This window comes from Anabrus simplex, chromosome X (assembly GCF_040414725.1).
Source record: "Anabrus simplex isolate iqAnaSimp1 chromosome X, ASM4041472v1, whole genome shotgun sequence".
Classification (NCBI taxonomy): domain Eukaryota; kingdom Metazoa; phylum Arthropoda; class Insecta; order Orthoptera; family Tettigoniidae; genus Anabrus; species Anabrus simplex.
The window spans coordinates 112,758,157-112,830,245 of NC_090279.1; the positions used below are offsets into that span (position 1 = coordinate 112,758,157).

Below are 72,089 nucleotides of genomic sequence, written 5' to 3' on the forward strand. Positions count from 1 at the left end.
CACACCCCGTAAACGTTATGCTTGCTGCTCGCCTGACCATCTCCGGAACAAGTGTCCATTAATTAAATCCAGTAGGACAAATAATGGAGCAGGTCCATCTCAAGGCTGCTTTCAATGCGGCGCATTTTCTCACGTTGCCAAGAATTGCCCGAACTCAAATAACACCCCTCCTGCTCAAATTCTGGTGCAACTTCCACCAACGCCAATAATAAAAAGTGACTAGTGGCATCGGCTGAGTCCGTGAATTCCTCTTCACAAGGCTCACCCCGGTTAAACCTGAAGTCAGAACCTTTTAACATTACCATTTGAATGTCCCAAAGAATGTCTTAGTTTTGCGGCCGATAACCCGCACCTGTCCCATTACTGAAAATTGAATTGAATAATGAGCCTGTAACTGCTCTTTTAGACTCAGGCAGTGTTTGTTCCATTATTTCGGCTGAGTGGTATTCCAAATTAAAACCTGTGTGTAAACTTACTGATTTTTGTTCGACTTCGGTTCAGAATGTTTCGGCAAATTCCTCTCCATTAGAAATTTTAGGTTTTCTGTATGCCAAAATTCGTATATCTAAATTAAATTGGAAATGTAAACTGTTTGTGGCCAAGCACTTGTCTTGCCCCATTATATTGGGAGCTGATTTCATGTCTCACACCGGTCTAGTGCTCGACCTTCAGAGCAAGTCGTGCACTTTCAAATTTGATAGTAATTCCAAAATCCCTTTGTTAAAATGTAGTTCTGTATCATGTTCATCTATTTGGCCTACCCAGGGTGAGATGTTGTTAGACCTTTGACATCTACCTGAGGAGCAGGCAGAGAGTATTCGTAAGTTGTGTCAGTCGTTTCCAGAGGTTTTCTCTGATACTCTTGGTGTTACTGACCTTATCGAATATAAGATTGAGGTTACGGATTCGATTCCCGTACGGTGTCCATTTTATAGGCTATCTCCACCTATAATGAAGGCGCTGAAAGAAATCATAGATCAGATGTTGAAAGATGGTATTATTCGCCCCTCTAAGTCAGCGTATTCATCGCCTATTTTTCTAGTCCTGAAACCACAGGGGGGTTTCAGGCCTGTGGTTGACTATAGAGCTCTCAATCGGAAGGTGGTGTTACAATCGGTGCCCCTTCCAGACCTTCACTCTTCACTCTTGTTTTTCATGGTTTCGTAAAGCTAAGTTCTTCACCATCTTAGATCTTAATCAGGCGTATAATCAGATACCGCTTGCAGAGGAATCTAAACACCTGACAGCGTTTGCCACGGATTGGAACTTGTATGAATACAACCGCGTGCCTTTCGGGCTCCCCACGGGAGCAGCTGTGCTTACGAGACTGTTAGATAGGGTCTTCTCGGACATCAAATTTGAATACTTGTATCATTATCTTGATGATGTCGTGTTTTCTGAGACCTTTGAAGAACATATTGATCATCTGAAAGAGGTCCTAAGTCGCTTTCGTAAGGCAGGGTTAACGGTGAAGTTGTCCAAGGTTGCATTCGCTAAGCCCTCTACGTCATTTCCAGGGCACATTGTGTCGCCCGATGGTGTCGTAGTCGATCATTCTAGGACCCAGGCCATCCGTGATTTCGAACCTCCCAAGGACATCAAAGGGATTGCCAGGTTCATAGGCATGGTGAACTTCTTCAGGAAATTCATTCCCAACCTTGCTAATAGAGCGGCGCCCTTGAACTTACTCCGCAGGAAAGGCTCCAAATTCGAGTGGGGGCCTTCTCAACAAGCCGCTTTCGAAGACCTCAAATTAGCCCTTTGTAATGCTCCTGTCCTCGCTAAGCCAGATTTCACGAAGAAATTCATCGTCGAAACCAACGCGTCGTCGTCGGCGGTAGCTGCAGTCCTTCTTCCAGAGACTGAACTAGGGAGCAGACCCATCGCCTATGCCTCTAGGACATTATCGGCCCAAGAATCCAAGTATTCCATCTACGAACTTGAAGGTTTAGCAGTTTTGTTTGCTCCAGAAATGTTCCGCCTCTATCTGTAACATGTCAAGTTCGACTTGGAGACAGACAACTAAGCCTTAAGTTGGGTCTTAGGTAGGCCGCGTCGTACTGGTCGTATAGCCCGGTGGGCCATCCGTATTTCTGCCTTCCAATTTGATGTTAGGCACATAAGAGGTACTGAAAATATTGTGGCAGAAGGACTAAGCCGTATGTTTTCTAATGAGGTAGAGACCCCTGAACAGGTTGATAGCTCTTCACCTCTCGTGTCCATACTGCCTGATGTTAATGCCATTCTAACAGATGCTGCCATGCTCTTTAGGGATATTGAAAAATATCAACGTAAAGATCCGATGCTGGCTCCGATAATGGAAACCCTTTCTTCTGGGGAACACGTCGTCTCTTATGTACTGAGGAATGGTGTTTTATGTTGCCCGTCGAGGCTTGATACGATGATGAAAGTTGTGGTTCCAGCTGTTCTCGTGTCCATGAACTTCAAGTACTATCATGAGACCCCATTGGGGGGCATTTAGGTATCTTCAAAACTAGAGAAAAGATTCGAGAAATGTTCATTTGGGAGGGTATGGACGGAGAAATCCGTGAATTGGTAAAGGCTTGTAAATCTTGTTGGCTTAGTAAACCCACCATGTCCACTAAACAAGGGCTCTTGTCTTCTCAAGCGTCGCGCCCCATGGAACGTCTTTACATCGATTACGTAGGACCCTTCCCCCAGTCAAAGGGGAATGCCAACAAGTTCATCCTGGTGTGTGTTGATGGCTTCACTCGATTTTCTTGGTTATTTCTGACTAAGCTGGCTACCGCTCAGTCCACCATTTCTTGTTTAAATTCCATCTTCGCTTCTTTTGGTCCATGTCAATATATTGTTTCAGATAATGCTAAAGCTTTCACATCCAATCTCTTTCGTAAATTCTGTTTTGATTTGTCCATCTCTCATGTGACTACTTCGGCTTAGTAAGCTCAACCATCTCTAGCTGAACGGGTCAATCGTAATATGAGGTCGGCTCTTATTGCCTATCATCATGAAGATCATTCTAGGTGGGACACGTCCCTGCATTGGTTAGCTTTAGCTTTGAATTCGGTGGTTCATGAATCTCATAAGTTTACTCCAGCTTCCTTGATGTTCAAGTTCGTACCCAACACACCGCTTGCTAACCTTTAGTCTCTTAGTGATATTCTACCAGAGGCAATAGTTCCAGATAATATTAGAGATCATGGAAGAAGGCCAAGGCCAATCTTAAAATTTCTGATGAAAAGGTTAGGGAAAGATATGATCCTGGACGGAGGCCCACCAACTTAAATGTAGGAGACCAAGTTATGGTCAAGAATTTTGTTCCCGCGGGCAAGCTTGCCCCCAGATTTCATGGGCAGTGTACCGTCTTGGATTTTTTAACGCCGGTGACATTGTTAGTGAGCAACCCAGCCACCGAGAGAATATTTAGTGTTCACCTGTCTCAGGTGAAACCGGTGTAAATTAATTGCTCATTGGATCTTCAACATCTAGTAAGAACCCCAAAGGTTAAATTTTTGGGTTTTATTTTTATGGCCTTCTGCACTCTGTTTGTCCATCTACCTTGTACTATTTTGTAAAACCCTCTCCAGAATTGCTCTGCTGTCCCGTCAATATGGCCATTACCACGCTCCCGTCTCCTGCTAAACCACACCTGTGGCAAAATAATATAAAGTTTCCACGCCGCTGGCCCCTCAGCCTCAACTCCAAGACAGTACCCTAAAACATTATATTACAACAAAATTCTGCCTCCGAGATCTTAATGTTTCAGTGCTCCCGCAGCCGTGCGGCGCCGTACCGCCACTGAGGTGGGGTACGGGCCCACTCCACTCCAGTGAGGTCAACCAGTGTACGGCGAGCCGGAGTCCTCCTTCCGGTCAAGGCTGATGTGCGACGCACCACCTGGAAACTGCTCGAGGACTGTAAACAATCGTCGCGTCTGCGGCGTGCTTCACCACGACTACCCCTCTCATAGTAGCGGGAGAGGTGTATCTCAGGGTACTCGAGGGGTCCGAGCGGCCTCCTCTAGATACGGCAGCAGCGGCAAGTCTTGCCGTCAAAGTAATCGGCAGCTAATGTACTTCTTCAAGCTACATGGACACTCTATTTCTACTATCAATAATTTTCTGCTTCAATCAACCTTGGTGGACTTAGAAAAATTTTACTTCCATGAATTAATGTTTTGTTTCGCAATTCTACAACAACAAAGAAATTCTAAAACTGGATTTAAACGATTCCCACCCATCATTATCAAACAAATTAAGAGACCTCCGTCTACTGAAAAATTGTATTTTCTCTGCTAAATTCTTCTTCAACCAGTCTGCAAAAAACTTGGTCTTGGTTTTGGAGAAAACATTTATTTGATGTCACCCCGTGGAAGGACTTTTTTTTGGGGGGGGAGTCTGTACCGGGCGGTACACCTCCGCGACGCGAGTTCAAATCTTGGGCCAATTGAAACTCCTCTACAGGAGAAACTCTGAACTTGAAAATCTGTATTAACTCAACGATTTCTCGGAAGATGTCACTACTGTAGATTTTGTAATTTTGAAGTGTTCTGAACTGTGTCTATTTCGATTTGTGTTTGTTTGCTCCGTATCAAGAAGTTTGGACATTCTCTAAGAGATGTCCCTACCAAAAACTATGATAACGCACTATGGTGCAATGGAATGAACTCCCTTGCAGAAATTTTGTATGCTTAAGTTTTGCCTCTATTAAATTCTGTTCTGTGGTTTGTGGGTTGGCAATTTTAATACTTTCTTTCCGCCAGTTTTGAACTCAGCCAATCCCGAATTTCTGTAATTAATTCTCCACCAATCATAGCTTTCTTCTTCAAATTTCCATGTGTAATGCTTAGTCTACCAATCAAGTTGGGTGGGTGTGTCTACTCATTCTTGAAAGGTCTCGAATTTTCCACGAGGGTATAAAAACTGCTGATTTTCTTGGCTGGGGGCCACTAGTGTAACATCTACTCTGTGTGTGTGAATATGTAGCAGGGGGCTGGAAGCTCCTCGTTCTTCGGGCAGCTATCAGCAGTTTAACTCTCGGAGAAGGTTCGAAACCTTTAACCCTCTACTGCATGAATTATTTTTCGTTTTCGTTTGGTGAAGAAAATTTCAAGCTTTAATGTTCAACATACGCTCAGTGTATTAGATGTACCAGCAATTCTTAACTGGGGCTAATAGCTTAACTCTCATATGTGATGTGGATTGCCATAGTTGAATATATATACGATTTTTCACAATTTTACGCTAAGCTTTTAACATTACTACCTACTGGCCATGGGTACGTACTGCAAGGCGCAAGTACAACTTGCAGAACCGTAGGTCGGTAATGTCTTTGAGGTTGAGCCAGAGGTACTCCTGAAGCCTGTGGTAATGTGATCGGGAGGGCTCGCGTAAAATAAACGGTGGTTGGTTCGCGTGGATGTTGACGGGGTGGAAGGAGTACCTTTGGTTGTGTCATGTAAAAAAAAACAAGGCATCACTGGGATATGTGTTTAATTGATTGTACAGTTGAAGGGGTGTCGTAAATCTACCTCTGTCTACAATATTTATCCATTTATACAGGTGAAAAGTTATTTGTTGCCTAAAGGCAACAGTATGCAGTAGAGGGTTAATATGTAATCCACCTCCTTAAAATGTAAATCCCTTTTTCTGTCTATGTGAAAACTACTATTTCTTGAACTGTAATTCGGGGATAGAGAGTGCTTTACCCTCTCGAGTTCCCCTTCATTTTGAAAATTGAGGTGACTACGCTTTTCTAACTGTTTTTACTCTTCCTTAAAGTGTTTAATTCTTTCAGACGAGTCACCTCCTTAGCTTGGGACTAGCCCCTGTGTATAGGCCTAGAGCCACCTAGGTTTTAATATGTAGAGTTAGGAGTGCAAATTTACGCCTCCATCCGCTTTGTTTTGGGCCAGTAACTTAACTTGATGTTTTGTTTTCTTCATGCGAAGGCCCCGTAGGTTGGGTATTAATTACCCCTGTTTCATTGTGTGCCTTAAGGGCAGATAGAAGAGAAGTTTGTTGTAGCCTTTGATGGGCTTGTAAAATTGAGAGCGGTTCTGCTCTTTTCCTTGACATTGTAATTAGGAGCTAGTGCTCCTTGGCATGATGGGGTTTTATGCCCCTCTGTTCAATTTTGTACATTGGTAAAGTTGGGCTAATCACTCAAGGATTGTGATTGTGGGGCTCGAAGCCCAAAACTTGGTAAAAAAAAAACCCTGAACGGGAAAAACTATTTGTACCTACCGTTCGTTGATATTTCACCTAGTGGAAGTTGTTGAATGTTGCTATCTGTTATTTGTTGATTTTGAAAAGAAAATATAACCTTTGTTAAAGTTTTCAATTAACTTTAATTCTGTAGTTGAGACCTATTCCAGCCCGCACCTTCTTTCACCTCTGCTGTTCCACAGATACCTCGGAAAATAAAGCATTACATGTCTGATGACCTTGTTGTTTTTAAGTAATGTAAAGCATTACATCTCTGATGACCTTGTTGTTTTCAAAGTAATGTATAGCATTACATGTCTGATAACCTTGTTGTTTTTGAAGTAATGTAAAGCATTACATATCTGATTACCTTGTTGTTTTAAAATATTGTAAAGCATTACATATCTGATGACCTTGTTGTTATTAAAGTAATGTAAAGCATTACATATCTGATGACCTTGTTGTTTTAAAGTATTGTAAAGCATTACATATCTGATGACCTTGTTGTTTTCAAAGTAATGTATAGCATTACATGTCTGATAACCTTGTTGTTTTTGAAGTAATGTAAAGCATTACATATCTGATTACCTTGTTGTTTTAAAGTATTGTAAAGCATTACATATCTAATGACCTTGTTGTTATTAAAGTAATGTAAAGCATTACATATCTGATGACCTTGTTGTTTTAAAGTATTGTAAAGCATTACATATCTGATGACCTTGTTGTTTTAAAGTAATGTAAAGCATTACATATCTGATGACCTTGTTGTTTTAAAGTATTGAAAAGCATTACATATCTGATGACCTTGTTGTTTTAAAGTAATGTAAAGCATTACATATCTAATGACCTTGTTGTTTTAAAGTAATGTAAAGCATTACATATCTGATGAACTTGTTGTTTTAAAGTATTGTAAAGCATTACATATCTGATGACCTTGTTGTTTTAAAGTAATGTAAAGCATTACATATCTAATGACCTTGTTGTTTTAAAGTAATGTATAGCATTACATATCTGATGACCTTGTTGTTTTAAAGTAATGTAAAGCATTACATATCTGATGACCTTGTTGTTTTAAAGTATTGTAAAGCATTACATATCTGATGACCTTGTTGTTTTAAAGTATTGTAAAGCATTACATATCTGATGACCTTGTTGTTTTAAAGTAATGTATAGCATTACATATCTGATGACCTTGTTGCTTTTAAAGTAATGTAAAGCATTACATATCTGATGACCTTGTTGTTTTAAAGTAATGTATAGCATTACATATCTGATGACCTTGTTGCTTTTAAAGTAATGTAAAGCATTACATATCTGATGACCTTGTTGTTTTAAAGTAATGTAAAGCATTACATGTCTAATGACCTTGTTGTTTTAAAGTAATGTAAAGCATTACATATCTGATGACCTTGTTGTTTTAAAGTAATGTAAAGCATTACATATCTGATGACCTTGTTGTTTTAAAGTAATGTAAAGCATTACATATCTGATGACCTTGTTGTTTTTAAAGTATTGTAAAGCATTACATGTCTGATGACCTTGTTGTTTTAAAGTATTGTAAAGCAATACGTATCTGATGACCTTTTTGTTTTAAAGTAATGTAAAGCATTACATATGTAATGACCTTGTTGTTTTAAAGTAATGTAAAGCATTACATGTCTGATGACCTTGTTGTTTTGTAAGATTTCCTGTATATAGTCTTCAAACATGACAAGGAACGCCACGACTTATTTACAAGTACCTTTATTAAATGTCAACACGATACATGAGATCTGTTCAGAGCGGGATCTCGCAGATGAAGAGTCGGCCTTCCGAACACCTCGCGTTAAACAGCCAACCTGTTCTGTGAACACGGGTGCACTTAAGATCAGCTCTGCTATGCGGTTCACCAGGCGCCCACCATCTCCTGGGAATAGGATCACCTGGAAAAGAACAGTGTCGTACAGTAGATCCATAACACTTTATCTTTCTTCCGATTATCCCTGTTATTTCCGAGGTTACTGCATCCACCTAGGCTCATTTTGGTTTTTCTCTGCAGTTTTCGGCTGGGTGCCCTTCCCGACTGCACGCGTATTTTGGCATAAAAATATAACCCAGGATAGAGCTGGATGCGAACCTCCGCCTTATGGACCCCCACTGGATGGGGGAGTTAGAAGAGCATCCCCTGTACCGTAAGAGAAGATTAAAAGTTGTACCACTAGCTCTCACTTGAAACCGTGGGTCCTATTGCTGGGCCTGGCATCTTTCACACACACCCTCCCGCCCTCTCTCTCTCTCTCACACACACACACACATCTTTCCTGTCCGACCTCTCTTGGTCAACTCTTGTTATCTTCCGACCCCGAGTCATTCATTTTCACGACCTTCGTAATGCTTCCCTACCTTCTGTAGATACCTTATATGTTAGAAGTGCCGGACCTTGATAGAGGATGGTCGCCCCGTGGTATTCCTATTAAAACAAGAGCCATTTCTATTTGACTGCACAGGCAACAACTTGGTCAAACTGACGTCACCTGTTTACATCATGAAGTCAAGCAGCCCCGTGTAAATATGTTCACTTCTCACAGGCTTTGCTGAAATGTATAAAGAACATCGGGGCGTGCTCCAACCATCAATCACAGATGTACTTCCTCGGCTGGTGCTCGATTCGCGATAGTACCTTGTTATTTCTGTGCTGCCAGTTGTACTTCCACTTTCTTGTTCTACTCTTCTATATTTAATTGTATTTTCTATCATTATGCACCACTGTACTCCTATTCTGGTTTGACTTACCTATTCTTACAATTCTATACGCCTTATTTAAATAATGGTAATAAATAGATTGTCCCTTATATTATATAATCATCGCTATTTGTATATTTTCAACATTTTCAAGTTTGTGGATTCTTATCGGTGTATTTTGAGCTTGTGACAACGTTGTTATCTTATTTTCGCGATAACTGCATCCCCGTAGGTAGGGACCATATAATACATCCACGGTAATCCCTACCAATCGTAAGAGGATAGCAAAACGGGTTCCAAGCCCTGGCATTACCTCCACATACTTGTTCCAGGCTCCTCACATTCATCTATTCTTTAGTAACACTCGTTCTACTCCGACCACGAGGATATTGCATTTTCGATGCCTGAGAGTCTTCATTTCCATCCTTCCCTTTCTTTAGCCGATACCTTCATTTCTCAAAGTGTCGGGCCTTTTCATTTTTTTGCGGATGATTACACAGTTGTAGATACCACCACCCAATAAGTGAAAATGCTTATAAATACCAAGTACCGAGCTGCCTGTCGCTATGTGGTTCGAGTGATTGAACAGGCCAGTTCATCGTGATACTCCTCAAACCACTTTAGCTGGAGCACTATGGCTATGTGGTTCGAGTGATTGAACAGGCCAGTTCATCCTGATGCTCCTCAAACCACTTTAGCTAGAGCACTGTCATCTGGGAAGCCTGTCGCTATGTGGTTCGAGTGATTGACAGGCCAGTTCATCCTGATACTCCTCAAACCACTTTAGCTGGAGCACTATGGCTATGTGGTTCGAGTGATTGAACAGGCCAGTTCATCCTCATACTCCTCAAACCACTTTAGCTGGAGCACTGTGGCTATGTGGTTCGAGTGATTGAACAGGCCAGTTCATCCTGATATTCCTCAAACCACTTTAGCTGGAGCACTATGGCTATGTGGTTCGAGTGATTGAACAGGCCAGTTCATCCTGATACTCCTCAAACCACTTTAGCTGGAGCACTGTGGCTATGTGGTTCGAGTGATTGAACAGGCCAGTTCATCGTGATGCTCTCAAACCACTTTAGCTAGAGCACTATGGCTATGTGGTTCGAGTGATTGAACAGGCCAGTTCATCGTGATGCTCCTCAAACCACTTTAGCTGGAGCACTATGGCTATGTGGTTCGAGTGATTGAACAGGCCAGTTCATCCTCATACTCCTCAAACCACTTTAGCTGGAGCACTGTGGCTATGTGGTTCGACTGATTGAACAGGCCAGTTCATCCTGATATTCCTCAAACCACTTTAGCTGGAGCACTATGGCTATGTGGTTCGAGTGATTGAACAGGCCAGTTCATCCTGATAGTCCTCAAACCACTTTAGCTGCAGCACTATGGCTATGTGGTTCGAGTGATTGAACAGGCCAGTTCATCCTGATACTCCTCAAACCACTTTAGCTGGAGCACTGTCGCTATGTGGTTCGAGTGATTGACAGGCCAGTTCATCCTCATACTCCTCAAACCACTTTAGCTGGAGCACTGTCATCTGGGAAGCCTGTCGCTATGTGGTTCTAGTGATTGAACAGGCCAGTTCATCCTGATACTCCTCAAACCACTTTAGCTAAAGCACTATGGCTATGTGGTTCGAGTGATTGAACAGGCCAGTTCATCCTGATGCTCTCAAACCACTTTAGCTGGAGCACTATGGCTATGTGGTTCGAGTGATTGAACAGGCCAGTTCATCCTCATACTCCTCAAACCACTTTAGCTGGAGCACTGTCATCTGGGAAGCCTGTCGCTATGTGGTTCTAGTGATTGAACAGGCCAGTTCATCCTGATACTCCTCAAACCACTTTAGCTGGAGCACTATGGCTATGTGGTTCGAGTGATTGAACGGGCCAGTTCATCCTGATACTCCTCAAACCACTTTAGCTGCAGCACTATGGCTATGTGGTTCGAGTGATTGAACAGGCCAGTTCATCCTCATACTCCTCAAACCACTTTAGCTGGAGCACTGTGGCTATGTGGTTCGAGTGATTGAACAGGCCAGTTCATCCTGATATTCCTCAAACCACTTTAGCTGCAGCACTGCCATCTGGGAAGCCTGTCGCTATGTGGTTCTAGTGATTGAACAGGCCAGTTCATCCTGATACTCCTCAAACCACTTTAGCTGCAGCACTATGGCTATGTGGTTCGAGTGATTGAACAGGCCAGTTCATCCTCATACTCCTCAAACCACTTTAGCTGGAGCACTGTGGCTATGTGGTTCGAGTGATTGAACAGGCCAGTTCATCCTGATATTCCTCAAACCACTTTAGCTGCAGCACTGCCATCTGGGAAGCCTGTCGCTATGTGGTTCTAGTGATTGAACAGGCCAGTTCATCCTGATACTCCTCAAACCACTTTAGCTGGAGCACTGTGGCTATGTGGTTCGAGTGATTGAACAGGCCAGTTCATCCTGATACTCCTCAAACCACTTTAGCTGCAGCACTATGGCTATGTGGTTCGAGTGATTGAACAGGCCAGTTCATCCTGATACTCCTCAAACCACTTTAGCTGGCGCACTGTCATCTGGGAGTTAAAGTTACGTTTTTCTACCCCATTTGAATAGAATCAAAACAAGTATTACAAAGCATATCGTGTGTAGTTGTGTTCTCTTGAGACTAAGCTTCGGAGGGGAGACTCATTCATTGAGACAGAGAAGGCAAAGAACGGACGACACGTTGGGATTAAGAATGCTCGGAACAAAGTACTTTCTTCATGAAGCTGAGCCTTCAGAATTTCTGTATGAACGATACATTTGTCTAGCTTCACTACAGTCAGTCTTGTTCCGTTGCACAAACCAGTTTTATTATCATCGGTCATCTATCGAACTGTTCAGAACCTGTTGACCGGGCGGTTTGTGGCGCGCAGCTGTGAGCTCGCATCTCGGAGATAGTGGGTTCGAACCCCACTGTCAGCTGCACTGAAGATGGTTTTCCGTGGTTTCCCATTTTCACACCAGGCAAATGCTGGTGCTGTATCTTAATTAAGGCCTCGGCCGCTTCCTTTCCAGTCCCTTCGTCGCCATTAGACCTACCTGTGTCGGTGCGACGTAAAGCAAATAGACTGTTGACTGATTGATGACACTAACTTGTTCGTTCGTTGAGCACAAAATTGCTGCTGTGAAGAAAAGAATGAAAAGAGAACTAAATATCTTTGAAATCTGATTTTATACTATTTTGACCTCGTTCACCGTTGCCAAATTTTAGGAACAATTCACTGAAATTAGGTCTACACCTCTCATATTCTGTTCGTTTTCAAAATATTAATTTCGGGCAATAATGTGGATATTTGAAACCTGAGTGCAAAACAGCAGTTCTGCTGCAGAAAAAGGGCATTAGAGATTCGTCAGTAGCGTAGCCAGGATTTCAGTTGTGGAGGGGGAAGGGAACATTAAGGCAGGAATTTTGTTTCGGTCGGTGTGCACACTTCCCGAGAAATCAAGTGGTATATAATAGCTAATAAGACTCCACGTAAGAGTGACGGATTCGCGCGGATATATATATCATATAAGAGTTTAATTTAAAAGTAATGATACGTCCGTATCGGTCGTGACCGCAGTAATAAGGAAATGCACTTTTGTATTTTCCGTAATTTCTGTCTGTTTGTCTCTTTGTACGTACGTACACGCATCACGAGTAAAGGACTGAAGAAAATTTAATAAAAATCGGTGTATAAAGTCGGGCAATAAGTCGCTACAGTCACGCTGACTGGAATGGTAGTTTAGGGGGAGTCCTACAATGTATTTCTCAAATATTTATATTATTATTGGTCTTGTCGATCAATACCAAACAATATGATTACAGGAACAATCTGTCAACTCCCACACAATGGCTCACTATTCTCACTCACATCCCTCGATCTCATTTGCGGCGATACAACATTCTGATGCAGAAATGCGCTGCATAACTGAGAAGGTGCCAGGGTTTATTCAGCCTAGAAAGATCTGGTCGAAATTAAACAGAATTCGGACCAATCGCGGTGTAAGTGTGGATCTTCTGTACAAGTGGAGGAAAAGACCTTCATCACGTTGCAAGCCCACTTAGTTCAAGAATGGCCACACATATCTTACAGGAACACCACAGGCACTTCAATACATTTTTAATCTTGATGTAGAATTCTAAATAATTTTAATGCATGCCACAAGATAAATAAATAAATAGTATTTAATTTGAGATCATTTATGTCATACCGGCTATGAGAACAAATTGTAGTTTTGTTGCTAAGTCCATATCAGCGAAATGAGCGAACAGATTTTAATGAAAATAGGTATGTAAAGTCGGGGAATTAGGAACTACAGTCTACGCTATAAATAACTTTTGTTCACCCCTGGTTGAGGTGGTAGTTTAGGGGACGGTGCCTAAAATAAAAATTTTAATTACCTGTGTTACTGGTCACATCGAAAAGTACTACATAACAAAAGTTATAGAGAATACAACTTCCGAACACTTATGTCTTATTCAGTTTTACCGTACCGACCATAATAAGATTGGTGGTGATGGTGATTAAATTGTGAAGATGATTATTAAAATGAGGATAAAACATGAAGGAACGATCGTTTGCATAATAACACAAGAGGGAGTAATGAAAGACCTCCCTTTACATTAGATGCCCTAATATCACAGAGTGGGAAGAAGGCTTGGAATATAGAAGCTCATAAAATTGATCAGCAATAACATTAGATTGAATATTGCTTGTTGTGATGTGCTTTCTGTCTTCTGTCGTTCATCTCCGATTGGGCCGGTGAAGCATCATCATCATCATCATCATCATCATCTCTGATGGATGGGATTACTTCTGGGTATCGAGTATAATATTGGGGCGAAGTATCTGGGTTATTAGACCTCTCTCTTCTTCAGCATGCCATTCCTCTAGTTCGTACATTTTTTGGTTCTAATTCTACGTAACACATCATAGTTTTCCAGCTATTCAAGGCACTGATTAGAATGAAAAGTGTGCACTGTTAACGGAATAATGGCAGAGGAATGTTCGCGGCTTTCTGCCCTGGTCATTGCAGCTCTGGAACTTTTGACTGTTAGGAAATGTGAGGTTTTTATTTGATGGAGTATGTCAAAGAATAACTTTGCTTTTAATCGCGACAATCCTACTGAAGTCATTCTTGACTACAGTTGTGAGCTAATACAAGTGTCTGGACTCCTTCCCCTGCAGCATTGCGAATACAAGTGAAATGAATTCAAAAATAAATAGTTTGACTAAAGACGCAATAGTGCGGTTTGGAATGAACATGGTAATAGTTGTCATGTAAAGAACGACATTTTATACTAATAATGCGGCGAACATATGAATGTAAGGTTCCCTCGCAAGCCCGGGATACAGAATAAGTTACAGTTTCTTGTTCGTCTTTATAATTTTTATTAACGCGCCCGAAACCAACGACGTGGATCTGTTGCCATTACAACACCCTTTAAGGTCCACCGACCCAAGCCGAGATTTGAACCTGCAAACTCGGACTCCGAAGGACAGTGACTCAGCCTACTGAGCCACATCAAAACGAGACTTCGTACTTTTAAAAACAGAGGCAGTTAGTATTTTTACTTTACTTTCCCAAACCAAACTCCATGCTGCCTGCCAAGGGACCGCTACTCATCCCGAAGGCCTGCAGGTTATGACGAGTCACGTGGTCAGCACGACGAATCACCTCTGCCGTTATTCTTGGCTTTCTAACACGGGAGCGCCATCTCACATTCAATTATCACCTCAAATCACGTAGGTTGAGTGTACCTTGAATCAGCCCTGAGATTCAGGTAAAAGTCCCTGAAATTTTCGGGAATCGAACCGATCCACCGTGCTACCGGCTGGTTTATTTTTAGGTCTGCTTATATTAGAATTTCACTTCAGACATCCTGCATTCGATTCCCGCCACTAACGGTGTTACGAAAGCCATAGGACTGGGAATATACTCTTGTTTGTGGGAGCAATAGAGTTGGCATTGAGTCTCCCGAACCGGCAGATGGTTCCTTCTTAAAGAAGACAAATTAAATGTTGTTTCTACTTCTTCACAAACGGTATTATTACTTTCACGAACAGTTTCAATAATGCAGCCGGTGTCTGTTAACAGTACACAAAGTGATTCCCATTGTTGGATACAAGAAACGACCCGGCACTGCTGAGGAACTTGTCCCATTGAATGACAGTCTTATTAAATTCCTCGTTCTACACCGTTTGCTCTTCTCTGAAGCCTCCATTCCACTGTTTCCAGCACGACTGGGTTTAGTGTGTGTGCTAGATCTGTCGTCACGCGGTGTGAAGCCATATCCTTCTAGCGGTGAGTTTAGGACCTCAGCACTCTTATAGGGACCGCAAATTCTTCCGCAGGTAATTGCATTGCGATCCTTTCAGCGGTGATTTTAGGACCTCAGCACTCTTATAGGGACCGCAACTTCTTCCTCCTCAGGCAATTGCATTACGATTCTTTGAGTTTAGGACATCGGCACTCTTATAGGGAACGCACCTTCTTCCTCACGTAACTGCATTACGATCAATTGAGCGGTGAGTTTATTACATCAGCTGTCCTATAGGGACTGATACCTCTTCCTCAGGCAATTGCATTGCGATCCTCTCAGCTGTGAGTTTAGGAAATCAGCACTCTTATAGAGACTGCAACTTCTTCCTCCTCAGGCAATTGCATTACGATTCTTTGAGTTTAGGACATCAGCACTCTTATAGAGAACGCACCTTCTTCCGCAGGCAATTGCATTACGATCCTTTCAGCGGTGATTTTATCCCTTTCCGGCCCTTAGCGCCCGAAAGCGCCCGACTGTTCATTTAGCCTTCCCGTCCTTAGCGCCCGAAAGCGCCCTGCTGCATTATCTGCATTCGTCTGCGATCTGTGCGATAGTTTTTTTTAATTTTTCTCATCAGTGAAGTGTTTATAAGGCATTTACGAACACGCAGCGCAATCTACAAGTCTTAGAGAATAAAGGAAGAGAGATAATCTGTCTTGACGTTGCCTAGGCAACGGTCTTGAACTTCCGCGAGCGCGGGTCAGCTGTTTCGTTCGTAAACATGGCGGGATTGAATATCGCGTATATTGAAACTGAGCTGAATATGGGCGAAAAACGTGACACAGAATCCTTGAGTAGGGGTGCAGGTGAATTTTTAATGAGTGAATAATATATCAACGAAGATAATTTTAGTGATAACAGTGATATGAATGAAAACGAATATCGATAAATCGGACCTCATGGCGATGCCACGGCAATTCAGGTAACACAAATATTACGTTTCGTTACTCCGAATGATTAAATGGATGATGCTGAACCTGCGCATAATTCGGAAAGAGAATACGTACCTTAGGAGGAGAAAAATTATTCAGTGACAGCCTATTGCGCATATAACAATGCAGCCTTCAAACAGTCGCATTCCGGTAAAATAAAAACAGAATGGGAAGACACTTGCCCAGATGAAATAAAATCTTATATACATGGGCATCATTCCACTTCCAAAATCACGTGATTATTGGTTTTGAGGGATTCAGACAACATGTGAATGTGACAAATACAGACTGTCTCTGTGTCGAGTATCACGAGGGGGGGGGGGGTGGAAAACACATTATGACTCAATAAACAGAGAAATGGATGTGATGGTATATTTTCTAATGTTATTGAAAATTTGAATTCATTGTGATCAATAGTATTTACTGTATTTAACTTTTTCTGAAACAGAACGGTCTGTTTCAGTTTTTGCTAGTAGTATAATTGGATGGTTCTGCGGCACTTCCTCCGCCGCCGCCTCCGCCGCCGCCTCCGCCGCCGCCTCCGCCGCCGCCTCCGCCACCGCCACCGCCGCCCGTGGGAAATTTGAATTTTGGCGGGAAATTTGAATTTTGGCGGGAGATTTGAATTTGTAAACAAAGCCACGTGCTTTTTGACAGCTGTCATCGACAACAACGCAACGCTAACCTCACTGCAGCCATCTTGACGGGCCTAAACCTCACTAGTGCCAACTTAACCTAACTAGCATGAGGTAAACAAAGCCACGTGTTTTCTGACAGCCACGTGCTTTTTGACAGACAACAACGCATCGCTAACCTCAGTACTACCATCTTGACGGGCCTAAACCTCAGTAGTGCCAACTTAACCTCACTAGCGCGAGGTAAACAAAGCCACGTGCTTTTTGACAGCCACGTGCTTTTTGACAGATTTGTAAACAAAGCCACGTGCTTTTTGACAGACAACAACGCATCGCTAACCTCAGTACTGCCATCTTGACGGACCTAAACCTTAGTGGTAACAACTTAACCTAACTAGCATGAGGTAAACAAAGCCACGTGTTTTTTGACAGCTGTCATCCGCCATCTTTAATCACAGTGCTGCCCTCTTTAGCTACTTACCTTTGACAGCTGTCATCCGCCATCTTTAAGCAGTGCTGGCCTCTATGTGGTGGCGGCAAATTCTAAATGCTTTACAAAACTATGCCCTTTTTGACAGCTGTCATCCGCCATCTTTAAACACTGTGCTGCCCTCTTTCATCACCTGTCATCGGCAGTGCTGTCATCTTGACGGGTCTAAACCTTAGTGCTACCAACTTAACCTCACTAGCGCGAGGTAAACAAAGCCACGTGCTTTTTGACAGCCACGTGCAGCTGTCATTCGCCATCTTTGAGCACCGTGCTGCCCTCTTTAGCTACTTACCTTTGACAGTTGTCATCCGCGATCTTGCATCCGAAACCTCAGTGCTGCACTCTATGTAGTGACGGCAAATTCCACGTGCTCTTGTTTGGAAACAAAGCCACGTGCAGCTGTCATCCGCCATCTTTGAGCACCGTGCTGCCCTCTTTAGCTACTTACCTTTGACAGTTGTCATCCGCCATCTTGCATCCGAAACCTCAGTGCTGCACTCTATGTAGTGACGGCAAATTCCACGTGCTCTTGTTTGGAAACAAAGCTACGTGCAGCTGTCATCCGCCATCTTTGAGCACCGTGCTGCCCTCTTTAGCTACTTACCTTTGACAGTTGTCATCCGCCATCTTTCATCCGAAACCTCAGTGCTGCACTCTATGTAGTGACGGCAAATTCCACGTGCTCTTGTTTGGAAACAAAGCCACGTGCAGCTGTCATCCACCATCTTTGAGCACCGTGCTGCCCTCTTTAGCTACTTACCTTTGACAGTTGTCATCCGCCATCTTGCATCCGAAACCTCAGTGCTGCGCTCTATGTAGTGACGGCAAATTCCACGTGCTCTTGTTTGGAAACAAAGCTACGTGCAGCTGTCATCCGCCATCTTTGAGCACCGTGCTGCCCTCTTTAGCTACTTACCTTTGAAATGTGGTACGTCATCCGCCATCTTGCATCGCAAACCTCAGTGCCGCCCTCTTTAGCTAGATACCTATGGTGGCAGACAATTCTACGTGACAGCAGCCATCTTTGAGCACAGTGCTAACCCTCTTTGTAGCGGTGGGAAATTCTACATGCTTTACAAATTCACGTGCTATTTTCTGACAGCTGTCATCCGCCATCTAGCATCACAAACCTCAGTGCTACACTCTATGTGGTGACGGCAAATTCTAAATGCTATACAAATCTATGCGCATTTTCGACGGCTATCATCCGCCATCTTTAATCACCGTCCCGATTCTCGACAGATTCTTAATCCGAGTTCTTTGACGTCAGGAAGGGCAACCGGTCGAAAACAATTATCGAACACGCATCGCGAAGGCAAGAGTGTGCAGCGATATGCATGTTTAGACTTGCAGATTACGAAAGAAACATAACAAGACTTGAGTCTTAAAAACAAATTCTCGCGATTTAAAATCTTAGTCAGGAAGGGCATCCGGCTGTAAAACAATAGTTCGTGATTTAAAATCTAAGAAGTGCATCTAGCTGTAAATCCCCCGATTCTCGACAGATTCTTAATCCGAGTTGTCAGGAAGGGCAACTAGTCGAAAACAATAGCGTATGATGTAAGAGCTTAGATACTGCCAGTTTTGCATCAGGAAGGGCGACTCAACAAATTCTTGTGATTTTAAAAATCTTAGTCAGGAAGGGCATCCGGCTGTAAAACAATAGTTCGTGATTTAAAATCTAAGAAGTGCATCTAGCTGTAAATCCCCGATTCTCGATAGATTCTTAATCCGAGTTGTCAGGAAGGGCAGCCGGTCGAAAACCATATTGTAAGAGGCTAGATACAGCCAGTTTTGCATCAGGAAGGGCGACTCAACAAATTCTTGTGATTTTAAAAATCTTAGTCAGGAAGGGCATCCGGCTGTAAAACAATAGTTCGTGATTTAAAATCTAAGAAGTGCATCTAGCTGTAAAACCCCCGATTCTCGACAGATTCTTAATCCGAGTTGTCAGGAAGGGCAACCGGTCGAAAACCATAGTGTAAGAGGCTAGATACTCCCAGTTTTGCATCAGGAAGGGCAACTCAACAAATTCTTGTGATATTTCATGTAGCTATTTCTAGCTAAGTGCAGTCTAAAAAATAAATCCTAGTCTTGTTACATCAGGAAGGGTAACAGACTCTAGAACGAGGAAAAAATATTCTGGGATAGTATGCCTACACACACACGCGCGCGCACGCAAGCTGCATCCGGCTCGCTAGAATGTGTTTGCCTCAGCAGGGAACGAAGTCTGCTACACGCGTACAGTTCGCATTAAAATTATTAGCAGCTTCTCGAGCTGAGCTCAAACCCCTCACGACAATGTCCGACCTCAGTAGGCTGAAACTTGATTTCTTCCGAACATTGCAACATAGCCTACTCCTACCGAAGAAGCCAGCTTAACGTCTCCATCCAACAAATGAATCACCCTCAAACACTCTTCAATCATTCTCGCTACTTCGGAAGATAGCGGGTTCGAACTGGAAGCTGTAAATGCTAGGCGAGGGACCTGCGCGATCGTCATTACATGATCTAGCCGGATGCCCTTCCCGACGGTATAAGTTGCCAGGATTTGAATCGCGTACCCTTCCTGACTAGGATTTTAAATCGATAACTAGATGTCCCGACATAGCCTACTCCTACCGAAGAAGCCAGCTTAACGCCTCCATCCAACAAATGAATCACCCTCAAACACTCTTCAATCATTCTCACTACTTCGGAAGATAGCGGGTTCGAACTGGAAGCTGTAAATGCTAGGCGAGGGACCAGCGCGATCGTCATAACATGATCTAGCTAGATGCCCTTCCCGACGGTATAAGTTACCAGGATTTGAATCGCGTACCCCGACTAGAAGAAGCCTGCACATAGCTTAACGCCTCCATCCGACAAATGAATCACCCTCAACACTCTTCAATCATTCTCGCTACTTCAGAAGATAGCGGGTTCGAACTAGAAGCCGTAAATGCTAGGCGAGGGGGGCCCTGCGCGATCATCATTACATGATCTAGTTTTAGCTCGATACCTACAGGCAAGGAATACCGCAGATGTACCCTCGAGAAGTCGAGGATCACACGCTAACTTTCCAAGGCTCGAACTCTTAAATTCTGACACCTCGGCATCAACAGGAGGTTCGAATACGTCAGCCTGCAGGTGGGAGCTCTTGTTGCATAAACACTTCGTCCTGACTGTACCGCAGTTGTCAGCGAATTTTTCACATCTGCTTGGTGATAAGGAGCATATTTACTCGCTACAGTCTGCGTGAAGTGCTCCTCACAGTTCTCAGTATGCGTTTACTACATGCACATATCTCCCGTCTGCTGCGAATATTATTCTTCAGCTTAAGGTAAGGTAGAACTGTTAGTTACTTTTTTTATTTGCAAAGCAACTTCTACGCTAGACATCTACATTCATAAATGTTTGTTCTTTTTTTAGGTACCGTTCGAAAATACGCAATTTTATTCACCCGAGTAACAGTCTGCAGTGCGAAGATTTTAAGGTATGTCTGACCTCTATTCGCTGAAACTTGGTTTCTTCTAAAACATCGTAACTTTAAGCAATTGATAAATAACTGTTCTCTTTAATCCTCACGCTATAGACGAGGTGCGCACATAGCTATGTCAGCCCTCAACAGGCCGAAAATTAGTTTCTTCTAAAACATCGTAACTTTAAGCTATTGATAAATAGTTGTTCTCTTCAACCCGCATACTATAGACGTGGTGCGCACATAGCTATGTCTATCCTCAACGGGCTGAAACTTGGTTTCTTCTAAAACATCGTAACTTTAAGCAATTGATAAATAGTTGTTCTCTTTAATCCTCACGCTATAGACGAGGTATAATTTCAAACACGCACACATAGCTATGTCTGCCCTCAACAGGCTGAAACTTGGTTTCTTCTAAAACATCGTAACTTTAAGCAATTGATAAATAGTCGTTCTCTTCAACCCGCATACTATAGACGTGGTATAATTTCAAACACACAGCTATGTCTGCCCTCAACAGGCTGAAAATAGGTTTCTTCTAAAACATTGTAACTTTAAGCAATTGATAAATAGTTGTTCTCTTCAATCCTCATACTATAGACGTGGTATAATTTCAAACACAGCTATGTCTATCCTCAACGGGCTGAAACTTGGTTTCTTCTAAAACATCGTAACTTTAAGCTAATCATAAATAGTCGTTCTCTTCAACCCGCATACTATAGACGTGGTATAATTTAAAACACGTACACATAGCTATGTCTATCCTCAACGGGCTGAAACTTGGTTTCTTCTAAAACATTGTAACTTTAGTCTATTGATAAATAGTTGTTCTCTTTAATCCTCACGCTATAGACGAGGTATAATTTCAAACACGCGCACATAGCTATGTCTATCCTCAACAGGCTGAAACTTGGTTTCTTCTAAAACATCGTAACTTTAAGCAATTGATAAATAGTTGTTCTCTTCAATCCTCACGCTATAGACGAGGTATAATTTCAAACACGTGCACATAGCTATGTCTGTCCTCAACGGGCTGAAAATTGGTTTCTTCTAAAACATTGTAACTTTAGTCTATTGATAAATAGTTGTTCTCTTTAATCCTCACGCTATAGACGAGGTATAATTTCAAACACGCGCACATAGCTATGTCTATCCTCAACTGGCTGAAACTTGGTTTCTTCTAAAACATTGTAACTTTAAGCTATTGATAAATAGTTGTTCTCTTCAATCCTCACGCTATAGACGAGGTATAATTTCAAACACGCGCACATAGCTATGTCTATCCTCAACAGGCTGAAACTTGGTTTCTTCCAAAACATCGTAACTTTAAGCTATTGATAAATAGTTGTTTTCTTCAATCCTCACGCTATAGACGTGGTATAATTCCAAACACGCACACATAGCTATGTCTGTCCTCAACGGGTTGAAACTTGGTTTCTTCCGAACATCATAACTTTAAGCTATTGATAAATAGTTGTTCTCTTCAACCCGCATACTATAGACGTGGTGCACACATAGCTATGTCTGCCCTCAACAGGCTGAAACTTGGTTTCTTCTAAAACATCGTAACTTTAGTCTATTGATAAATAGTTGTTCTCTTCAATCCTCATACTATAGACGTGGTATAATTTCAAACACGCACACATAGCTATGTCTACCCTCAACAGGCTGAAACTTGGTTTCTTCTAAAACATCGTAACTTTAAGCAATTGATAAATAGTTGTTTTCTTCAATCCTCACGCTATAGACGTGGTATAATTTCAAACACGCACACATAGCTATGTCTGCCCTCAACAGGCTGAAACTTGGTTTCTTCTAAAACATCGTAACTTTAAGCTATTGATAAATAGTTGTTCTCTTCAACCAGCATACTATAGACGAGGCATAATTTCAAACACGTGCACATAGCTATGTCTACCCTCAACAGGCTGAAACTTGGTTTCTTCCGAACATCGTAACTTTAAGCTATTGATAAATAGTTGTTCTCTTCAACCCGCATACTATAGACGTGGTATAATTTCAAACACGCACACATAGCTATGTCTACCCTCAACAGGCTGAAACTTGGTTTCTTCCGAACATCGTAACTTTAAGCAATTGATAAATAGTTGTTCTCTTCAATCCTCACGCTATAGACGTGGTATAATTTCAAACACGCACACATAGCTATGTCTGCCCTCAACAGGCTGAAACTCGGTTTCTTCTAAAACATCGTAACTTTAAGCTATTGATAAATAGTTGTTCTCTTCAACCCGCATACTATAGACGTGGTATAATTTCAAACACGCACACATAGCTATGTCTGTCCTCAACGGGCTGAAACTCGGTTTCTTCCGAACATCGTAACTTTAAGCTATTGATAAATAGTTGTTCTCTTCAACCCGCATACTATAGACGTGGTATAATTTCAAACACGCACACATAGCTATGTCTATCCTCAACAGGCTGAAACTCGGTTTCTTCCGAGCATCGCGAATTTAGTCTATTGATAAATAGTTGCTCTCTTTAATCTCACATGCTGGTTAATCGTTAGTAATTAAATTTTCGTTTTTTCTTTGTGACTAGAGGAAAGGATATTGAGTTACTATATTTTTTAACAACAAGAGTGCTTCGACTTTGTTAGGTATAGAACATTTATCGCTTTCTGTTTGATTTTAAAAACTCACGACCATGTCTGACCTTAATCAGCTGAAACTCAGTTTCTTCCCAGCATCGCGAATTTAGTCTAATCTCTATTGATGAATAGTTGCTCTCTTTAATCTTACATGCTGGCCTTAATAGGCTGAAACTTGGTTTCTTCTACACGTTGCAACTCTAGGCTAGGTGACTTGTCCTTTCGATATCCTATTATCACATTTGCTTTTACGCTAGGCAGTAAAGGTCTTTAGCTGGGTTACCTGATAACAAATTAACTTACTTTTCTATATCCTATCATCACAAGTACTTCCACGCTACATCTATATATTTTCGTTCTTTTTAGGCACATCGACATCTCAAGAAGTAGATGATTATACTGTTGCAATGTCCGATGTGAAGAAGGAATAAATACACCAGGCAAATGCTGGGGCTGTACCTTAATTAAGGCCACGGCTACTTCCTTCCCACTCCTAGCCCTTACATGTCCTATCGTCACCATAAGACATATCTGTGTAGGTGCGACGTAAAGCCGATTGTAAAAAAATAGGCACATCGACATCTCAAGAAGTAGATGATTATACTGTTGCAATGTCCGATGTGAAGATCTAAGAAGGAATAAATAATATAAAATAAATAATGTAGAATTAACATATTCTTTTATTTTAGTTTAGGTATTACATTCTCCTCCTCCTACTCCTTCCTCTCGAAGAAGAAATAAGAGTAGGTGTTGATTAAATTTGAAAGTATGTTATTGTCTAGCTTATGTTCAGAAGAGATTTTTTTTTTCTAAACAGTGTTTGATTGCAATGCAGTGTTCTACAACATCGCACTATAAACAGTAGTATGTTTTCAAGACTAAACCTAATTTTTTTTCTTAGAACAAAGGTATACCCCAGACATGTTGTAAACACATCTACTGATGTTCTGATCATATGTAGTATCGGGTACAGTGTTCGAATCTAGTCTTGATCACTTATCTAGTGTTTTGAACACATCAATTAATGTTCTGATCATATGTAGTATCGAGTGCAGTGCTCGATTCTAGTTTAGGTATCACATTCTCCTCTTCCTCCGACTCCTTCCTCTAGAAGAAAAAATAAGAGTAGGTGTTGATTAAATTCGTAAGTATGTTATTGTCTAGCTCATGTTCAGAAAGAATTTTTTTCCTTTTCTAAACAGCGTTTTGATTGCAATGCAGTAACAAAGGAATACCCCAGACATGTTTTAAACACATCTACTGATGTTCTGATCATATGTAGTATCGAGTACAGTGTTCGAATCTAGTCTTGATCACTTATCTAGTGTTTTGAACACATCAGTTAATGTTCTGATCATATGTAGTATCGAGTGCGGTATTCGATTCTAGTTTAGGTATTACATTCTCCTCCTCCTCCTCCTACTCCTTCCTCTCGAAGAAGAAATAAGAGTAAGTGTTGATTAAATTCGTAAGTATGTTATTGTCTAGCTCATGTTCAGAAAGAATTTTTTTTTCTAAACAGTGTTTGATTGCAATGCAGTGTTCTACAACATCGTACTATAAACAGTAGTATGTATTCAAGTCTAAACCTAATTTTTTTCTTAGAACAAAGGTATACCCCAGACATGTTGTAAACACATCTACTGATGTTCTGATCATATGTAGTATCGAGTACAGTGTTCGAATCTAGTCTTGATCACTTATCTAGTGTTTTGAACACATCAGTTAATGTTCTGATCATATGTAGTATCGAGTGCGGTATTCGATTCTAGTTTAGGTATTACATTCTCCTCCTCCTACTCCTTCCTCTAGAAGAAGAAATAAGAGTAGGTGTTGATTAAATTCGTAAGTATGTTATTGCTTAGCTCATGTTCAGAAAGATTTTTTTTTCTTTTTCTAAACAGTGTTTTGATTGCAGTGCAGTGTTCTACAACATCGTACTATAAACAGTAGTATGTATTCAAGTCTAAACCTAATTTTTTTCTTAGAACAAAGGTATACCCCAGACATGTTGTAAACACATCTACTGATGTTCTGATCATATGTAGTATCGAGTACAGTGTTCGAATCTAGTCTTGATCACTTATCTAGTGTTTTGAACACATCAATTAATGTTCTGATCATATGTAGTATCGAGTGTAGTGCTCGATTCTAGTTTAGGTATTACATTCTCCTCCTCCTACAACTTCCTCTCGAAGAAGAAATAAGAGTAGGTGTTGATTAAATTCGTAAGTATGTTATTGCCTAGCTCATGTTCAGAAAGAATTTTTTTTCCAAACAGTGTTTGATTGCAATGCAGTGTTCTACAACATCGTACTATAAACAGTAGTGTGTATTCAAGTCTAAACCTGAACACTCTCGCTTTTGCGATGCATGTTCGATATTAGTGCAAGAACTAAGATTTTAATTCGCTGTATCATGAACTATTGTTTTACAGCCGGATACCCTTCCTGACTAAGATTTTTAAAATCACAAGAATTTGTTGAGTCGCGCTTCCTGATGCAAAACTGGGAGTATCTAGCCTCTTACACTATGGTTTTCGACCGGTTGCCCTTCCTGACAACTCGGATTAAGAATCTGTCGAGAATCGGGGGTTTTACAGCTAGATGCACTTCTTAGATTTTAAATCACGAACTATTGTTTTACAGCCGGATGCCCTTCCTGACTAAGATTTTTAAAATCACAAGAATTTGTTGAGTCGCCCTTCCTGATGCAAAACTGGCTGTATCTAGCCTCTTACAATATGGTTTTCGACCGGCTGCCCTTCCTGACAACTCGGATTAAGAATCTATCGAGAATCGGGGATTTACAGCTAGATGCACTTCTTAGATTTTAAATCACGAACTATTGTTTTACAGCCGGATGCCCTTCCTGACTAAGATTTTTAAAATCACAAGAATTTGTTGAGTCGCCCTTCCTGATGCAAAACTGGCAGTATCTAAGCTCTTACATCATACGCTATTGTTTTCGACTAGTTGCCCTTCCTGACAACTCGGATTAAGAATCTGTCGAGAATCGGGGGATTTACAGCTAGATGCACTTCTTAGATTTTAAATCACGAACTATTGTTTTACAGCCGGATGCCCTTCCTGACTAAGATTTTAAATCGCGAGAATTTGTTTTTAAGACTCAAGTCTTGTTATGTTTCTTTCGTAATCTGCAAGTCTAAACATGCATATCGCTGCACACTCTTGCCTTCGCGATGCGTGTTCGATAATTGTTTTCGACCGGTTGCCCTTCCTGACGTCAAAGAACTCGGATTAAGAATCTGTCGAGAATCGGGACGGTGATTAAAGATGGCGGATGATAGCCGTCAAAAAAGCGCATAGGTTTGTAAAGCATTTAGAATTTGCCGTCACCACATAGAGTGTAGCACTGAGGTTTGTGATGCAAGATGGCGGATGACAGCTATCAGAAAATAGCACGTGAATTTGTAAAGCATGTAGAATTTCCCACCGCTACAAAGAGGGTTAGCACTGTGCTCAAAGATGGCTGCTGTCACGTAGAATTGTCTGCCACCATAGGTATCTAGCTAAAGAGGGCGGCACTGAGGTTTGCGATGCAAGATGGCGGATGACATACCACATTTCAAAGGTAAGTAGCTAAAGAGGGCAGCACGGTGCTCAAAGATGGCGGATGACAGCTGCACGTAGCTTTGTTTCCAAACAAGAGCACGTGGAATTTGCCGTCACTACATAGAGTGCAGCACTGAGGTTTCGGATGCAAGATGGCGGATGACAACTGTCAAAGGTAAGTAGCTAAAGAGGGCAGCACGGTGCTCAAAGATGGCGGATGACAGCTGCACGTGGCTTTGTTTCCAAACAAGAGCACGTGGAATTTGCCGTCACTACATAGAGTGCAGCACTGAGGTTTCGGATGAAAGATGGCGGATGACAACTGTCAAAGGTAAGTAGCTAAAGAGGGCAGCACGGTGCTCAAAGATGGCGGATGACAGCTGCACGTAGCTTTGTTTCCAAACAAGAGCACGTGGAATTTGCCGTCACTACATAGAGTGCAGCACTGAGGTTTCGGATGCAAGATCGCGGATGACAACTGTCAAAGGTAAGTAGCTAAAGAGGGCAGCACGGTGCTCAAAGATGGCGGATGACAGCTGCACGTAGCTTTGTTTCCAAACAAGAGCACGTGGAATTTGCCGTCACTACATAGAGTGCAGCACTGAGGTTTCGGATGCAAGATCGCGGATGACAACTGTCAAAGGTAAGTAGCTAAAGAGGGCAGCACGGTGCTCAAAGATGGCGGATGACAGCTGCACGTGGCTGTCAAAAAGCACGTGGCTTTGTTTACCTCGCGCTAGTGAGGTTAAGTTGGTAGCACTAAGGTTTAGACCCGTCAAGGTGACAGCACTGCCGATGACAGGTGATGAAAGAGGGCAGCACAGTGTTTAAAGATGGCGGATGACAGCTGTCAAAAAGGGCATAGGTTTGTAAAGCATTTAGAATTTGCCGCCACCACATAGAGGGCAGCACTGCTTAAAGATGGCGGATGACAGCTGTCAAAGGTAAGTAGCTAAAGAGGGCAGCACTGTGATTAAAGATGGCGGATGACAGCTGTCAAAAAACACGTGGCTTTGTTTACCTCATGTTAGTTGGTACCACTAAGGTTTAGGTCCGTCAAGATGGCAGTACTGAGGTTAGCGATGCGTTGTTGTCTGTCAAAAAGCACGTGGCTTTGTTTACAAATCTGTCAAAAAGCACGTGGCTGTCAAAAAGCACGTGGCTTTGTTTACCTCGCGCTAGTGAGGTTAAGTTGGCACTACTGAGGTTTAGGCCCGTCAAGATGGTAGTACTGAGGTTAGCGATGCGTTGTTGTCTGTCAAAAAGCACGTGGCTGTCAAAAAACACGTGGCTTTGTTTACCACATGCTAGTTAGGTTAAGTTGGCACTAGTGAGGTTTAGGCCCGTCAAGATGGCAGCAGTGAGGTTAGCGATGCGTTGTTGTCGATGACAGCTGTCAAAAAGCACGTGGCTTTGTTTACAAATTCAAATCTCGCGCCAAAATTCAAATTTTACGCCAAAATTCAAATTTCCCGCGGACGGCGGCGGCGGCGGCGGCGGAGGAGGCGGGCGGCGGAGGAGGTGCCGCAGAACCATCCAATTATACAACTTTTGCTAAATAATAGGTTGAAACCTGGGGATAAGCGGAGTAAAAATGCGGGCAGAAAATGGTGAAGACCTCAGTACCCCTACGGGGACTGATACTTCTTCCGCAGGCAATTGCATTACGATCCTTACAGCGCAGTGTTTAGGACCTCAGCACTCTTATAGGGAACGCACCTTCCTCCGCAGGCAATTGCATTACGATCCTTACAGCGCAGTGTTTAGGACCTCAGCACTCTTATAGGGAACGCACCGACCTCCGCAGCCAATTGCATTACGGCCCTTTCACCGGTTTTAATTTGTATAGCCTCCGGTTCATTTCTTTTTGAATGGCCCTGGTACATTGTAACAATCAAAACCTTCAATATATTCTGAAGATCCGTCACCGCACATGGTAGGACAGAATTTCTTTTCATATCCCCCCCCCAACGAAAATTCGTGACCACGCTATTGGCTTGGAATTATGCCCCACCCTCTGAAATTACTTTCTGGGTACGTCACGGCATCCACTCACCATTTGAGGTTCAAGGTAAGCTCAAGATACACAAACACAAATGATGCAGTTACGGCTGCAAGGAACTAAAGAATGGCAAGCGACGGGATCTACGGTTCTAAGTAGAATCCGGATCAGCAGAACGTGACTTCCCATTTTCAAAGTGTTGCATGCATCGACTGTGTTTCAAACCTCGGCCGTCTTGATGAGAGTTATGACGCTCGCCAGTTACAGTACAAAATAGTTACCCGCACTTTTGGTGGAGCCATCAGTCCGCGGGCATTTGACAAACGGACAGACCTACCTTTAGAACTTAGGCACGCATCCGTGCTCATGCTAGTGCTGATGTTAAATTACATAAAACATTTTCATAACTTACCGAGGATGTACACATTTACGGCTTCTTGATGACGAAACGTTCCATATTCAAATGGCACAAAACGGAGAACTAACGTGCAGCTCAGAATCCTGTCACAGTCTGCCCAACACCGCAACTTATATACGCTACAACCCACGCTGTGCCAGGGTCTCTGGGATATTGTAAGCTTGCAAGTGATTCTGGCCGCCTACAGAGCCTTCGCCTCATCTCCTGATATTTGTCAACACACGGCTATATTCCCTATACAGGGACCGAAAGGGAAAACATCCTCGCGCATCTTAAGTGTCCGAGCCCGTGGCTAGAGGGTCCCGGGTTCGATTCCTGTTGGGGTCGGAGATTTTAACTTTAAAAGTTAATTTCGTTGGCTCGGGGACTGGTTTTTGATCTGTCGCCAACATCCCTGAAACTTACACACCACACATAACACTATACCCACTACAATAACACGCAGTTACCTACACATGGCAGATGCCGTCCACCCTCATCGGAGGGGCTGCCTTACAGGAGCTAGAGCTGGTTAGATACAGCCACGCGAAATGAACAACCCTAAATGCTTTTATTTCATTCAAGCTCCTTCAAGCAGTACAGATCTGGCCCTACTGAGCCATGCTAGCATATTCTTTATCGCTCCGTTTATTTAACATTTCGGCGTAAGTCGTTAATTTGTTCGCGCCGTACGTAAAACAACGGCCCGCGTGTGGTGCTTGTCTCATCCTCATGTGCAAATCTCTCTTTCCTATGGCTTACATTTCTTGAAGTAATCTCTTTCTAAACGTATCATTTAGGCTTCAATGGTTTCTCTCTTTAACTGCATATTTCTTGTAATTTTTTCTGCTGTTTTTGTCTCCTCGTGGTGTTTTAGTAGGTGGGTGGACGCACATTTCAAAACTTTTCGATTAACATACGAAAGTAATTCAACTTGTGACGACTCAAGGTTCGTTTCAGGTGCACCTCATGCATTCCTTGTCGTAGTGTTCTGCCGAAGATGACATACCGGGCAAAAGCGAGAGTGTTTACTTCACTCATGACCCAGTCTCTGATAAACTTTACGACAGGACTCGGGAACAGCTGGCTTTTCTGCTAAAGGAGCAATTAAACTATCGTAAATGTGTACACTGAGGCTACATTCCGAGTGTTCCTCAAAGTATCAGAGAGTTAAGCGCTGTTCGTACTTTCAATGAAGCACTTTGGAGACATTCAGTGCCAATAAAGATCATGTGTAAACTTTAAGCTGCTAATCACAACCATTCTGTCGTCATGGATGGCCTGGTTAAAGCTATTGATCGTTTTATGTTTCAAGTCTTATTACATTTCATGCGCTATCTAGTTTTATTTATTTCAACTTAATTTAATTTCATCACTCATCATTCTTAATGTAATTTTCTTTGTTTTCTATCCAATTACAATAATGTGACCTACGTGTATTTCAGTGCCTGGTTGGGTGGAAAAGAAGGCCAGGTGCAATAAAACATCACGAAATAACTTATTGATAATGATAGATAACAGTTTACATCACTACGGTATCTTTAACAAGTGATCTAGCGCAGTGTTGACGAACATGCCGATACACACTCCATGATAAATACTGAGCACGAATGTTCGAGATTAGTTCAACAGTTGGCAACCATGGTCCAGAACTCCACTTTGTGGCACGTTACGACAGCAAGGTAGGCCGAGTGCTGTGAGAATGGCCAGATCGTTTATAAATGAAATCCCTGTTCTGTGTAAGTGGACGTCGCCCATGAGAATGGTAAATACACTTTATTGTCTCAAAGCAGCAGCAATTGGACGAAATTAGGCTCGAAATATCCTGGGAAGGCTGTCAGTGGTATAACAGAGTAACAATGTTAAAGAGGTACCTTCTGATTGGACGAAGCAGTAATTGCACCTATCTGTAACCAAGGGAAGGATTCCAAGAACTATGTAGGTATTTCAAGGATGCTGTTGATGGCGACTCGTTCGTGCACCAGGAAAGGCGTTTACGTGTATTTTTGAAAAGAGAGAGAGCGATCAATGGTTGAGAGTAAGCCGGATGTGAACCAGTGAGGTTTCAGGCCGCAGAGGGGTTGTCACTATCATAGATTTACTATACACCAGGTTATTACAAAGTGCTGTGAAATGAATAAAAATTTATGTTTATGATTCGTAGATCTACAGAAGGCATGTGGCAGAGCACTGCGGGAAATGATTTAGCCATACTGAGGGAATATTACTAGCAATCAAACTCATTTATTTTGGGAGTTGACTGTACGATGAGTTCTTGGTTGAAGGTTGCATGTGGATACAGCTAATGGAAGTGCCAGGGATGGATTCAGTCAGGTGGAAATGTCGTAAGAAGTTTGTACTGCGCCGATGATTTGTTGTTAATGACAGAGAGAGCTGAAAGCCTGCAATCTAACATCATGGAAGTTGAAGAGAGGTGGGGAAAGAATGACATGAACAAAGTCTAAAGTAATGTCAGTAGGGAGGAAAGTTCGGAGAACTGAATGTCAGGTCGGTGAATCAAAACTGGAACAGGAAGATCACTTCTCCAACAGCACCAAGAGGTCCTCGTACTTTCACGGTGTTCACGCCCTTTACGGCCCTTTCCTTTCCTTTGGACTTAATTCATGTTATCCGTTTTACGCCCCAATACGTACATTGGCATGGTTTTTCGAGACATCAGCGTGCCGGAATTTTGCCCTTCAAAATAAAATTTTAAGTGCCAGTTAATCTATGGACACAAGTCTGGCGTAGCACCGGACTGAGCGAGAATCGAACCTGCCAACTTGGGCTCAGAAAGCTAGCTCTTTACGGCCTGAGCTACTGAGGGTCAGACTTCTTAGTTCCTCCCCTGATTATAGTTAACACAATGCTGTCCGCTCACGTATCAATACGTGTTTCCAAGCACGGTGCTCTGCAGCCGATCACGTATAAATACGTGTTTGTGCAAGTCTGTCTTCTGATGCCATCTAACGGTTATTGAGGAACTATTTGGAGATTATCGTTGATGTGCCTAAATGGTAGAAAAACTACGCTTCTTTTAGTACTGGTTTTGCCCGTTTTAGTGCGTCAGTTGCATTTGTTTTTTCCTTCGAATATCTTCCGTGCATCCATCAATGCTAGTAAACAAAAATGGCAGCCCCGGTAAACAAAAACAGTGGACTGACTCCTGGTGATATTATACATGAATTATACGCTGATAATTTGTCATATGTTTCCCGTGATTGTGAGGAGAGTGAAGATGAATTGTCTAATGATAATTCTAGTGCTAGTGTCATGCATTTATGTGGAAGTGATGCGTTGAATGACACGTTTATTGCACCATGTGAGCAATGACCTGATGCTTCAGATAGCAAAGATGGTCCAGATGTAAGTACTGTTGATAATATTCTCCCTATTTCTGGCTGTGAGTGGCCTAACAGGATATTATACTGTTTTTGGAGTCTTTCTCGTGGACGCCTGGCGTAAAAAATTTCGCCGAGTGAACCAGAAAATATAGGTTGTGATGTCAAGTTGTTCATTTGTAATGATTTGTTGGCGTATATGGTGGAGGAATCAAACAGATATCAATACCAGAATGAACCAAAATCTAAAATCTCACCAAAAACTTTAAAATGGACAGATATAACTGTGAATGAACCTAAAATTATTAAATTATGATACCCTGCAATAACTCCATGTCTCTGCCAAAACATTCCGGCCACAGGGGCCAGTTATACGTCAGATGGGACGGACAGCAATGTGTTAATAGGAGATGGTTATCTACTCCTCGTGCGTTCATCAGCCAGTGACATCACTAGCTAAATGTTTAATATAAGACATACAGTATTTCATGAGCAGAAGAGAGCTAGAGAGAAAAACTTACCATGCACAGTCACCCAGCAACCTTCAGGCTTGTGGACTCCAAACCAGGGGTTGGAAAACAAAGAATTGAATATTTTAGGGAGCACCTGGTACCGCTCCTCGTCACTCTCTGCCACCATCAGATCACCTCCGTCTCTCTGGCACTGCTTCCTGGCCTCAGTCCAGTTCTTTCCTTCAACGAATGCCTTATAACAGCTGAAACCTTCAAACAGTGTGTAACCTGTGGGCAGTCAGAACATCACGTTTAAACAATTAGTTCACGCTTTCAGATTTTAGACCATCCTACGTTTTAAAATGAAGATCCACTGTTATTTGTCGTACTCTTTGATGCACGACATGGTCAGTGTATGGAGAGGAGTTGGATGTGACGTATGAGAAAGGAGAGGGTGAACTACTTCTGTCAAATAGCACCAAGGTGTTCGCTCATGGCTTAACTCGTCCATCCGACGGACGAATCACCATCAACAGTGTTCTATGCCCTCGCTCTAAATGATCACTGTCGAGAGGCTTTTGGTACGCAATCCAGTGATTAGAAATTGTATTCCATAACACTCCATCGCTGATGACAGGGCTCGAATCGGCCTACCACCACATAGACTTCAAGCCTCAACAATCTTGCCTAGCAGGCAGATCAGTACTTCTATCTACGTGATAGACTGATGTGTGCGCACAGTAAACCAGTGCTTCTACGTACGTGATGTGTGCGGACTGTACCAGTGCTTCTACCTACGTGATGTGTGCGGACTGTACCAGTGCTTCTACCTACGTGATAGACTGATGTGTGAGGACTGTACTACCAGTGCTTCTATCTACGTGATAGATTGATGTGCGCGGACTGTACTACCAGTGCTTCTATCTACGTGATAATCTGATGTGTGCGGACTGTACTACGAGTGCTTCTCTCTACGTGATAATCTGATGTGTGCAGACTGTACCAGTGCTTCTATCTACGTGATAATCTGATGTGTGCGGACTGTACTACCAGTGCTTCTCTCTACATGATAATCTGATGTGTGCGGACTGTACTACCAGAGCTTCTACCTACGTGATGTGTGCGGACTGTACCAGTGCTTCTATCTACGTGAAATACTGATGTGTGAGCACTGTACTACAGTGCTTCTATCTACGTGATAGACTGATGTGTGCGGACTGTACTACAGTGCTTCTATCTACGTGATAGACTGATGTGTGCGGACTGTACTACAGTGCTTCTATCTACGTGGTAGACTGATGTGTGCGGACTGTACTACAGTGCTTCTATCTACGTGATAGACTGATGTGTGCGGACTGTACTACAGTGCTTCTATCTACTGATAAACTGATGTGTAAAATGAATAATCGACAATATCACAATCGTGTTAAGTCACTTCTGAAAAAGCCCACAGTTTTCTGCTAGATTCAGCTGGATTGAAAATTGAACATAATAGATCCTTTTATGTTGCCGGATTATCCTATGGATTTCCATAACATTTTATTCGACTGGCTGCCATCTCTCGAGAACCCAATGATTTCTGCACTCGCCTGCTCTGACTGTATGAGGGGTGACATTGGGCGCAGCATGTGTTGTTTTGTACAAACATTAAAACCAGAGCATGATTTGCTGCTTTCCTCTGAAGAAATGCTAAAAAATAAATAAACCTTCACTCACAACGAATAAGAGTTATACAGAATTCTCTGAAAGCTTTATCTCATGAACCATGCTCCTGCTTCCCACTAAAACATTGTACTACCACAGCAGTAGCATCATCATTTAAATCATCTTCACTAGTTTCCTCAAATGAGCTTCAGAGGGCAAAGTGGCGGGAAGTCGTGCAGTACTGTTAACCACTGCTAGAGTTCATTTTTAAACGAAGAGAATCCAAGACAACTCATTCCTTTGTTAACTTCCAGTTGGCATTTCTTTAACATTTTATAGAATATAATTTTCTATTTCTCCACACCACAAACCTCTCTGGACTGAGAGAGGCCCGCCCCACCCCTTCACGGTACGGGAAGAGAACTGAAGTGCGTAACAAGTTCAATACAGTGAGCTCTTCGAGTACGAGCCGACTGTTTGGTCTGAGAGTGGCCCGCCCCACCCCTTCACGGTGCGGGATGAGAAGTGAAGTGCGTAGCAAGTTCAATACAGAGAGCTCTGTGATTACGAACTGACTGGTCTGAGAGAGGCCCGCCCCACCCCTTCACGGTGCGGGATGAGATCTGAAGTGCGTAGCAAGTTCAATACAGAGAGCTCTGTGATTACGAACTGACTGTTTGGTCTGAGAGAGGCCCACCCCACCCCTTCACGGTGCGGGAAGGGACCTGAAGTGCGTAAGAATTTCAATACAGTGAGCTCTTCGAGTACGAGCCGACTGTTTGGTCTGAGAGAGGCCCGCCCCACCCCTTCACGGTGCGGGATGAGAAGTGAAGTGCGTAGCAAGTTCAATACAGAGAGCTCTGTGATTACGAGCTGTCTGTTTGGTCTGAGAGAGGCCCACCCAACCCCTTCACGGTGCGGGAAGGGACCTGAAGTGCGTAACAAGTTCAATACAGTGAGCTGTTCGAGTACGAGCTGTCTGCTTGGTCTGAGAGAGGCCCACCCCACCCCTTCACGGTGCGGGAAGGGAACTGAAGTGCGTAACAAGTTCAATACAGAAAGCTCTGTGTTTACGAACTGACTGTTTGGTCTGAGAGAGGCCCGTCCCACCCCTTCACGGTGCGGGATGAGAAGTGAAGTGCGTAACAAGTTCAATACAGTGAGCTCTTCGAGTACGAGCCGACTGTTTGGTCTGAGAGAGGCCCGCCCCACCCCTTCACGGTGCGGGATGAGAAGTGAAGTGCGTAACAAGTTCAATACAGTGAGCTCTTCGAGTACGAGCCGACTGTTTGATCTGAGAGAGGCCCGCCCCACCCTTTTACTGTACGGGATGAGAACTGAAGTGCGTAACAAGTTGAATACAGTGAGCTGACGGTTTGGTCTGAGAGAGGCCCGTCCCAGCCCTTCACGGTACGGGAAGAGAACTGAAGTGCGTAACAAGTTCAATACAGAAAGCTCTGTGTTTACGAACTGACTGTTTGGTCTGAGAGAGGCCCGTCCCACCCCTTCACGGTGCGGGAAGGGAACTGAAGTGCGTAACAAGTTCAATACAGTGAGCTTCATGAGTGCGAGCTGACTGTTTGAGATATCAGTGGCTTAACATTGTATCGTGAGTAAAAGATGTGCGAGATAATTAACAAAAACCTGTAATTATGACTTATTTTAATTTAGCTACATTTCCCGTGTTTCGTTGACACCTCCATTTGCTCAATATTAATAATTCTGGAACCATCTAAATGTACACAAATCACTTGTTAGAGCGTACAGTGTTCAGTCAAAGTCGGATCAGCCCACAAGAGTAACTGCAAAGCTTCTTCTAAATATTGGATATAGTTGGCGGCATTAGAACCACTTCAAAATATGTAAATGGAGAGTAGGTTGATCCATATTTGATTATTCTTTCTTAAGAGTGAACCACATTTTGTTAACTTCATCATTTGTACACATTTTGGTTGAATTAAGCCAGGCGCTTGGAAGATATTAAATGGTTAATCTAAGCTTTTAAACAAGTTAACACAGTGTTGGCCTGCGAGGCCCATGTTACACTACTGTACAATAAATGAGGACTTATACAAAACAGGAGCATACATGACATCAGAACTCATCAAGGGAACCGCCTTTCTCAAGCCAAATTATGAGAATATTGTGAAAGGAAACGCTTAACACTGGAACACAGCGGGACATAAGTCACTGGTGTGTAAGCATCCAGGGTTCTGTTATAGGGTGTATGTGACTTTAGGGTCATCACATAGTGTAGTTCTCTTTCGGGAGGTCTAAGGAGTTGTCTGAGTTAAGGTTTGGTTCACTGAAAAATGTGATATAACACAAGTTGTAGGAATCGCAGGTTTTGTTCGATTCTTTCACGTACAAATTGGCCTTATAACCGGATAATATCAGATATGATTTTTAGTTGCAGTCCTGTGCGATGCTGTGTCCATGTCACATCGCATTACAGATGGAACAAAGCAGTGATAGCGCAGACGAATAGGGGAGACGTGTTTCTTGATTGTTCAGTCACAGTGTTTTACTGTACCGTTGTTGAGGTTCTATCCGCGTTTGTCGTACTTCACACTACTGCCACAATTATCATTTAAACACCGGAAGTAGTATGTGAACTGAACCGCAAATTCTTGGAGACGTCTTGTATTCCACTGCTGTTTGAGGAACGGGTACAGTGCTGGTAATAAATACGTGGAGTTAGCACCTCCCTTAGATCCTCCAGCAGCTGACGAGTGAGACAGAGTTGAGCACACCATGGAGGCTGTTTGCTAAATTGTGGATGTATTGCATTTCGCTTGGAAGTGTAGATCCCTAGTAGTTCTATTGACTAGGTTCTTGTTGCTCTCCTTCCATACAACATGAGACAAACTCAGATAACCTCACACACAGATATTTGTCTCGTGCCGAACTGAGGAGCCACGGAAAATCACATCCACGACCTCTGTAATACAAGCCTACAGTCGTTTTCACGTGACACTCACCGGATCCCACCTTCAGATCAGACGCAAGACCCTCTCGTATTTCCTCTTACAACAAGTTTATCATATTATGTTTACTGCACTCGTTCTGCAGACTGCTGCTCCAAGCAAGCAAGTGAGCACTTTATCTGTGGAACGTTTGTGCTGTGGGAAGTTCAAGGGTCGTGGAGTGTAAGAATCCGGCAAGAGTAATTCAGGTTAAACAACTCTTTAGTTATATGTCGTGTCACTGAATGACCAATTGAAACTGTCTCCGTTAATATTCTACTTATTCTTTATCCATCTCTTGAAAGTGCGTGAAATTCCCTACTACGTGGGGGGATGATTTTAAGTAATATGCCAGGCCACCTTTATATTGTCTGTGTTTACACCTCTCTCCTTTTATTCCTCTCATCGAATTAAGTTTATTGATATCCAGGACTAGGAATGCCAAAATCTCTAAACGTCTCGTGAGGAAATGAATGGTTTCGGTTCGAATGTATGTGAGCCATAAACGAATATTCGTTTGCTCTCCCGTACACTAGTCACAGTTAACCTGTTTAACCAATTAACAGTTTTTTACTCACCTGAACGAGGACAGGACTTTGCTTTAGTAGCAGACATCGAGGTATCTGGAAGAAAAACGCGCACCAAATATTTAATTTCTGATAAATTGTGATCCTGAATATCTATCAGAAACTATGTAAATAATATAAAGAAAGAATTATTTCAGGTTCACCAAAAAAGGGCCACTTCTAATTATTGTTATGTTTAACAAAATATGTACCAAGATTATTGTATGTTTTTCACTCTTTCTATTAAAGATTTCTTGTTGTCCTCATCATGATAAGAAAGGTGGTTTCTTTTATCATTCTTGAAGGTGAAGATTCCTTACTTAGTTCCTGTTGCACAAGTAGAAGGCTATTATAGTAGATATTAATACTTATTACTGTAGTTTCAAAGCAGCAGCGGTCATATTAAAACATGCTGGTGTCAGTTTTACAGAGAGGAACCTTGAATTTACAGCAAGATATAAATTGTCTCAGTTACAGCTGATGCCACGTAAACAAGTTACAAAAATTAATATCGAATGTTTTCTTTTCTGTCTGACCTGAAAGAAAAGGGGGGAATAAATTTTCAAGTTGTGAACTGAGAAAATGTTCGCAACTGATAGGATATGCACATTTTAAAAAGCTGGTTTCCGGTTGTGAAGTGTATTGAAAAACTTCACCGGAAACTTCCGTATTATATGTTAGGAGAGTTACGTGTGTAGCATTCTGTTTGGAACACAGCTAACAACATGTGGCCTGCTCCTCCTCTCCTGCAGCAGTGAGCCCACGAGGTCTTCCAGTCCAACACCGTATGAACTGTCCCTTGGACGGGGAACACAGAATATTAGGTCCCATCCCAGCATTCACCGAGCAGTGAACGTGTTTCTTAAGGAGACTCAGAATGCTAAAAACAGGAAACATTCTTAGATTTTAGTCCTTCAGTGTTGTGATAAAGCTGAAGTACCACAAGCCTTTTCACTCCGGTGCACTGAAGAAGACCAGACGTCAGTGGGCGACACTTTGCGTTCTTTGTATTCCATAATGTCAGAGAGACTCTTCTTTCTCATACTGCCGCACAGGATCTAAACGAACGGTGGTGCTATTTGCCAGTAACTAAATTACATGCAATGATACTTGACCTGTTGGGAAAAGAGCGAGAGAGAAAGTGGAAAACCAAGGTTCTCGCTAGGGCCGAGTGAAAATTTATTAGGAAACTCGTACTAAAATGCATGTTCCTAACTGTAGTTATTTATAGTTGAAAATAAATTATTCCCTTCTTACAAGAGGTCCATACAATCCCTCTGTTTCCTATGCATGCGTCTACATTTTCACACTTTTATTGTAATATGTACGTCTGCTGAACAGAAACACCTTCACCGCATTTTCTCAAAATACTCATCTGGTTCTGCCACCATCACATCAATAATAATATTCCTTCATCTATTCGATTCCGTCACTTTCTCATCCACCTCTTCCTCACAGGTTAATTTAAATTTCTGTCATTTGCATTACCTTCCGAGTTGACAGTTGACCGATCAACACATTCACATTATTTTCTGTGTCGTTACCCAAATCATTGTTTCCGCGTTTGTATCAATCTATCCAAGTCTGTACCCCCAAACTATCATCTCTTGAACTTCGTGTTTCTCATCTTTAACCTTTTAATTATTCTTTAATCCGAATAAATACTTCCCCTGCTATCGGTTACATTCTATCTCTACAGTAAACTTTCATACAATTTCCGCATCATTATGTCACTTGTCCTCTGTATCTCTCTCCTGATTGATGCATACACACTCACTCCCAGTCTCACATATATCTACTCCTTAGTTCATGTAAAGTACCCCTCCACTCAGTATCCCTCCTAGGAGGTATCGCAACAAGATCCCACACTATGTTGGTAGTTATTCCTGCTTGCCGTACGTTCTTCGTACCAACATGGAAAACTGTCACACAAAATTCTTACCGTCCTCATTCCTCTACCTTGGTTCCCTTTCCTCCATGTACTTTCTCCACGAGCATAACTATAGAGTCCGTAATGAACAGATCCTCGACCCCATCCACTTCATCAGATCGCGTCCCGTACTAGTCTCTACGTATCTCTTTATTCTTACCTGTCACCTTCCTGTAACACTCTGATATTTCCCCTATTTCCCTCTGTGTTTTACCAGCGACGACACATAGATACACTCGTCAAAATTCCCCTTGCCTTGATCCCTTTGCCCTCACTTCTCTACCCCTCAAAATATTAGGCCTACCTGTCTTTCCGAACTTCCCCTGTTCTCCGTCATAAGCCTAAACACTTTCGCATACTTATCCCATAACTCCCACCAGTCAAGTGCTCTTGGTTTGTTCTATGATAGTGCATCTCACCTTAAGCTTCACAGTGTAACGGTTAGCGCAATTACTTGCAATGCTAGAGGGCCCACGATTCTTTCCCACTATTTCGAGAAATGTAATGTTGGCAGTGCTGCAGGTATGTAGTTCAATATGCTCACCCGCATTGGGAGTGCTGCTGGAAAGAACTGCACAACCTCGAGGCAAGTACACGAGTTTTCGTTACTTACCTCAAGAATTCTTCTGTAACACCACATTTCAAAGGCTCTACCCTCTTTCTCTGATAAGCATGTTTCTATCTCATGGAGTCTCATGTTCCAGGTAAATACTTTCGCGAACGACACCCTGAATTGTATATTTATAATGATTAGAAAGTTTCGTTTAAAAGAAGGCGTAATTTACCAAATGCTGATCTTCGATAAATGACCAGCTAGTGTCGTCTGTTATTTCCTAGCTCTCGAAATTCCTCCACTTCCTTAGTGAGTACATTTACTAGTTTACATCACTTACTTCACCTGACTTTATCTACTACATTCCACTGCCCTTCCCTAGGATTTGTTTGATTTCCACCAGAACAATGACTACTTCTTCATATCCCACATTGCCTGCTCTATATACACTTTGACTGTAAGATAGACAGACTACACACCTGTCTCACTTGCTGGTGGATTGTTACTTCCATTATTCTGACCAGTACAGTTTCTGTTGTTCTTCGTTCGCTGAAATTAATTCCAATCCCCTCCGGAATATCAGAACGCAGTATACTATATTGAATATGGAGGAGTGTGACACAAGCACGTTCCCTAGCTGATAGCCCCTGGATAGAGAGGAGGTTCCGCCCACACAGAATGAGGTCCTACTCCTTTGAGTTAAGGCATACCGACTGTGAATGAGGCTTACCGTGTAATGGTGAATGTACAGAAGTCACCGAATCCAGCTGCTTCATTTCACTGCTATCATGAGAAGATTTATCATGGTTCTCCGCTGATGCGAATCGTCGCATGTCAACCTGTAACGAAGATCGGAAACTTTTGACATAGAAAATTAAAGCCTACACTTAGTTCACAATCCACTGTATTTCTAAGATGAGCAAGGACACCCACTTGAAACAATCCATCTTCACACTCGTGCGTACGTCCTGGACTACTACGGCTCCAGGCAGTGTAACAGTAGATATCGCGGAGCTGGATAACTTATTACGGCTCGAGGCAGGGTAGCAGTAGATATCGCGGTGCTGGATAACTTATTACGGCTCGAGGCAGGGTAGCAGTAGATATCGCGGAGCTGGATAACTTATTACGGCTCGAGGCAGGGTAGCAGTAGATATCGCGGAGCTGGATAACTTATTACGGCTCGAGGCAGGGTAATAGATATCATCTGGCTGGACTACTTGTTACTTGTGGCAGTAGATATCGCTTTGCTAGTCTACTTGTCACTGCTCCAGGTAGTGCAGCAGTCCGCTGCAAAGGGTCGAGAATATCGTCGTCAGCGAGCGCTGGGACCAAAGTGCTGATAGCGCGGAGCTGTGTGCTCTCCATTTTGTTGTATGGAGTAGCATCATTTGAAATGTGGGTCTATCTGTAGAAATGTGCTCGGCTGCTAAGATCATGAAGATCTCATATCATGAGGCGCCTTCCTCCAAATAAATATACAACGGAGGATCGAGGGAAGAAGGGGCCTGGGAGACCCCGCACGTCTTGGCTGGGAAACCTGCGACTTCGGTTCAGCCAACAGCAAAACTAGGATCGTGACGGATACGGCACTGTGATGCTAATTAATCCGGGAGACTTAGCGTCCAAAGGTAAAAGTGGAATTGATCATTGCACGGAATAATGTACTGTTGTCCCGCTATTGCTGCAATGCTCTCCTCCCACTTATCTCCACCACTGACAGTGCATCACGTTCCCTTGTTTGAACATTCTTCAATCAAAAAATATCCCTCTCAAATTGTATTAAATTCCATTACACTACATTGTCCATCTCCATGGTGAAATGGTTAGTATGGTTTGGTGAAACAGGTACCGAGTTCGGTTCCCTGCCGTGTCGGGATTTTAACTTTAAATGGTTAATCGAGTGCTGGGTGTTGTGTTGTCTTCCTAAGTAGAGTTCGCATCACCAGAGACATGCAGGTCGCCTGTAAGACCTATACCAGGCCTGCTCGGAGGGCATTCGCCATTAATACTGTACCAGGGCACACTCTCTGGGGCCAGTTCTCTCTGTTCTCTCTGTATGCTAACTTGAACTTATGTAGTACAAGAAGGTTTGATTATCTACAGTTAGATGTCTCTATCAAGTGTTTAATTGCCCAACTCCCCGCTGGCGGGAAAACGATAGTTAATTGTGTACCGGGCGGTACACCTCCACGCCGCTAATTCAAATATTGCGCCAGTTGAAACCTCCCTACAGGAGAAATTCTGAACTTTAAAATCTGTATTAAATCAAAGGTTTCACGGAATTTGGTATTCATAAGTTTGTTCTTTGTTAAATTTCTTTCAGTCATTTGTTGGGTTGGCAGTATAACCCTTCTCTTTCCGCCAGTTTTGAACTTATTCAATCGGTGATTTCTGTAATTAATTTTCCTCCAATCATAGCTTTCTTCCTCAGGTTTCCATGTGTAATTCCTTGTCTACCAATAAAGTTGAAGGGGTGTGTCTTTTTCATTCTTGAAAGATCTCGAATTTTCCACGAGGGTATAAAAACGGCAGATTTTATGGTCTCGGGGCCACTTCAGTAACATCTTTCGCAGTGTGTGAACATATATAGCAGGGGGCGGGAAGCGCCTTTTTCTTCGGGCAGCAGTTCATCCACAAGGTAATGGCCGTTTAATAACTTTATTTCTTGCTAGCTCAGCAGTTTAACCCTCGGGGCAGATTCGAAGCTTTTCTCATGTAACCGATCTTTAAAATGTAATAGACATTTGGTAAAATGTCGTCTCTTTGACTACAAATTGGGACAGAGAGTGCCTAACCCTCTCGAGCTCCCACTCATATTGTTTTGAGGTGACTACCTTTTCATAACCGTTTTTCTTCTCTTCGTAATGTATTAAAGTTTTCTTATCGTGTCACCTCCATAGTATGGGATTAGCCCCTGTATAACTGGCCGAGTGCCACCTAGGTTTTAAGAAGTTTCATGTAGGAGTGCAAGCTACGCCTCCAGTCAAGTTGGTTTGTTGGGCCATTTAATTAAGCCAGTGTTTGCTTTCTTCATGTGAAGGCCCTGTAGGTTGGGTACAAGATACCCCCGTTTCACTGTATGTGTGCCTTAAGGGCAGTTAGGAATGAAGGTTGTTGTAGCCTTTGATAGGCTGGTAAAATTGAGAGCGGGTCTGCTCTTATCCTCTTAACTTGGCAATTAGGAGCAAGTGCTCCTTGTACTTAGGGGTTTTGTGCCCTGTAACTATTGTGGTGGTGAGCTGAGAGCTCAGAAATTAATCTTGGGGGCTCTGTAAATTCTGAAATTGTTAACCTGCTACTTGGTACCTGTTACATCTTTGTTATTTGTTGTCATTTGTTCATTTTGAAAAGAAAATATAACCTTTGTTAAAGTTTTAAATTAACTTTAATTTCGTAAGTTGAGACCTATTCTCGCCCGCACCTTCTTTCACCTCTAACTACCACGGATAACTCCGTAACAAATTGTTAAGGAAAAATTGATTTCTACCATTGACTGACCTTACCTTTAAAGATTGCTTTGTTCATGTATCAAAATTATCAATACTTCTCTTGGTTTCTTCCCCAATAGCAATCAACCCATCAGAATTTTGTAAATATTTTCTCTAGCCAATTAAAGTCGGGGGGGGGGGTACAAGAATTCAGCCTATAATTAAAGAGTTCTCGAATCTTACCCTCAAAAGTACTATAAATCCTGGGCGCATCAGGGCAGTTTTGTCTTCTTCATAGCTCCAGTCAATTGAGTGCCGCGTGTCCTAACGGAGGCGGTGTCAGCGGGCGGTATTCGGATGACACGGTAAAGCAACGTAATGGCAGAATTTTTTAAAAACATGTGATAGCTCCTGCAGATATCTTGAGAGGAATGTTTACGTCTTTTATTTCATGTATTTGATGGCTTAAATGTAGAATGTTCAGCCAGTCTGAGGACTCTATCCTGTTCCCTACCGGGAGATATGTACTGTAAGGGAACAACGAGTGGTGACTCTCTGTCCTGTTCCCTACTGGGAAATGTGTACTGTAAGGGAACAACGAGTGGTGACCCCCTGTGCTGTTCCCTACTGGGAAATATGTATTGTAAGGGAACATCGAGTGGTGACCCTCTGCCCTGTTCCCTACTGGGAAATATGTACTGTAAGAGAACAACGAGTGGTGACCCTCTGTGCTGTTCCCTACTGGGAAATATGTATTGTAAGGGAACAACGCTTGGTGACCCTCTGTCCTGTTCCCTACTGGGAAATATGCACTGTACGGGAACAACGAGTGGTGACCCTCTCTCCTGTTCCCTACTGGGATATATGCACTGTAGAAGAACAACGAGTAGTGACCCTCTGTCCTGTTCCCTACTGCGAAATATATACTCTATGAGAACAACGAGTGGTGACCCACTGTCCTGTTCCTTACTGCGAAATATGTACTGTAAGGGAACAACGAGTAGTGACCCTGTGTCCTGTTCCCTACTGCGAAATATATACTCTAAGGGCACAACGAGTTTTGACCATCTGTGCTGTTCCCTACTGGAAAATATGTACTGTATGGGAACAACGAGTGGTGACCCTCTGTCCTGTTCAATACTGGGAAATATATACTCTAAGGGCACAACGAGTGGTGACCATCTGTGCTGTACCCTACTGGAAAATATGTACTGTATGGGAACAACGAGTGGTGACCCTCTGTCCTGTTCAATACTGGGAAATATGTACTGTAAGGGAACAATGAGTGGTGACCCACAGTCCTGTTCCCTACTGCGAAATATATACTCTAAGGGAACAATGAGTAGTGACCTCTATCCTGTTCCCTACTGGGAAATATGTAATGTGAGGGGACAACGAGTGGTGACCCTCTGTGCTGTTCCCTACTGGGAAATATGTAATGTGAGGGGACAACGAATGGTGACACTCTGTCCTGTTCCCTACTGGGAAATATGTAATATGAGGGGACAACGAGTGGTGACACTCTGTCCTGTTCCCTACTGGGAAATATGTAATGTAAGGGAACAACGAGTGGTTACCCTCTGTCCTGTTCCCTAAAAGGAGACATGCACTGTAAGGGAACAACGAGTAGTGACACTCTGTCCTGTTCACTACTAGGAATATGTAATGTAAGGGAACAACGAGTGGTTACCCTCTGTCCTGTTCCCTAAAAGGAGACATGCACTGTAAGGGAACAACGAGTGGTGACACTCTGTCCTGTTCCCTACTGGGAAATATGTAATGTAAGGGAACAACGAGTGGTTACCCTCTGTCCCGTTCCCTAAAAGGAGACATGCACTGTAAGGGAACAACGAGTAGTGACCCCTGTCCTGTTCCCTACTGGGAAATAAGTACTGTAAGGGAACAACGAGTGGTGACACTCTGTCCTGTTCCCTACTGGGAAATATGTAATGTAAGGGGACAACGAGTGGTGACACTCTGTCCTGTTCCCTACTGGGAAATATGTAATGTAAGGGAACAACGAGTGGTTACCCTCTGTCCCGTTCCCTAAAAGGAGACATGCACTGTAAGGGAACAACGAGTAGTGACACTCTGTCCTGTTCCCTGCTGGGAAATATGTAATGTAAGGGAACAGCGAGTGGTGACCCTCTCTCCTGTTCCCTACTGTGAAATATGAACTGTAAGGGAACAACGAGTAGTGACCCCTGTCCTGTTCCCTACTGGGAAATAAGTACTGTAAGGGAACAACGAGTGGTGACACTCTGTCCTGTTCCCTACTGGGAAATATGTAATGTAAGGGGACAACGAGTGGTGACACTCTGTCCTGTTCCCTACTGGGAAATATGTAATGTAAGGGGACAACGAGTGGTGACCCTCTGTCCTGTTCAATACTGGGAAATATGTACTGTAAGGGAACAACGAGTAGTGACCCTCTGCCCTGTTCACTACTAGGAAATACGTACTGTAAGGGAACAACGAGTGGTGACCCTCTGTCCTGCTCCCTACTGGGAAATATGTACTGTAAGGGAACAACGAGTGGTGACCCTCTGTCCTGTTCCCTACTGGGAAATATGTACTGTAAGGGAACAACGAGTGCTGACCCTCTGCCCTGTTCCCTACTGGGAAATATGTACTGTAAGGGAACAGCGAGTGGTTCCCTTTCAACTTGGCTTGGGGTGACGAAAGTTTCTAAACCGTTCAAATTCTTAACACTCTTTTGAAATTTAATGTTCTCATTTAGTCACACCGCTGTAGAATAGGCTTAGCCTCTGTATCATTGGGCCATAGGCCCACTTAGGGTTTGAGTATTTCTAGAAGGAATGCAGGTTTTCTGCCTCTTTCACTTTGTTATTGCCGGTTATAACCAGGCCATTCGGTATGGGCTCTCATGCTCCTGTAAATCCACTTTCGGGTGTAGAATTGAGTCTGGTGTAAATGATGTGAACTGGCTTGGGGGACAGAAAGTTATCAACTGTTAAGCAATAGACAAGCTGTCGTAGGGGCTACCTTGTGTGAGTTCTTTAATTAGGAGCAACCGATAGGTTGGAAGTTTGCATTTAGAAACTGATGCCTCTGTGAGGTTGGACGATGCGCAGTCTCCCATATTGTGTAAAGGATAAGAGGAAATAGTGATCTTGTAAATTTGGTTCTTGCAACTCAGCTCTCTTCTCTGTAAATTAACATCTGTAACTTTATCGCTACGAGAGCCCTGCCACCTCAAATTCAAGAATATTATTTCCGAGTGCAAAGGCTGACTGCATGCACTATTATGAAAGTCGAAGTGTACAAACTATCTTTGAAGGGATTTCGTCCTCTATAGATCATATTTGTGTTTTGCTTCCCGTCCGCAAACGTTTAGGGAACTTGAGGCCATGTGCGTGTCTGCGGATGGAGTAAAATATGCCGATGCTCTGGGAGTCGCTCACGACCCACCACCTTCTTCTAATCTCGGTCACCTCCTCGTCAAACTTTCATTCCCCGCAAATGCTATGAGTGTGGGCCGATCACATAAGAAACAAGTGTCCTCTATTGAAAACAAATGAACCCTCGTCTCCTTCAGGCTGTTTCAAAAATTATGTGGATCATGTACACACCTGTAAATTACAAAGTAGTACTCCTCCGCGTTCAACCTCTACCGGCTGAGTCGTTTCCCATAGGCTTCCCCCCCAGAATTGACTTTCATTTATTTTGGTACTTCTAGGTTTTCAACACTTCCTTATCATCCCGTCAGCTTTAAATTTGGCCAATAATAAATTTTCTGAAATTACTTTTCAGCCAATCACAGGGATATTGCAGGTTTTTGGTTTATCAAATAAAATGAGAGGGTGTGTCCGGATTTAGTCTGGAGCCTTCTCGAACCCTCCCCTCGGGTATTTTCAAGTTACCTTGTCATATTGATTGTCGAGGTTCAGAGGACAGGGAGCGGCAGGCAGAACATCAGTACAGGTAGTGTTTTATTCTTGGTTTTCTAGGAGAGCAAGTGTACGCCTCCATACATTTTGAGTTTGGGCCAGTAATGTTAACCTGTTCTTCTTCTCCACGAAGGCCCAGTCGTATGGGTACTAGATACCGCTGTATTAACTAAATTGTAAGTGGTAGGTTGTGCGGAGAGAGGCCAGACCTTATAAGATATTTGTAAAGTTGCCTTATGTAGGCTGTAAGAAACTGCGAGCCAGTCTGCTTTGTAAACTCTTTCCTGACTTGAGTGTAATATTGAGCGGTGCTTTTGCAAGGCCATAAACTGTGTCGGTTGGAGCAATGTGCTCTGGAATATTGTGTGTAATTTGGCGACAATGCAAACTTGTATATTTGAAGCCCAAAACTGTTAAATTTCCAATTCTGGGCTTTTCTATTCTGGTATCAAAATTGTCATTGTACCTGATGCATTGGTTTCCCTTCTCTGAGTGAAGAGTTCTGTTAAGTTTGAGCTCTGAAAAGGATTTTATAACCCTTTTTTAAAGTATTAAATGCGTTCCTGATATCGTAGTTAGACCCATTCAAGCCCACACCTACTTTCACCTCTCTGCGTTCCAGAGATACCCAGGGGTCTTTAATGCTCTCCACGGGCGAAGCTTATCTGACTAGGCTGCTAGATAAGGACTTCCCTGATATTAAGTTTGAATATCTTTAACGATATTTAGATGATGCTGAGACCTTCGAAGAATATCCAACTCATCTGTAGGAAGCACCAAAGTATATTTTGCTGAAACATCTGTGTCCTTCTTGGGGCACACTGTGTCACCTGATGAGGTTTAAGTCGATCATTACAGAACGCAAGTCATCCGTAATTTCAACCCTCCCAAAGATGTTGAAGGGGCAGCCATATTCATCGGCATGGTGCATTTCTTTAGTAAAATCATCCCCAACTTCGCTAATCGGGTGGCACCACTGAATCTTCTTCGCAGGAAATGTGTCAAGTTCGAATGGGTCCCCTCTCAACAGGTCGCTTTCGAAGATCAACGCCTCTGTCTTGTTTATTCCAGAGTTCTCTACCAATTTATTGTACAGACCGACGCTGCCGTTCTTCTTAAGGAATCTGAACTCGGAAGGCGACCCATCGCATAAACGTCTCGGTCGTTTCACCTCAATTGATCAAATATTTTATATGCGAGCTAGAAGGACTCGTCGTGCTCTTTGACTTAGAAAAAAGTCGTCTTTACCTTGAGTACGTTGTGTTTGAATTAGAGACCGTCAATCAGGTCCTAAGCTTGTTATTAACTAGTGCTCGTCGTACCGGGCATATCATCCCATGGGCGATTAGGATTTCAGTTTCTTAGGTTGATGTGTGATACATTCAGCGATCTGCGAATATCATGACATATGGTAGCTAAATACCAGAGTGAACATCCGTTGCTGGCTATCATTATGGAAACCTTTCCTTCTGGTGACATGTGTTTTGAGGAATCGGGTTCTGTGTTGCCCCTCAAGGCACTATTAAAAGATAAGAATAGTGGTTCCAGCAGATCTAGTACCTACGATTTTCAAATTTTACCATGAAACATCTTTAGGGGGAGATCTGGAGATTTTTAAAACCAGAGAGAACATAAGAGGATAATTGTTTATCTGGAAGAGTATGGGCGGTGAAACTAAGGATGCGGTCAAAGCCTGCAACTTATTTGATTAACAAAACCACGCTGTCTACCAAAGTACGGGTATTGCTATTAAAACAAACCTCTCGCCCTATGGAGCGATACTATATTGATTATGTGGGACATTTACCAGAAATTAAAGGGGAGGGGAAAATTATTCTCGTGTGTGTGGATGGATGGTTTTACACGATTCTCATGCCTGTTTTCATTCAGGCTTAACACTGCACAAACTACAGTACTATTTCTTGTCTCATTGCTATATTTGCAGCTTTCGGACCACGCCAATTATGTTGTTTCAGATAATGCTAAGGCGTTCAGTTTTAACTTACTTCGTAAGATCTGTTTGATCTCTCCATTTCAGATGTCACTACGTCGGCATATTATCCACAACCGTCTCTTTCTGAGCGAGTTAACCAAAATCTTCGTTCCTCTGTTGTTGCTCTCCACCACGAAGATAACATTGGTTATCATTAGCCTTTAACTCGGCCGCTCATGAATCATGCATATTTTCTCTCCGTTTGTCAAAAACACTACCTTGTAGTCAATAAATGAGCAGAGACGGAATATCGGGAATCTATGGAGAAAATCTAGAATTGATTTTAAGGCATCTCATAAGAGAGTATGACCGTGGACGAAAAACCACGAATTTAAAAGACGGAGACCAGGTAATTGTTAAAAATTAGTTCCCACAGGCAAGCTTGCTCCCATTCTTCATTTCATTTCCTAGACTATCTCACTCCTTTCACCCTTTTGGTGAATAATCCGGAGACCTGACGGACATTTCGTGTTCACCTACATCAAGTCAATTCTGCGTGACTTTTAATTATATGTCACCAAGTGATTAAGTTGCTGAATTAATTATATTTCTTTTCTTAGGTTATTTATGAGTTTAAGTATCACATGAAGTAACGTGAAGGAGGCCATCTGCTCCTTTTGTTTATCAAAAGTTATGAACATGCTTAGTTACATTCTAAGTTAACCTAGGTTTGGTGTTAAAATTCTGTTGTAAAAACCGTCCCTTCTTTGGCCCCTCCCTCCAACGCTGAGTCAGAAACTCCGTGTGCTCCTCCTCAACAGTCGCCAAACTCACCTACACCATAATGGAGCACCATCTGAGAAGCACTTACTGTTGCCCCCACAATTCAACGTTACAGTGCCCTACATTCATCCGAGTCACGTCATATCAACCTGCGACAGTTGCCGGCGTAGGGCATGGGCCCGCCTCGCTCCGGCCTGAAGTCCATATAAACTACCTCCTCTGGGACTGTCATCATTGGGAGATGCTGAAAGGCTGGTCTCACCTGCCAGTGTAACCTTGGAATGGACCGTGCTACTCAGTCCTGGGTGGCCATATCCTTGGCTGCACCCGTCAATATACCGGGAGGATGGTATGCAGGTATATTGGGGGTCCGGGCGAACCCATCAGGACATCCGCTCTTGCCGTCAAACCTGGGCGCGACAGCCAAGATTTGGACTACTTCGGAAACACCATCAAGACTACCTTCCTTAAAAAAGTAAGATTAGACTCTCCATCATGACATACTCGAACTAATATATGCCTTCTCAAAACGTATGTATCGCAAGATTTCAAAGCTGTTAATACCGCGGGAAAGCCATAGGGGTGTGCAGGTCTGTACCGGGGGTGAACCTTCTCCGGCCAGTGAAACTGCTCACCTGTTAAAAGGCCACCTATGTAATCTAACTTGAACGGGTATAGTACAATGTAGTTAGTTTATCTACCGTTAGATGTCTCTATTAATTGTTTAAGTGCCCCCGTGGCAGGATCAACGATAATTAATTCTTAAGGGTAAAACGTCTTTACCATTTACCCTAGTTTTGAAGATTGTTTTGTTCATGAACAAAATTTATCAACACGTTCCTTTACCAATATCACTCAATCTATCGGAATTTTATAAATATTTTGTCTACTCAATTAAAATGGGGTGCGTATACAAGAATTCAGCCTAACAATAAAGAGTTCTGGAATCTTCTCCTCAAAACTGCTATAAAAGCTGGGGGTATTGCTCCAGTTAATTGAGTACCGCGTGTCCTAACCGAGACGATGGCACATTAAAGCAAGGTAATGGGAGAATTTCCACAAACATGAGATAGCTCCTGCAGATAGCTTGAGAGGAATGTTGCAATCTCTTTTATTTCATGTAAATTTCTAAATCTGGTGGTTTAAATGTATAATTTTCTGCCAGTGATGTTCTCTATTGGTAAATACGAGTGGTTACCCTCCCTTGGTTCCCTTTCTAAACCTTTAACACTCTTAATACGCTTTTGAAATATAAATGGTCACCCCGCATAGCCTCTGTATAAGGGCTTTAAGTATTTGCAGCTGATTCGCCTCTTTGCATTTTGTTATAACCGAGCTTTTCTCTTTACATCCAGGCCATTTGGCATGAGCTCCCATACCACTGTAAATCGATTGTGGGGTGTAGAATGGAGTCTGGTGTGAAGTCCTTTGAGGGACACTAAGTTATCAACTGTTGAGCAATACCTTGGGGCTACCATGTGTAAATTAAGATCAACCGATATGCTGGAACTGCGCAATTATTAACTGATGGCTCTCTGAGGCTGGACGATACTCACTCTCCGCTATTGCGTGAGGTAGTGCTGTTGTAAAGTTTGTACCTGCCTGCTCTCTTCATTGTTGTTGGTGCTGAGGGATGCCCTATTTATCAGCTGTAAATTAGACATAACATTTCAAAGTTAGTTGTGTTACGTTATGCTCTAGGTGAAAGCCCGTATCATTTTCATTCTCTAATTCCGAGTTTTCTTTATAGTTGGTGGACTTGACCCACTAGCAAATAACAAGTGCTGAAAATTTGATTTATGATTGCACCGGCTGGTGCACCTCAACTCCGCACATTTAAAAGAAGCGCCTTAAGGAACGCTATCTCTCATACAAAACGTGAAACAACTCATGCGTGAAGTTGGTATATTGACCAGAAGATGTCACCATAGAATTATTGAGTAATGTGTTATTTTGAACTTACCTAAAGTGATAGGGGTGTTTTACTCCAAACGCTAGAATTTTATATGTGCACCAATTTTGTATCGGGGTTGTGCTAGAAGAAACACACATACATCTCTAATTTCGGTTGTTTCGGACATTTTCTTTTCTTCACCCGTTCTTTCCCCCCGCGACTGGGACTGAACTTTGTCATAAACGGCATCCAGGCTGACACAGTTCATCTCAGTGACCCCGAAAACTATGAATTCGGCACAAATATCGGTCGTTTTCGATTATGTTTACATTTCAGCCGTACCCCAGGTTTCTATGGATACTTATCTCTACAGTACTTTTCCAGATAGTAAGTCATATTTTTTATCAATTTTGGTTTTTGGTACAGTGGAACACATATACATTCATAATCTCGGTCAATTTGGGCATTACACTTTTTCACCCTATCTCTCTTCTATGCCAAAGGGGCTGATCTCTGATTTTAAAAATTCTGGAGTATCATTACTCATCTCAGCGGCCCCAGAAATTTTTCATCGACACAATTTTCGGTAAATTTTATATCTCATTCCCCCTAGCCCATACAAAAAAGAGGGTTGAACTTATACGTTAACAATTCCGGAGTGTCACTATTTACCCCAGCAATCCCAAAAACTGTGGATTCGACATTTTGATTTTATCTCACCACCTCGCCCCAACTTAAGGTATAAAAGAAATTATCTCTTCGACCCCGAAAAGTATGGGTTCGACACTTTCTCAATTATTTTTATGTCACTCCCCCTCACACCAAATGGGGCAGACCTTATAATTTTCAAATATTCGGAGTGTCACTTTTCATCTCAGCGACCCCAAAGACTAGGGATTCGACGCTACCCTCGCCCCCTGCCCCTAAGGGTACTCGGGGTATCTTACCCCCACGCGGTTTGTCTCCTGACACTAAATCATAACTGTACCAAGTTTGGTTGCAACTGCTGCAGTGGTTTAGGAGGAGATGTAATACACACATACATACAATGAAATATATATATATGTATAGTAAGATAACCAGAGACCATTGATAAAGACGAAATTAGTGGAGATGAGGCAGGAGAAGGTGATATTTTGGATATGATCATAAAACAGACACCAAAAATGAATTTTCTAATGGGCAAGTTAAAATTGGGAGATACCGAGGGGATTCTCGTCTTAGGAAAGGATATAATACGACAATCTGGTCAAATTTACAACACGATTGTTTTATAATCAACATCTTCTAGTTTACGAATCACACAGGAGGAGGAGGCGATAACAATCCTAAGACAGGATGACCGGATTACAAGCACGAAAAACGGGATACATCGACCACCGTGGATTACTAGGTCCTATTTAAACTTTTGATTTCCTTTATCTTTAGCGTATGCTTTCTGCTCCAATACTAATTCATTTCTGCACTACGAACAGCTGTAGCAAGTGAACACTGCAAAACAATCTAACGCAAAAGGGTACAGTGTGATTTAGCAGCCCCTTCCAATATCGCTTGCTGCAGCCCAACTAACGTGCGCGCTGTTTTAGTGGTGCTATTGCCCTGCAGGCGAACTGTATGGTACTATTGTTCAGTGTCCACATTTTGTACAAGATTCTGAACCATCGCGATGTTATATCATCCGTTCGCAAAACATGACGCCTTGAAAGCATGTAGCAACGTTCTGCAACTCTGTTAGTGTGTCGTGCCTTGTGACCGGGTATAACGAAGAGGGGAAACTATACAAATAAAATCGTAACGACCGTGTGCCTGTACACGGAATATTTTGACGAATTTTCTGTACAGTTATCCGTTTAAGCTTTAGTAAAGACCATCTGCATACAGTATTGTTTAGCTTAGGTGCCTGTTTTTCTGTTTGTCTATAACTTGAAAAGTTCTACATATATTTCTACCAAACTTCACATTGAGAATCCGCCTGTCCTTGGGTAGGTTTTAGGGCCAATATTGTTTCTAAATCACTGAATTCCCTGGCGGTTGCTACGAAACCGAAACCGTGATTTTGAACTTCCACAAAATATACACAACCAAACTTAATGGAAATCAATTTCTACATTTTTCTCATACCCATAATTTCAATACGAGGATTAAAAAGGGAGTTATTAATAACGGACCTTTTTTTGTATAAGTCCCAACGGACTTAACTCAAGAGCGTGTGCGGGAAAAGCCTATTTCTTATAACTTGGAAACTATTGGAGATATGTCAACCAAACTTCATATTTAGCACTCATCAGCCCAAAGGTAGATTTTAAGATACACCATTTCAAATTCCCGGAATGTACTGGGGGTTTATTGGAAACCGAAATTGTGATCTTACTCAAGCAAAATATATACAGGACTAACCTGACTGAAAATCAACCAACCTTGATGGATATCCATTTCTAAATCTATGTACAGTGGACATAGCCATAATGTACTGTAGTCGTACGTAGGGCACAATGTTAATATACATAAATAAAATCGTAAAGACCTTGTGCCTCTAAAATGATTATTTTGGCGAAATGTTCGTACAGTTACCCGTTTCAAGGGTAATAATGACCATCTGCATAATTGTTAGCTTTAGTTTCTCCAAAGTCCTAATTTTTAACACCTCCCGCAAAGCAAGATTGGGGCACAGTCTGCCAGACGAGCTAGAAAATTTAAATTTGGCAAAATTACATGTCATATCCTGTAACTGACGGAAAGCATCGAAGATCTTTAAATATTTCAATTTTTAACCCCCGAGAAATTCGGAATATTGAGGCAATTTTAATGTCGGCGCAGACCTTAGTTTCGAGGTATTTCGCGGCTAAACGGCAAGTCTTATCACAAAACGGTTGGAACAATCTGAGTTCAATTTGGAGTGATCTACGACTTTGGTCCTATGACGTTTCGTCATATCTATGTTCCTTAGATTTTATATTTTTCTCTATTTCTCAATAATACCTACATTTTTTTCTTTTTTCTTCTGTGTTTCTGAGTTTCCGTCTCTTATTATCACTAGTGTTAGTTTTATATTTATTATCATGTACACTTAGATTGTAGTGTTGTACATTCTATAATAGTTTTTTATTACAATCTCCAAATTTTCTATTAGTACCATATTATTTTAAAAGATCTGTTGTATTTAAATATTATATGTACGATAATCATTTTAAATATTGTGGTTAAGTGTAAGAGAGGGCCTTGAGCCCTAACATCGCCACGAATAAAGACGAATTACTTACTTACTTACTTACTTACTACATTTTCCTCTTCGGACACATATAATTCGAACTTCGAATCACTTTTACGAAAGGTGGAATCACCTAGTTCTGCAAGAACATTGACTCACCCAGTATCCAAACGTGAGCCAAATTCTATGTTTGTAGAAGTCGTATTACTACCAAAAACTATTGCACTGTGAGAAAACCTTACCCAAACTTTACCCAATTCAAGGTTTCTAACTCAATTTAAACCATAAATAAATGATAGAGGAGAAATTGTCTTATGACCAGGCATTTAGACAGCTAAATGTGGCTTATTATGATGGTACAACAGTTTGTCGATATGATGTAACGTTTAGCAGCAGTTAATCTGTAAACATGCATATATTTCGTATGTCGATCTTCATACTGTATATTCAATGAAGTCGATTTTTAGGGATGTAAGGGTGTGTTTGCAGTTATAATTAATATTTTACATCGGTAGTGACTCTCAGCAGGAGGTTATCTGCTATTGTTATCATCACCCCCCTTATCGACTTTGACTCTCAGTAGGAAGAGATCCTTCTCCAACTCCTTTGTAACCAGGACTAGTAGAATAGAATACTGTACATTACCGCAGCGACGCACGGGTACATTTGCTAGTCACTACATAAAACTAGGTAACATGGCAGTAGTTAACATTTAAACACCGAACCGGATGGCTTATGTACTCTTCTCTCGTCGTACTACGGGCATGTTTCCAGCAGTTTAGCGTAGAGGATGTGATTAGGCATTCGCCTAGCAATCGACGGAATGTACCAGCGGCGCGGCGGTTCGAATCCTGCATCGTTACAGTATTTTTTCATCGGTGTGATATTTAGAAACGTAAACACAGACCCACGTTTGCGACATTCAAACAGTAGAATGACTCTGTTATTCATCTTGTGCCTTGCGCATACTCTCCTGGTTAGAGCTTGAATGTGCTGTAATATCTGCTGCCATTAGGCATGTTTTCCACAGATTAATACGTTGGCATACTCCTCATTTATGGGGAAGCAAGACAAAACGCGTGCGAGGCACTACGTCTGTACCAAGGGAAGGTATCTCAACAGGCAACACCCGGTTGCTATGACTTTCCGCCGTATTGAAAGACGCATCAGGACAGCTTGCGTGATTTCCAACCAGCCACTAGTCCGCGATAGCCCCGTTAAATGGGGTGAAACAGAAGAGGCTGTTCTGGAGGCAGCTCGTAATAATCCACACATCAGTACAAGGGCAACTGCACGTCCGTCCGTCTGGCGAATACTGCATACACATAAATTTCAACCAAACCATCTGGAGCTACACAAAGAGCTCGGTGGCTATTAGGCAACCTAGTGTTTCGCCGACGTACCAGGTTCAAATGATCTAGAAGGCGCACGCACGTCTACCAGTGTTTAATTACGGCGTCCTATCATGGTGAAGCGGTAAGTACCAAGATGTCCGGTTGTGTTGTCTGAGCGTACCGGCAGGACAGATGTTTTCAGGACGGAATGAATATGGTGGGTCGCATGAAACTACATTGGAATGGGCGGCAGATTCACGCTGTATAATTATGTTACATTAAGTAATGTATATTTGCAGTTCGAACACAAAATACACTGACTGACAGAGCAAATGCAACACCAAGAAGGAGTGGTCAGAACTTTATGCCAATTGCAGGGTAGACTGACGTCACTGAGGTATGCTCATGATGTGAAATGCGCCGCTGTGCTACGCACGTAGCGAACGATAAATGGGACACGGCGTTGGTGAATGGCCCACTTCGTACCGTGATTTCTCAGCCGACAGTCATTGTAGAACGTGTTGTCGTGTGCCACAGGACACGTGTATAGCTAAGAATGCCAGGCCGCCGTCAACGGAGGTATTTCCAGCAGACAGACGACTTTACGAGGGGTATGGTGATCGGGCTGAGAAGGGCAGGTTGGTCGCTTCGTCAAATCGCAGCCGATACCCATAGGGATGTGTCCACGGTGCAGCGCGTGTGGCGAAGATTGTTGGCGCAGGGACATGTGGCACGTGCGAGGGGTCCAGGCGCAGCCCGAGTGACGTCAGCACGCGAGGATCGGCGCATCCGCCGCCAAGCGGTGGCAGCCCCGCACACCACGTCAACCGCCATTCTTCAGCATGTGCAAGACACCCTGGCTGTTCCAATATCGACCAGAACAATTTCCCGTCGATTGGTTGAAGGAGGCCTGCACTCCCGGCGTCCGCTCAGAAGACTACCATTGACTCCACAGCATAGACGTGCACGCCTGGCATGGTGCCGGGCTAGAGCGACTTGGATGAGGGAATGGCGGAACGTCGTGTTCGCCGATGAGTCATGCTCACGCTTCTGTCAGTGATAGTCACCGCAGACAAGTGTGGCGTCGGCGTGGAGAAAGGTCAAATCCGGCAGTAACTGTGGAGCGCCCTGCCGCTAGACAACGCGGCATCATGGTTTGGGGCGCTATTGCGTATGATTCCACGTCACCTCTAGTGCGTATTCAAGGCACGTTAAATGCCCACCGCTACGTGCAGCATGTGCTGCATGTGCTGCGGCCGGTGGCACTCCCGTACCTTCAGGGGCTGCCCAATGCTCTGTTTCAGCAGGATAATGCCCGCCCACACACTGCTCGCATCTCCCAACAGGCTCTACGAGGTGTACAGATGCTTCCGTGGCCAGCGTACTCTCCGGATCTCTCACCAATCGAACATGTGTGGGATCTCATTGGACGCCGTTTGCAAACTCTGCCCCAGCCTCATACGGACGACCAACTGTGGCAAATGGTTGACAGAGAATGGAGAACCATCCCTCAGGACACCATCCGCACTCTTATTGACTCTGTACCTCGACGTGTTTCTGCGTGCATCGCCGCTCGCGGTGGTCCTACATCCTACTGAGTCGATGCCGTGCGCATTGTGTAACCTGCATATCGGTTTGAAATAAACATCAATTATTCGTCCGTGCCGTCTCTGTTTTTTCCCCAACATTCATCCCTTTCGAACCACTCCTTCTTGGTGTTGCATTTGCTCTGTCAGTCAGTGTACATTAAACCTGTAGTTTTTCTTTCTCTGGTATTTTTCGAACCAGTTGTTTGTATTGAAGCCGGATTGTTTCGAACACATTTTGCGGTAGTAAACTGTTTCCTTTCTACCACCGACAGCACAGTCTATGTTGTCCTCCAGGTAGCTTGTTGATAATGTGCAGTAGATGGTTTACCTCGTTATGATTTAAGTTCGTACTTTCCAAACCGACTCACTGGAATGTAAATTGCGTATGGCTTTTAGTGCCGGGAGTGTCCGAGGATATGTTCGGCTCGCCAGGTGCAGGTCTTTTGATTTGACTCCCGTAGGCGACCTGGGCGTCGTGATGAGGATGAAATGATGGTGAAGACGACACATACACCAAACGAATTTTGACTATGCGTCAAAGATGGGAGGCGTTGATGACTCTGTTATTTCTGCTCAATAACTGAGGCTGAAGGGAACAACAAGATAGCTCGTGCACCAAAGTGGAATTAAACAAGAGAGAAAGAAAGAAACGAGGCAATGTAAGGGCAAAGTATGAAGTATGAATTCGACCAAAACATCGTAAGGAAAGGACTCACAGCTCATCAGAAAAACTGAAAAACCTATTATAACGAAGGAACGCGTTCGGTAAATGAGTGCCACCATTTTGTTTTTTGTTTTCGATAAGCGAATTTTTTCTAATTGCATTGTTGTTCATTATAAGAGGAGTGTGGTTTGTCTCTACATTCCCTGGCTCTTTGGGGATAACTAAACGCAACTTGCTGCTGGATGCGGCTTTAGTTATCTTCGCTCTCTGTCATTGAAGTAGCATATTACCTTCAGAAGAGAGATTTACTTTCATTTCTTGAGAATGTTTCTGGGAGATTATTAGCCTGGCAGCACCACCGAATGATATGCGGGTATAGGAAATACACAAAACCGGTGGAGGAGATTTTGCCATTGCTTTCCTCACCTAATAACAGCACCAGTGTGTAGTCGTACTCAAGACCAGCCCTACGTCAAAAACCTTCTTACTGTCATAGCCATAAGTAGGAAGTAAATAAAGTACACGATTGTATCGACAGGTGGCACTTCAGTGGTACTTGCGTTTGGACACACAACGTTTTCCGGCATGAGAGAGTACTTGTTAGAAATATTCGTGCAACAATGAGAATTATCGACTAGGTTGAATTGCTTGTACTATGAATGCAGAAGAAAGTTATGAAAAGAACACAAGTATTTGAAAGCAAAGAACTCACCAGCACGAGAAGTAGGACCCAGATGATCTTCATATTGTCGTAGGGCGTATTCTGACAATGGTCAGTGCTTGCCTTGATGAATATATACCTGAAGGTGTGTGAATATCGGCATGACAATGTAGTTACTGGGGTGAAAGATAAAGGAAAGTACATGATAATATTGCATTTGATTTACGTCCTATTGTCTAATTTTACGATTATCGGAGAAAAAGGAAAGTACAGTCATATATTACAGGAACGTGACGTTCAATATTTCATTTTGTGCTATGACGTAGACACGTGACTGTACAGGCCATTTTCTCGTAATGTCACATAAATCAATGCAAGGTGACAGTGGGTTGTGTGGGCGTACAGTGCGATTACTTCTCCCGATACATAATATGTGGATTCTTGAAGTGTTATCTGCTCTTATTTTAATGTCTTCAATTGTAAAAATAATGATGATAATAATTGTTACGGACTTTTCCGTGGTAGGTAGAGGTGAAAGAAGGTGCGGGTGTGAATGGGTTTCAAGCTACGAAATTATAGTGCAATGTAAAATTAATTTAAAAGTTAACAAGGTTATATTTTCTTTTCGAAAACAAAGAAATAACAAGCATGGCAGGTACAAAGTAGCAATTCAAAAGGGGTTAGTTACAATATTTACAGAATTTGGGCTTCGTGCCCTGACTTCACAATGCTTGGGCAATCCGCTCAGTTTTACCTCCAACACAAGTTTTAACAGAGGGGGAGAAAACCCCATTTATACCTAGGAGCCCTTGCTCCAAATTACACTGAAAAACCTCCATGAGGCATACAACCCAGAATTTTCAAAAGAGCCACTCGCTCTCAAAATTTAAGCCTCTCCCAGGCCACACCAAACTCCACCTTCAAGTTGTCCTCAACGGACATAAACACAGGGGTAAAATACCCAATCTACTGAGGTCTATTAAAAGAAAAGCAGGTTAATTAAATGACCTCTAAAATAACAATTTGAGAGGAGGCGCACTTGCACTCCTAATACACTTTGATTAAGACCTACTTGGCACTAGGCCGTTAATACAAGGGCTAATCCCATGCTAAAGAGGTGACTTAAGAAAAGAACAATTTGTTTTACATTAACGAAAAATAGGTCGAGAAAATAAGTTCACCTCAAGACAATGTGAGTGGGAGCTCGAGAGGGTTAGCACTCTCTATCCCAATATGTCGTTTTACAAGAGAATAGATGAAAAGGGAAGTTACATTTTAGGAAAAGGTTACATGGTTGAACGCTTAGAACCCGCCCCGAAAGTTAAACTGCTGAGCTAGCAAAGAAAGAAGTTATTAATCGGCCATTACCTTGTGTTGAACGGCAGGAGAAGAAAGAGGCGCTTCCCGCCCCCTGCAATGTACTTAACACACTGAAAGATGGAACAGAAGTGGCCTAGAGACCCAAAAATCAGCAGTTTAAATACTCTCGCGGAAGTTTCTAGGCGTTAGGGGAAAGAAAACACCCTCCCACAAACTCTTTATTGGATAGGACCCCGCAACAGATTCAAGTTGGGGGAAGATACATCTGATTGGATAGAAATTAATTTAAGAAATTCGGGATTGGTTAGGTTCAACACAAGGGGAAGAAAGGGGTAAATATTGCCAACTTAAACAATGACAGAAATAAATTTAACAAAGAACAAACACTTGAAATTAAATATTCTCCAAAAAAATAGTTCTTTGACTCCGCACTAGGTTGCACTATTGTAGATCTTCAGTAGTGTCCTCTAGAAGAGATAGTTCACACTTCTTACTTCAAGCGAAACAAAAACACATCAAAAATGACACAGTTCAAAAACTCAAAATTTTCCACGTGGTGACATCTTCTGAGACGGTAGAAAATTAATACTGTCAATAAAGTTCAGACTTCCTCCAGCAGAGGAGTTTCAACAGGCGCACATTTTAAATTAGCGGAGTGGAGGTGTACCGCCCGGTACAGACCTCCCCCCCCCCCCAAAAGTTCCTCCAGGGAAGACCCATGAAATCAGTTTGAAACAAGGTCCAAGTTATGCTGTGGGTATGAAGATTGATTGCCAAAAAATTTATAAGATTTTCTTAATTTGGGGTTGATTTGGTTTCAAAATTTGTTGTTGCAGATCAAGTAAAGTCTTTATATTTGTAGAAATTGAATTTCTGAAGATAACTTTTTATACTTGAAAGTGAAGGAAAAAAAATTTCAAAGTCCACCAAATATTGCAGTTGAATTCCCAAGTGTAGTCATTACTTATGGTATCTGTTCATGTAGTAGATGGTGATGAAGTGGGATTGCCAGACCGGCCGTTGCGGCTTGCGTCCAAAGGAGGCCGCTCGGACCCCTCAAGTACCCTGATATACCGCTCGCCCGCACTATGAGGGGAGCAGAGGTGTTGAAGCACTCCGCGCCCGCGGTGGACATATACAGGCTGCGGGCAAGTAGCAGGTCGTGCGCCGCACATCAGCCTTGGCCGGGAGGAGAGCTCCGGCTCGCCGTGCACACGTCGTCCTCGCTGGGGCCGAGGGGGCCCGTCCTCTGCTCCAGTAGCTGCACGGCGCCGCGCGGCTGCGGGGGCACTGAAACATTAAAGCTTGGCGGCAGAATTGTGTTGGACTATCATCTTCTTTGAGGGTACAGGTTTGTGGAGAGGTTGAGGGGCCAGCGGCGTGCAAATATCCATGGCCTAAGTTAAGCCACTGTGTGTATTGAAGCAGGAGACGGGAGCGTGGTAATGGCCGAGGTAAGGACAGGATGGCAGTTTAACAATCGGGGAGGTTTACAAGAAATGCTTACATATAAAATAAAATAGAAGGAGCAGAATGCCTTAAGAGTGGAACTCAAAAAAATATAACCTTCATATTCCTATCAAATTATATGAAGCAAGTTGACACAAAATTTACACTGGTTTCACCTGTGACAGGTGAACCCTAAATATCCTCTCGGTGGCTGGATTGCTTACTAACAAGGTAACCGGCGTAAGAAAATCGAGAATGATGCATGGCCCATGAAATCTGGGGGCAAGCTTGCCCGCGGGAACAAAATTCTTGACCATCACCTGGTCACCTACCTTCAAAGGGGTGGGTCTCCGTCCACGATCATACCTTTCCCTAACCTTTTCATGAGACACTTTAAGATTGGCTTTAGCCTTCTTCCAAAGATCTTTAATGTTATCCGGATCTATTGTCTCGGGTAGAATGTCATTCAGAGACCAGAGGTTAGAGAGCGGCGAGTTGGGAACAAACTTGAACATCAAAGAAGCTGGAGTAAACTTGTGAGATTCATGAACCGCCGAATTCAAAGCAAAAGCTATCCAATGCAGGGACGTGTCCCACCGGGAATGATCTTCATGATGATAGGCAATAAGTGCGGACCTGAGATTACGGTTAACCCGTTCAGCCAGAGATGGTTGAGGGTAATAAGCAGAAGTAGTTACATGAGAGATTGATAAGTCAAAACAGAATTTACGAAATAAATTAGATGTAAAAGCCTTAGCATTATCAGATACAATATATTGACACGGACCAAAAGAAGCAAAAATAGAATTTAAGCAGGTAATGGTAGACTGAGCGGTAGCCAGCTTAGTCGGAAATAACCAAGAAAATCGGGTAAAACCATCTACGCACACAAGGATGAACTTGTTAGCATTACCCTTTGACTGGGGGAAGGGTCCTACATAATCGATATACAGACGTTCCATGGGGCGCGACGCTTGCTGCGAAGACAAAAGGCCTACCTTGGTGGACATGGTGGGTTTACTGAGCAAACAAGATTTACAAGCTTTTACAAGTTCACGGATTTCACCGTCCATACCTTTCCAGATGAACATTTCACGAATCTTCTCACGAGTTTTAAAGATACCCAGATGCCCTCCTAGTGGGGTCTCATGATAATACTTGAAGATCATAGGTACCAGAACAGCTGGAACGACAACTTTCATCATCCTATCATGCCTCGAAGGGCAACATAGAACACCATTCCTCAGAACATAAGGGACAACATGTTCCCCAGAAGAAAGGGTTTCCATTATCGGAGCCAGCGTCGGATCTTCACGTTGGTATTTCTCAATATCCCTAAAAAGCATGGGAGCATCTGTTAAGATGGCATTAACACCAGATAGTATGGACTCGGGAGGTGATGAACTGTCGACCGGTTCGTGGGTCTCGACGTCGTTATGAAACATACGGCTGAGTCCATCAGCAACAACATTTTCGGTACCTCTGATATGTCTAACATCAAACTGGAAGGCGGAAATACGAATAACCCAGCGGGCTATACGACCAGTACGACGCGGCCTACCTAAGACCCAGCTTAATGCTTGATTATCTGTCTCCAGGTCGAATTTGACGTGTTCCAGATAGAGACGGAACTTTTCTAAGGCGAATAAGACTGCCAAACCTTCGAGCTCATAGATGGAATACTTGGCTTCTTGAGCCGACAAGGTCCTAGAGGCATAGGCGATAGGTCGCCTCCCTAGTTCAGTCTCTTGAAGAAGGACTGCAGCTACTGCTGACGACGACGCGTCGGTTTGGACGATGAATTTCTTCGAGAAATCAGGCATAGCAAGCACAGGGGCATTACAAAGTGCTAATTTAAGGTCTTCAAAAGCGGCTTGTTGAGAAGGTCCCCACTCGAATTTGATACCTTTCCTACGAAGAAGGTTTAAGGGCGCCGCTCTATTAGCAAAGTTAGGAATGAACTTCCTGAAGAAATTCACCATACCAATGAACCTGGCGATACCCTTAATGTCCTTGGGAGGTTTAAAATCACGGATGGCCTGTGTTCTAGAATGATCGACTGCTACACCATCGGGTGACACAATATGCCCTAGGAATGACATAGAGGGCTTAGCAAAGGCAACCTTGGACAACTTAACAGTTAACCCAGCCTTACGAAGGCGATCGAGAACTTCTCGCAAATGATCTAGATGTTCTTCAAAAGTCTCTGAAAATACGACGACATCATCTAAATAGTGATATAAGTACTCGAATTTGATGTCGGAGAAGACCCTATCTAGTAGCCTAGTGAGCACAGCTGCCCCCGTGGGGAGCCCGAAAGGCACGCGGTTGTATTCGTATAAATTCCAGTCCGTGGCAAACGCTGTAAGGTGTTTAGACTCTTCGGCAAGGGGAATTTGATTATAGGCCTGATTCAAGTCCAAGATAGTAAAGAACTTGGCCTTACGAAACCATGAAAAGCAAGAATGAAGGTCAGGAAGGGGCACAGATTGCAACACCACCTTCCGATTGAGAGCCCTGTAATCAATGACAGGCCTGAAGCCTCCTTGGGGTTTCGGGACTAGAAAAATAGGCGATGAATACGCCGACTTAGAGGGCCTAATAATACCATCCTTCAACATCTGATCGATAATTTCTTTCAGAGCCTTCATTTTAGGTGGAGATAGCCTATAAGGTGGAAAACGGACAGGAATCGAATCCGTGACCTCAATTTTGTATTCAATAAGGTCAGTAACACCAAGAGTATCAGAGAACACCTCTGGAAATGACTGACATAATTTACGAATACTATCAGCCTGCTCCTCAGGTAGATGTCTAAGGTCTAACAACATCTCATCCTGGGTAGGCGAAATAGAAGAACATGACACAGAATTACACTTTAATAGTGGTATTTTACAACTAGAAGCAAATTTGAATGTGCACGACCTAGACTGGAGATCGAGCACAAGACCAGTGTGAGAAATAAAGTCAGCTCCCAATATAATGGGGCAAGACAGGTGCTTAGCCACAACCAATTTAATTTTCCAAGTAAACTTAAAAATACGAATTTTGACCAGTACGGAACCTAGAATTTCTAATGAATTAGCCGAAACATATTGAATAGAAGATGAGACGTAGTCAGGTAGTTTACAAACAGCTTTCAATTTAGAATACCATTCAGCCGAAATAATCGAACAAACACTGCCTGAATCTAAGAGAGCTGTTATAGGCTCGTTATTTAACTCAATCTTAAGAAAAGGAACAGGTGCGGGGGTAGCCGCCGCAATCCTAAGACACTCTTTGGGGCATTCAAAAGATGTATTCGAAGACTTATCGTTCCCTGAATTCTCGACCTTTTTGCCAGGGGCTGAGCCTTGGGAAGCAGAATTAGTTGACTCAGCCGCAGCCACTAGTCACTTTTGATTGTTGTTGGAAGTTACCCCAGAAGTTGAGCAGGAGGTGGTGCTATTCGAATTGGGACAATTCTTTGCGATATGTGAGAAAGCCCCACATTTAAAACAGCCTTGTGATGAACCAGCTCCATTATTTGCCCTACTAGTTTTGATCGGAGGACACTTATTGCGCAGATGGTCAGGCGACCCGCAAGCATAACATTTACGGGGGGTGACTGATCGGCGAGGTGGAGGCCGAGTATTACTAATGGAAGGCGGGGGTTCTTTCGCGACACGCAAAGAATCGGCGTATCTAACTCCTTCCGCTGAGACGGCCAATGCTTCAAGTTCCGAGAAAGTTTGCGGGCACGCCGCGAAACACAAATATGACCTATAGGGAGGTGAAATTCCCTCTAAAATAGCCTGTACAATCTGATCTTCAGGAAAATGAAGGGCAAACACCCTAGTATAAAACTGAATGTCCTGTATGAAATCAGCCAAGTTTTCATCCAAGCGCTGTACACGATAATAGTACTTCTGAATAAGGGAGGACCTGGCCCTAGCAGGGATGAAGTTAGCTAGCAAATGGGCATGGAAATCCTCAATAGATGATTGCTCGGCAATGGCTCTTACGATTTTATCAGAGAGAATACCAATAGCATACGGATAGATAATTTGCAAGATTTGACATGGAGAAAGAGAAAACACAAGGGCATGATCCTGAAATTCCACTAGAAATCTTAAAAATGAAATTACGTCACTGGTGGTATTAACGGAAAACTTAGATATACTGTACCGGTAACGGCGGTACAGACTAAGTCCCCGTTATGAAAATCTTAAACTTACGTGTTATGCTCCGGAACGCTTACGAAGAACTAACTCGACAGCGAGCGACAGCTGCGCGCGGGTGACGTAGTGAGCGGGTGACGTCACAGCATGCCTCGCTGCACTACGAAACCTGGATTGATGGAGAATGTTCTACGAGTTTCGGATCAAATATAAATACGTGCTGCTTCGCTCAGCAGATCAGTGAAAGGGAATGTGAGTGTGTGTTGCAGCATGTTATAGTGAGCAGCAGTGCGCTGCGGAATGTGATACCAGTTTGTGGCCGGGATTTCTATAAGCACATTAGACTGTAGTATTCGCACCGTCAGTTCGCGGGTGTGGTAATCGAGCGTGAAGCCGCTGCTAAGTTTCAAGTTCGTGGACTTTAATATAGTCACGTTGAATGTGGACTTATTCAGATTTCCTTATATTGTGACAACCTTTTACTCCGATAGGACGTGAGGTGAATTGTGTATCGTCTGGACATTATTTATTGACTGTTACTCTATACGAGTGTCCGAGACCCGCAAACATTTTCGAGTGTTCGAAATTGAAATTTTATGGACTTGAATCTGATTGCTCCTTGCCGAGGACTCGATACTTTAAGTTATAAACTGTGTTTAATCCAAATTTAATTTACCAATCCGTAAGCTGTGGTCATGAACTGTGAACTGTGCAGGTGTGAACAGCGCATCTCTATTTTAATGAACAGTGCATTTCCATTCTAATGTACATTTAGTTTATGGACAGTCAAACCAAGGACTGTCAGTACTCAGTTAATTTCGTCTTTTGGTTTCAACACGTGAACGAGTTTGATTCACGAGCGGAACATCTTTATTTCATTTAAATTGAACAGTGCTTCAATGAACTTACTTCACGTTGTAATAGGTGCAACAAACTTTCAGTAACTTTAAACTTGACAATCAGTTCCGAGTGGACTTTATTTTGTGAATGTTTCTTTCACTTGACACGTGATACAGTTAAGTGACATTTCACCGAGACATTTGTGTTTGGACTTTGTCAAAAGCATTTATAAACACTCTATCATCTGTGCAGAAGCAGCCTTTGCACTAACTCGCCCAGAGCTGAACGATGTTCATTCATGTTCACCATTTACAAGGACTACCTCGACGCCATGGATCTTCAAAACACCGAATAGATCTTCTAGAACTTCCATCGGGGGACGAATGGTGGTTCGCTGCTATGGAAAATGGAGCTGCCGGAATCTAAGGACATCGCCAGCCATAAGACGAGGAAAATTTTCGACTGTATACGCTGTACAGAGGTGATATTAATTTCAATCTTTTAATAAACTCTGAAACAAAGTTTTTAGGATTTCTTTTAAACAAAACCCTCTCCCTCTGTATGCACTTCAGCGACTGGTACACGCCCTGCGTCTCATCTCTACCAAAGTACCAAATTTACTGTTACAGAGGAGAGGGGTAGAAATTGGCGCCCCAGTCGTATCGGGGCCGATTTTGGAGTGCAGTAAAATTAGAAATTAGCGCTTCAGTAATATCAGAACTTAATTATGAGTGCAGTAGACATTAAATTGACACTTAACCATTCTAAGCTCAATTTTGAAGTACTAGTAATAATTAAGAAGTGCAGTGATAGACAAAATCGCACTAAAATCGTGTGACTTAGTAATTTAATTCAGATACATTTCCAGTGCTTTATGTGGAATAACTATTAATATTACAGTGAACTTTCTAACAAGATTTAACTTCTCTATAATAAGAAGTGTTATCAATGATATGGGATCATTTTTGTGTGTTAAATTTCTTGGAGATTTTTCTTTTTGGGAATGTTTGAATGACTTTGAACATGAACTTTTAACCATTGGACAATAATGGTGATATCTGAATTCTTTTTAAGTGATTTATGATTTTCTTGTTGCTTGGTTTAAATACATTACCATCAAAATGGAAAATATTTTAGCTGCTATTGAAGCTCTTAAGATTAGCTTAAATGAACGTATCGCCAAATCGCATGCTCAAGTAGGTGCTGATTTACAAGCTCGTATTACTGAGGCCAATGCTGCAACTGCTCAAGTAGGTGCTGATTTACAAGCTCGTATTACTGAGGCCAATGCTGCAACTGCTCAATTAGGTGCTGATTTACAAGCCCGTATTAACGAGGCCAATGCCGTAACTGCTCAATTAGGTACTACTTTAGGATCTCGTATTACTGAGATTAACACTCGTATTGATGAGGCCAATGCTGCAACTGCTCAATTAGGTACCTCTTTAGAATCTCGTATTAATGATATTAACACTCGTATCAATGAGACCAGTACCGCAACTACAGCCAACTTAGAAAGTCGTATCACACAAGTAACTAAAGTAATTAATACCAAGTTTACCGAAGTTAATGCTAATTTGGAAAATAGGCTTACTAAAGCTGGTTCCGAGATTGAAAAACGATTCTCAGAAACTAATGCGAAGATTAATTCTAAGTTTACGGAAATAAACGAACGCCTCACCCATGACTTAGAAACAGTAAAACAGGACCTTAAACTACAAATAGTTGAAGACTTAAAAGCTTCTTTTCCTACCTCACATCAATTGATTAAGGAAGTTGAAAGCTTAAAGGCAGAATTTAAAGAATCTCATGGTCAATTATCACAGGCACAAGCAAAAATAGCCTCTATTCAGGATAACAGCCATGAACCTTTTAAGACTAACTTTCAGAAAATAAGTAATGAAGTCAATTTACTTAAAACAAGGCAGGAGGAAACAGATAAGCATGTAAAAAACCAATTAGATAGCGCACATACTCAAATCATTCGCATAGGCCGCGATGTAAATGAAGTGAAGCAGGACCTCGAAAAGGAAGTCCAGAGTGTGGAAAACTCCATCCGTGGGCAAGTTAAGACTATCAAGGTCGAATTGCAAGGAAAAATAGAGACGATTGATAATAGAATCTCTCAGGTGGAGAAGGAGGTGTCTACACACCAGTGTCAAGGGTCTAGTGGAGATACTTCTAGCATTTCCACTGTTTTAAAATTATCAGACGATAAACCTGCAAAATTTTCCGGAAAGGAAGAGTACACAGCGAAAGAATTCCTTCTCAATATTGAAGAGTACTTTCAAGAGAATAAAGTACGATCCGATCATCAATTGAGGATAGCGTCTAGATTATTGGAAGGGAAAGCACTAAATTGGTACACAGCATTTAAATTTAACATTAAAACCTATGATGAGTTCAAGGAAGCCTTGTTGAAGAGGTTTTGGAATTCGGAAATTCAGCATTTGATTAAGTTACAATTATACTCTAGGAGATACAACACAGCTATTAATTCTTCACGATATTCTGATTTTCTCATTGCCCAATTAAAGAAGATGCAGTTCTTTGATCCTCCTTTGCCAGAACAGGAGTTAATACAAGTAGTAACTTTACAATTTCCGGCGCACGTACAAGAAATTCTTGTGGCAGCCAATGTTCAAGACCTAGAACAACTTGATGATTTATTAAGGAAACTTGACACTGCCCATACACAAAATCTACCTAGGGTTACTAAGACGAAAGAGGTTGCAACTAACCATGTCGAAGTTAATAACCCGCCGAGATCGAATCCCGAACCCCGTGAGGAAGTAGAACCACGGAGAGATCCGTTATCTCATTTCCAACGATTTAGGAGACGTCCATACAGGCACAGTGCGCCTTATAGACGTACTCAAACGTGGAAGAAACCTACCGAATCACTTACTCGAGATAGAGATTCGCCGAGAGCCGAGATCGAAAGAAGATGGAGAGAAACTCGCGAATATATCCAGAATCGAAACCGGGATGAAGGATTACCTGGCGCTACCTCTTTAGAATATCAAGAGCATGCCAGAAGACAGAACACGACGCCTGCGACCAACCCTGAATCGACAGGCGCAATAAAAAAAACTTCGACAACACAACAATAAGATTGCCTGAAAACCGTAGTAGAGGGGAAATAATTTGTGTCACTAATATTAATTACTGGTACTTGGATGACTCGGATCTCTTGTATGAAGATCCCACTCCTACAACACCGAAGGTCCAACGAAGCCTTCCAGTTATTAGTATTACTTTGGATACCCTTTATGTAACTGCCTTAATCGATTCTGGAGCTCAAGCTTCGTTAATGTCTGAGAGGTTAATTGAAATGTTGAAAGGAGGAGAAGACATGTTATTGATACCAGTCGCACAGATTAAAATTAAAGGGATAGTACCGGACAAGCATATCAAATGTAAATTTCAAGCTTTTGTTACATTTGACATTGAAGGTGTCCAGTTCGAGCATATATTCCTAGTTATTTCGCCAATGAAATTCAACGTCATCCTAGGGTCAGATTTCCTAGCCAAGTATGGGGGAATCATTGATTATCCTGCCAACGTCATACGATTTTTTGATATCGATTCTGTAGAGTTGCAGCTGGTATACTGTAATAATCTGAAGTGCCAAGGTCTGGGTACCCCATTCATAGAAACCGGAGGCAAGATGAGCGATGCTTTGCCTGCCGATGAAATAGATTGCGAAGAGGGTAGACCCGGTCAAGAGGGACCCGTCGAGGGCCAGGAAGTGCCCATTGTTGAGGATGTGTTCGACGAAGGTCGTGATCACTTCATATTTCTCACCAGTGCGGCTGAAAGCCCAGAGTTCGATTCCCGCGTGGCAGAAGCGACTCAACAAATATTTGAGAAATTCCCTGAAGTTTTTGATGACAAACCAGGCGTTATTAGAGATTTTGAATACCAATTGAATGTCAAGGACACCTCTCCTTATAAAAAACGGCCCTATCCAGTTCCTGAGAAGTACCGAGAGGAAGCCAGGATTGTGATAAAGGAAATGGAAAATAATGGTATCATTTCTAAATGTGTCACTCCGTATCTAAACCCCTTGGCTATTTTAAAAAAAACCGAATGGCAGTCTGCG

At 42.6% G+C, this 72,089-nt stretch overlaps 1 protein-coding gene across 1 annotated transcript; it reads right to left on the bottom strand.

Annotated features, from left to right (window-relative positions):
* Positions 1 to 7,925: 7,925 nt before the first annotated feature.
* LOC137503101 (hemolymph lipopolysaccharide-binding protein-like) lies at positions 7,926 to 41,615 on the bottom strand. Its single transcript, XM_068230550.1, has 4 exons — positions 41,538 to 41,615; positions 38,337 to 38,381; positions 33,218 to 33,436; positions 7,926 to 8,110 (listed from the first exon to the last, which is right to left on the bottom strand). Exons 1-4 carry the CDS (start codon positions 41,581 to 41,583, stop codon positions 7,965 to 7,967), a joined length of 456 nt encoding a protein of 151 aa, XP_068086651.1. The 5' UTR covers positions 41,584 to 41,615; the 3' UTR covers positions 7,926 to 7,964.
* Positions 41,616 to 72,089: the final 30,474 nt, after the last annotated feature.

Coding starts and splice junctions, on each gene's coding strand:
- LOC137503101 (XM_068230550.1), bottom strand. CDS start 41,583: ATGAAGCAGCTGGATTCGGTGACTTCTGTACATTCACCATTACACG. Junction 38,382..41,537: donor TGTACATTCACCATTACACG/GTAAGCCTCATT, acceptor TTTTTCTTCCAG/ATACCTCGATGTCTGCTACT. Junction 33,437..38,336: donor AAAGTCCTGTCCTCGTTCAG/GTGAGTAAAAAA, acceptor GACTGCCCACAG/GTTACACACTGTTTGAAGGT.